General features: G+C 35.0%; 5 protein-coding genes across 10 annotated transcripts; 3 read left to right on the forward strand and 2 right to left on the reverse strand.

Annotated features, from left to right (window-relative positions):
- Window positions 1-4,035: 4,035 nt before the first annotated feature.
- On the forward strand, window positions 4,036-6,891 carry LOC139873540 (protein trichome birefringence-like 34). Its single transcript, XM_071861464.1, has 5 exons — window positions 4,036-4,454; window positions 5,475-5,649; window positions 5,760-5,956; window positions 6,058-6,225; window positions 6,326-6,891. Exons 1-5 carry the CDS (start codon window positions 4,051-4,053, stop codon window positions 6,726-6,728), a joined length of 1,347 nt encoding a protein of 448 aa, XP_071717565.1. The 5' UTR covers window positions 4,036-4,050; the 3' UTR covers window positions 6,729-6,891.
- Window positions 6,892-14,106: 7,215 nt separating this feature from the next.
- On the forward strand, window positions 14,107-32,241 carry LOC139871947 (protein trichome birefringence-like 34). The gene is made up of 5 exons (XM_071859704.1): window positions 14,107-14,471; window positions 17,786-17,963; window positions 18,083-18,279; window positions 31,083-31,241; window positions 31,896-32,241. The coding sequence occupies exons 1-5, from the start codon at window positions 14,107-14,109 to the stop codon at window positions 32,239-32,241; spliced, it is 1,245 nt and encodes a 414-aa protein (XP_071715805.1).
- Window positions 18,371-22,339, reverse strand: LOC139871948 (uncharacterized). Of its 6 annotated transcripts, none has more exons than XR_011766814.1 (6): window positions 21,684-22,339; window positions 20,994-21,067; window positions 20,622-20,711; window positions 19,611-19,698; window positions 18,803-18,883; window positions 18,371-18,712 (listed from the first exon to the last, which is right to left on the reverse strand). XR_011766814.1 is itself a non-coding variant. In XM_071859708.1 (6 exons), the coding sequence occupies exons 4-6, from the start codon at window positions 20,672-20,674 to the stop codon at window positions 18,538-18,540; spliced, it is 309 nt and encodes a 102-aa protein (XP_071715809.1). In that variant the 5' UTR covers window positions 20,675-20,711; window positions 20,994-21,067; window positions 21,684-21,758; window positions 22,022-22,339; the 3' UTR covers window positions 18,371-18,537. The 6 variants fall into 6 exon arrangements, 3 of the variants coding, with proteins under 3 accessions (XP_071715809.1, XP_071715808.1, XP_071715806.1); XR_011766813.1 differs by having other exon boundaries at window positions 18,823-18,883; window positions 21,684-22,332; XM_071859708.1 differs by lacking the exon at window positions 19,611-19,698 and having other exon boundaries at window positions 21,684-21,758; window positions 22,022-22,339.
- A 26,447-nt stretch (window positions 32,242-58,688) lies between the features above and the next one.
- LOC139872733 (uncharacterized) lies at window positions 58,689-60,005 on the reverse strand. The gene is made up of 3 exons (XM_071860654.1): window positions 59,626-60,005; window positions 59,448-59,523; window positions 58,689-59,219 (listed from the first exon to the last, which is right to left on the reverse strand). Exons 1-3 carry the CDS (start codon window positions 60,003-60,005, stop codon window positions 58,689-58,691), a joined length of 987 nt encoding a protein of 328 aa, XP_071716755.1.
- A 4,963-nt stretch (window positions 60,006-64,968) lies between these two features.
- On the forward strand, window positions 64,969-67,599 carry LOC139872734 (uncharacterized). Its single transcript, XM_071860655.1, has 4 exons — window positions 64,969-65,680; window positions 66,185-66,377; window positions 66,489-66,563; window positions 66,756-67,599. The coding sequence occupies exons 1-4, from the start codon at window positions 64,969-64,971 to the stop codon at window positions 67,597-67,599; spliced, it is 1,824 nt and encodes a 607-aa protein (XP_071716756.1).
- Window positions 67,600-72,089: the final 4,490 nt, after the last annotated feature.

Consider the following 72,089-nt stretch of genomic DNA (forward strand, 5'->3'; position numbering starts at 1 on the left):
GATATAACACATTTCTTTGGTGCTTTGGGTTTTTTGGTTGATGGTTGGTTCAACAAAGCGAGCGGGGTTTTCTTCGAGTGACTAATTAGGAATCTTTAGGTGATCGAGGGAGTGGATAATATTGTTACTATTAAAACTTGAGCTTTCATTATTGTGGAGGATGATGGGAGCTTGGTAACTGACGGAAGTATCAGGCTAGTGGGAGTTGGACGACTAGTGGGAGTTATGGAGGCAGTTATGCGACACAAGTCTCCAGTTTTCACAAAATTAGTTCTTAGATTCCGAATAACACTAGGATACCCGTGTGCTGCAAATATACACTAGAATGACAAAGAGATTTGTAAATGACTAGTAGTACGAACCAGATTCTTCTCGGGTAGCCGCTGTTTTTTTTTTCTTACTCGTACAGAGGGGGTAATATTTACCCTATCGGGGCAAAACTTAAGGAGGGCGGATACCCTCTTTTGTCACTTTTTTTTTATAAATTTATGATTTTTTTGAAAATAAACAATCACTAAAGTGCCATTCAAATATAAATAGCTTTGTAAAAAAAAAAAGGACATTATTGGGTTTTTATCATGGATTCGCCATTGTCGACAAGTAGTTTTGCAGTCCATGTATTGAAAGATTACTCTTTCAGCGATGTTGAGTTTGCGTGTCCCATGTTTGATTGATGGTATTTGGGTGATTCGACGTATAGATGGAATGGAGATCGGTGTTCGGAGTTCGTTCAAAATCTTCAAGCAAGAGATCGTTGAATAGTAAAGTGTTGGCTCAAATTCATCATCGATCATTGAAAATAAAAACTAATGTATTTTTTTAACGGCGATTTTTTGGTATCAGTAGATCATTTATTTAATGACTCTCATAATTTGCACGTAACACACACGTTCGGGCGGATACTCAAACCCGATCGACGGTATCCTGGAACATATCCATTTGCTCAGTGATCCGCGTAGAGGTCCGTAATGAATCCGGTAAAACCTCCCGATTTTTTTTAAAATAGTAATTTTTATTAGATTGTTTGCAAAAATAGAAAAAGTTTTTTTAGAAATATGGTAAAAAACGAAGTTTGAAACTTCGGTTTTGCGAAATCCGAAGTTTCAAACTTCGGAGTACCTATTCTGTTTTGAAACTTCGGTTTTGCAGCAACACAACAAAATTGAAGTTTTATACTTCGGTTTTGCAGTCTGCACCACCTACAATCAATAATGGATTAAAACCTGGAACCCTATCTTGTCAAAATCAGATTTATTATCTTTTTACATTTATTTATATCACCATTATCATCAAATCAAACACAAACTTCACCAAGAACACAATTCAAACAAATCAAAATCAGTTTCATACATCAACAATTAAAAAAATGTCTATAATTCGTCCATTTATGGTTCATTTTCTTTGGGGAGGCCAAATTTCTTTTCAAAATGGTTAGCTTACTGTTGATAACACAACAAATAGGAGTGTTGTGTTGAACACCTAGGTTAACTGTACGCAGTTAAACCAAATGACGTATAATTATGTAGAGGCGAATCAAAGATCACACACATTGAAAATGATCTTATGGGTTCTTTTGAATGGAAATGAATGCAAAAATGAACTTACTGACGAGTACACTTTGGAAACAATCTTTTTTCTTTCTCAGTGATCCAAGCTATCAGGCTAAAATTGAAATTCAGTCTGAGGAAATTTTTCCAACCACACAAAGTTCAGGTTTTATGGATCTTATTCAAACTGTGGAAGGTGGTCCATCAACATCTCACAACCAGTCAACAGTTGTTGATGATGGACAAGAACGACGAGATGAAGAACAAGAACGAAGAAATGAAGAACAAAATGTAGTAGACTCAGATGATGGAATGTCAATTGCAAGCGACGGTACAGTTTCTTATTATAGCATACATCTACAATAATTCGAAGTTTTAAAGTCCGGTTTCAGACCTTTCAGAAAAAACATTAAAAACCGGTGTTACAATATCCGGTTTGTTAGGTACCAACCAAACATGTCATAAAAAGCAATTAAAGATATGATACTGTTACCTTTTAGTGTTCGTCAGCTTTCACTATTTGTCAACTTTTACTGAAACCGGTTTTAAAATGCCGGTTTATTAATAATACACTAGTCTATATAAACCGACCTACATTAGAAGAAACAGATGTAGCACTCAAAAAACACTAATCCCACATTCAAACATGTCACCAATTCTTGTTCAGATTAATGTCTATTGGAATGGTAAGTTGTCACCATCATTCACGCGTTACTCTGGGTACACACTATAAAGCAGTTCTCAAATGTTAATGTTAGTCAAATGACAATTTCAAATGTATTTGAGTGGGTCAAAGAAAATCGTTCGGTAGAACACTTGGGCGTGATGTTTTGGAATGAAGCTAAAGGAAAATTCGAGTATCTTTGCGAGGAAGAGGAATGCAATGTAATAAAAAATGAAGCAATCAACAACCTCTTCCCTTGCATTTGGTTTAATTATGTGTTACATCTACTTTATGTGCTATTTTTAATTAACTTTAATTATGTATTATTAATTAAAAAAAATTGTAACCGTGTTATTGTTATTAATAAAAGTGTTGTTAAACAAATTTGTATTTGCATATTACTATGGATAATATTGTGTTGTTTGTAATGTTCTTACTCAATTTATGATAACAGTAGCGTAAATAACTGTCAAAGCGTATCAAATATGAGCGGGAAAAGATGGGTGAATAATGCAGAGGCAAAACCGAAGTTTGAAATTTAGAATTTGACAAAACCGAAGTTTCAAACTTCGGTTTAGGGTTTCGTCTGACAGAATAGGTAAAACCGAAGTTTGAATTTTCGGATTTGGCAAAATCGAAGTTTCAAACTTCGGTTTTACTATTTTTTTAAAAAAAAAAACTTTTTTCTATTTTTGCAAACAATCTAATAAAAATTACTATTTTTAAAAAATCAAAACCTCTCTATAGAGTCAATATATACCACAATTATTAATTGGTGTTCAATTAATTTAAAGAAATCATATCATCTCTAAGGATCGAACTCATGACCTCTCTATATCCCATGACACAAAGTACATGAAGAAACCCTTGGTTTATATAAGCTTATATGAAAACTTTCTTTTTTCACCGATTAATTTTAATGTAATGATAAAGCGATTATAAGAGACATGCACATGGATAGGTTATGCGTAGGTCCGTAGTCTTTTGAAAAAAGCATATTGATCTTCTACAGAAGTTCCAAAAAAGTGAGCATAAAAGCACTAGTACAGGAAGGCCCACGCAATTAATTAAACGAAAGCAACATGCACCACACCAATATTAACAAACGATGAAAACAACATTAATTAATTAACACCACACGTTGCCAAAACATTTGACATGCATATATACTTATGCTTTACTGATGCAGCCGCCATCGTATAAATATATAGATAGCCTTTGAATGGTAGAAAACACATATTCACTTGCCACCGTTGTTCACTTGCTGCTAATCAAGCTATAGCTACCTTATATATCGCACTACTAAGACCATATTTTATGAGAGAGTGAGTATTCTTAAGTGTTGTAGAAAGAAATTGTGTTGGCGTGTCAATGCTATGGGAAAAGAGTCCTTATGATAAATGTTGTACTGTAGTGTGGTGGAGAGTGTTATGGGATGTAATTAGATATGATTGGTAGTAGTTCGGACAAAATGTATCATGTATGTGTGTTTAACCATTAAAAAAATATGTACGCAACGTTTACTGAACTATAATATATAGAAGTATATACATTTGAATATATTTATTTAATTATATTTTAAATTTATTATGTATATACGAAAAGTATTATATGTTAGTAATGAAAGTGAAATTAAAGAGTGTATATGTAAATGATTAATTGAATTATAATTGAAGGGGTAAAGGAAAACCAAGTCAACTTAAAGTCTTGTGTCATGAGAGTGGGACATAACTAAAAAATAAATAAATAATAATAAATTAATTAAAATGCTTTATTAAAATAGAGAGATGTTTTCTTAGGTGCGTATATGACATTAAGGGTTAGAGTGAGAGAAATAAGATGGTGAAGAAAAACAATGCAATCGGATCATGGAACATGATGACCATGATCCGTTATAGCTTAATCATCTTTTTTCTTGGAGGATTAGCAATTAATGGTTACTATAGAATCAACTTTCAAGAACAAGCTACTATCACCATTAACCTTACTCCGACAACTGCTATTACTACAAATGCAACATCTAATCTATATTTACGAGAATGTGATCAAAAGATTACACATATGGGCAGTACTTGTGATTTGTTTTCGGGCAAATGGGTACATGATAACGAGAGTCGATATCCTTTGTATAAAGAACATGAGTGTCATTATCTCGAGGATACTTTCGCTTGCCAAACTTACGGCAGAAATGATACTAAGTTTCTACATTGGAAGTGGCAACCCCATGGCTGCAACTTACCTAGGTCTCTTTCTTTTCTCTCTTACTCTCTCATTTTTACTAGAAATAACAATTGAATGTCACTTGTAACTAACAGTCCATTTACAAGACGATCTACCTTATAACATATGTAATTATTGAATTCTGCAAGTTCTGTAACTTGTCACAGAAATTGTTTTTTTTTTTTAACAGCGATTGGGATCACCCGAGGGGACTAAACCACCCGTTGCGATCATCTCCCGTTTCAATTATGCCGATGCAGCGATAATAACTCCGCCCCATCGCTGCCCGGGAGGAAACCTTGAAACCGATCCAAAGGCACGGCCAAATAAAACCCTCCTCCCCTTTACCCCCAAACGATATGGGGAAAGGTGCCATGGGTGGATACTTCATGTTAGGGATGAAATTGTGTTTTTAACAAACTATTTCTGAAATATATTGTGTATATAAAACTTCTAGAACATCTATTATAGTATTATGCACTCAACGTTTGATTATAAGTATTTAGGTCGTGTTTGATTGCATGCTCTTAATTGAATGACTCAATATTAAATCCAATGGCGTGTCAGAAGTGGTGTCTCGTGACACCACTATTTTGAAATTGTTTTTTTTTTTATATAAATTATCATTCAAATTGTATACGACACTACAAAATTTACTATAGGACACTATACATTTTTATGATTGATGTTTTTTTTTTCTTTTTTTTTTTTTTAGGTAAATAGCTACTAAATATAATTAGCCCACTCGATTCCCTTTGAGTTTTGATTTTAGAATCGTCTTTGGTTGAAATAATGATAATCATTCAACATTCATTAGATCGTGACCTCTAAATGAAAAATGTATGAACTACCATTCTATATCCACTCAAATTGCCATGTCAAGAAAACATACAATAACAATTTTAAAAAATAATTAGATACACCTATTAGAAGTTCTATAATTTTAATAACAGACACCAATGTAATTTGTTGCATTTTAGGACACTTAGCCACTTATAATTGTGTTTGTTTTTCTGATATTTTTTAATTTGTTTTGGATTTAGTTTTGATGGTAGAGAAATAGTAGAGAAACTAAGAGGTAAAAGGTTATTGTTTGTGGGGGATTCCTTAAACAGAAACCAATGGAATTCAATGATCTGCATGCTTCAATCATCAATCCCAGGTGTCAAAAAGGCTGGCAAAAGTCTCAATGGTAAATTGTTCACCTTTAGGGCCAATGTAAGTCTTACATTAATTTTTAGTTTAAGATAATTAATTAAGCTAATAAGGTAATTAAGGTACTGTTGTCTAAGTCCTAAAGTTAAGTTTTAGTTGCTTTAATAATACAGGACTATAATATCTCAGTTGACTTCTATTGGGCTCCTATGCTAGTCGAATCTAATGGTGATAGTCCAACAGATCATAACCGAAAAGATAGAATTTTTCGACTAACTGCCATTGAGAAACATGCTAGGCATTGGGGAGATGCTGATGTACTCATCTTTAATTCGTATCATTGGTGGAGAAAAACCACCGTTAAGCTAGTGTAAGTTTAATGAGTATTGATTAACGAGTTTGAGGCCTTTCTTAAATTTTTACAAGAGTACAATTTAAATCGGGTTTATTGGAATTAAATATGTTCATCAGGACAGATGCTGGATCCTTGTTGGATGGATCCAATGAATTATACGAGGAAATCGATAATGTACATGCATATCAGATGGGACTCGAAACATGGTCCAAATGGGCAAGTACTCATATTGATTTTTCAAAAACCAAATTGTTTTTCATGGGAGCTACAGCAATTCATTCAAGGTGCCAACAAAAGAATAAAAATAAATTTGAAGTTAACTCGGTTTACTAGTGATTTTGTGTCACACATTTTGAAAAAATGGGTCATTTGATGGTTTTACAGGGCTACGGATTGGAGAGGCAAGAACCTATCAACTTGCTACGGAGAGATGGATCCAGTAATGAATGATGGATTTCGAGAAAATGAAATGGGCTTGGAGTTGATTAGTATATTGGAGTCATCAATAAGCAAATTAAAAGCCAAAGGGGTAAATGTACAACTATTAAATGTAACGCGGCTAACACAATATAGAAAAGATGCACATACTAGTGTTAACAGGAGAATTTATCGTCCCCTAACAGATCTCCAAAAAAGCAAGCCCGAACTTGCTTCTGATTGTTCACATTGGTGTCTTCCAGGAGTTCCCGACACCTGGAATGAACTTCTATTGGCATCCATTTTACATGAACAAAATTCGGTTACTTTAAACAGTGCTACGAAGCCACAAGGATGTGACAGACATTGAAATAAATATGTTTATAGTTTCAACAATTAAAGGGAGTTATTAAGTTGAGTGTAATAGATGATGTGGTGTTGTTACAGCTTTGTTCTCATCAAACCAAAGGTAAATTTTCAATCAGTTATAGTTCAGACAAGTGTATCCAAGTGATGATAATTAATGTGTACATATTAAGTGATATATTGTCTGAATATTTACCTTTAAATGTACAACTCTGTTTATTATAATTGTGATTTTGAGGGAAAATCATTCTACATAGAACTTTTGGGGTGGATGGATATTCGCTATAGTCTAAGCTGATAAGAGGCTAAAAGATTATGTTTTGGACCGATGTGATATTTATTTTCACCGGCCCATACCAAGTTGGACTTTGTCACGAAACATGAAACAATAAGATGATACTAAAATGTTAAGATTCATAACTTGGTCTTTAATTATTTCTGTTGAAATGAAATTTGTATATAAACATTTACCGAGAATAAATACTACGGAGTACAATAATATTTACTCAAATTATTTTAAATGAAATGACAAATTATATATATAGTCAAAGATTTCTTTAACTCGAATTTTTTTTTTTTTTTGAAAGGCAAATTATATATATATATATATATATATATATATATATATATATATATATATATATATATATATATATATATATATATATAGAAAAGAATGTACACAGAGAGTGAGGTAGCCGAAGTAGCTACCCACATTGGATACTGAAGTTACAAAAACAAGAAACCCGAGGAATAACTACACGATACTAAACCCATTACATTTCACCCCGGATCAAAACTAGCTCCAAGTGCACATGACGATGTCGGACTAGTAAGCCAATGATGCCAAGACATAGAGGAGTTTCTCGAACGGTTTTTAATCCACTCAAATGATTTCACTTGTATCTCACTTATGATCTTCGATGTAGCCCATCCGTCCTTTTTAAAAACCTTTAGATTTCTACTTTTCCAAATCAAATAACACGTAACCCACACAATTGCTTGCCAAACTTTTCTTTTTCTCGAATTCTTTGTTGCTATGCACGAACCTTTAATCATCTCCTCTAGCGTGGAACTCAAGGGGAGGGGAAGATTCCACCATTTAAGGATGTCGGACCAAATTTCTTTGGCGGATTTGCATGAATAAATGGCGTGATCAACCGACTCGACCACATCATTACATATTGGGCATAATAACATGTCCAAGTAGATCCCCCTCCGGTCGAGTTCTTCTTTTGTTGCTATTCTTTTTCTTAAGACCCTCCAGATGAAGATACCAATCTTTAACGGAATGAGATTATTTCTGATTGTAGCCGATGGATTGGATTCCCTTGTGATTAACTTGTCGTCTATCGTTTTAGCCATCGATTTTGTGACAAATAAACCACTTCTATCACCCGAGAATTTCCACTTGCTTGCTCCGAAACCTGAGAACGAGGTACTTTGATTGGTGTTTATCATGTTAGTAAGTTCCCCGTGTAACTTTCCTGTAAAAACGCGTGTCCAGTCCCACGTAAAACTCCATTCGTTGTTGCAAAGTGATACTCTGCTGCTGACTTCAGTCGCGGGTTGTGCTTCCAAACGAAACAGGCGCTGAAATGACTCCTTGAACGGTACAGGAGATGCCCATCGATCGAGCCAAAAACTTATGTCTCTGCCGTCACCTATCTCTCTTGCGAATAGTGTTTTGACATCAATATCAATCTTACGCAAATCTTCTCCAATTTTGATGATGTTCCTCCACGCGGTGTTCTGTTTCACAATGCCATTTTCACAATTAGTACCCAACCCCCCGTCCCTCCCGTATATGCTTTTAATGGTTTTAACCCATAATGAGTCGCATTCTGTATAAAATCGCCACCACCATTTGATAAGTAGTGCCCAATTTTTTGCTTTGAGACTCCCAATATTTAACCCACCCTCTTTGTAAGGTAAAAGAATTGTATCCCATTTAACCCACGATAGTTTATTATCAAATCCCGACCCACCCCAAAAAAACTTAAGTCTCATACCTTCGAGGAGATTGATGATGCAAGAAGGAGCGCGGAACAACGAGAAGAAATAAAGAGGGAGACTAGTAAGGACCGCCTTCAGAAGTGTCAACCTACCACCGAATGACATCGTCCTTGCTTTCCAATCCGACAAACGCTTACTAAATTTCTCGATAACGGGTTTCCACATTTCTTTCTTATTTAGCTTTTCACCGACCGGCATGCCAAGATAATTGAAAGGAAAGGATCCCGGATTGCACCCCAATTTTTGAGCCATATGATCAACCTCGACCCGAGCTACCCCGATGCCATATAAGTGACTTTTTCGAAGATTTATTTTAAGTCCCGACACTTTCTCATAGCATTCAAGGGTTTTATGGACATTAATAATATTTCTTTTACTCCAATCCCCGAAAAATATTGTATCGTCCGCAAATTGAAGGTGTGAAATATTGATTTTGTCTTGGCCGATTTCAACACCCCTTATAATCTTCTTGTTGACCGCAATATTGGCAAGGATGTTAAGCCCTTCGCTAGCTATAATAAAGAGGTAAGGTGAAAGTGGATCCCCTTGACGAATCCCCCTTTTAAGTCGAAACTCCTTTGTAGGTGAACCATTAACGAGGACCGAGATGGATGCGGATTTAAAGCAAGAGTCAATCCATTTTAACCACTTAGCTCCAAACCCCATTTTTTTCATGACATCAAAAAGGAAGTTCCAACTTACACTATCAAACGCTTTCTCGAAGTCCGCTTTGAATATGAAGCATTTTGATTTATTATACTTGACATCCCCCACCAATTCGTTAGCTATCAAGATGCTATCGAGGATCGATCTTCCTCGAATAAAAGCACTTTGCTCCTTACCTATAAGTTTGTCAATCACGATTCGGATCCTATTAGCAAGTAATTTTGACACAATTTTATAATAGCTCCCAATGAGGCTTATGGGCCTAAAGTCACGCAAGTTGATTGGGTCGTTTATCTTTGGAATAAGAGCTATGAACGAAGCATTACAACCAACTGTGATATCACCACTACTCCAAAACCATTGAATCGCTTTCAACAAATCCTCCTTAATTACATCCCAAAATTTATGATAAAAGTAAAAATTAAACCCGTCGGGACCCGGTGCTTTCCACACACCACACTCTTTAACGGCTAACCACACTTCCTCTTCACTAAAAGGAAGTTCCAAGGCTGTTGCATCGTCATGAGAAATAACCGGAGTGTTAAATCCTTGAAAGTCTAGGTTGTGCTCGTTTGTATCTTCATAAAATGTCTTGAAGTATCTGAAGACTTCATCCTTTATCTCGTCCGGATTTTCTTGCCACACACCGTTAATATGTAACCCTCGAATATTGTTTTTGTTATTTTTTCTTTTGATGATCGAGTGGAAGTATTTCGAGTTTTCATCACCGTCGACCGCCCATTTGGTACGAGCCTTCTGTCTCAACATATTACGTTTCACACGATCCTTCTCAACCCAATTATTTCTATTACTTAACCATTCTTCTCTTTCATTATCAGTGAGTGTCCTCTTTTCTGCCTCAACATCCCAAAAGTTACACAACTCGCTTAGTCGTTTTAGTTCAGAATCAAGCTTACCATAGGTGGTGTTGCTCCAGGCCTTGAGTTGTTGTCTGACGTTTTTTAGTTTGTACCTAAAGGCGGTGTCAGGACGACATGGGGGTATTGGTAAATTCCAGGCGTCAAGAATGATTTGGGCTGCCCCATCTGCATCGATCCATTCATCAAATACTCGTGTGGGCTTGGGCCCAAAATCAGCCTGTCCGTTCTTTAATAACAGTGGAGTGTGATCAGACAAATTCCTGTCTAAGGCCTGAACAGATAGATCGTTCCATAAAAGAGCAAAGTTATTAGAAACAAGAAAGCGGTCTAGCTTACTAAAACGTAATCCATCATCACTGATTCTTGTAAATTTACACCCTGATAGAGGAACCTCAATCAAACCATTGTCGTTAATGAATTTGTTGAATTTCGCAGCACGACTAGGAATAAACCGTGTGTTTTCTCTTTCATTTATGTTTCTGACTTCGTTAAAATCACCACAAAAGACCCACGCGACATTATCATAAGAAAGCAATTCATTTAGACTCTCCCAAAATTTCTCCTTTTTTGTGTCACTGTGAGGTCCATAAACATTCACAACCACGATTTCAGTATCATAGTTTGAGAGCATACCTTTTATCGCCACATAGAATTCGCCTTCAATTGCACAATCCACCTTGAAAACATTGTCGTCCCACATCAATAAAAGACCCCCTGATCTTCCTGTGCATTCTTTGAACGCATATTTAACATGCTGTGACCCCCAGACGTTTTCGATCCAACAATCATTGAACATCCTTCGCTTGGTTTCTTGAATTGCAGCTACAATCGGTTTCGAATCTCGAATTAGATGTTTGAACCATCCCTGTTTACCATCTTGATTGAACCCACGTATGTTGACTGAAAGAATCTTCATTGAAAACCAAAAAGAACACGAAACGAATCCCCATTAGAAGACTTATGCGTCTTCTGATGTATTGAATCCAAGGATTTTTGCAAAATCCCTCAGATTGACACTATCTCCTGAGTCACATGAATTGTCATTCGCGTTTTGATTTAATTTTTTCGCTTTTGAGTGGAGGATTTCTTCAATCATTGGTGATCTGGGTCTTTTAGATCCAATCCCATCTTTGGTCATCGAACTCCTCCTTTCCCTAGCCACCCGTTTTGCATAGTTGATGCGAGAGGATTTATGCCATTTACGAACTTTATTCCAGGATGAACTCTTCTTATTATCTCCATCGGTCGTGTTTGATGTGGATAATGTGATGCGTGTACGGTTTTGGTTTTGTGTTTCACCAACAATAGAGGTTTTGAAACCGTTCACAAGGTCTGTGATTTGGTTTGGGCTCCCAATAATCTCCTTATTCCATAAATTAGGTGTAGGCCCAATATGTTGGGGCCCAAACAGCTTAAGCCCATTGGAAATGCCCACCAGGAAAGTATCGATACCTGGATTGCCTTGATAATTAGACGTGGGCCTATTAAGCTCCGGCCCAATCGAAGAGGTTTCCTCGTTTGATTGAAAAGTTAATGGATTGGGGTCCACCAATTTAATATTCACATCATGCGTATCTTGGATATATGTGCTCGAGGTACCGGTTACATTAATGCTATCTTGATCAGGGTTCTTGGAATTTGAAGCGTTTTTTGGGCTCTGGGAAAAGGACCTTTCGGTTTCCATTCTCTTTGAGTGAGGCATGTTTTCCGGTGACTTCTCCGTACCAATCTCCGGTGGAGTATCCAGTTGATCTTCGTCGTCGGAGGAAATTGGTTCATCCTCATCCATATTATCCAACCCAATTGATTTGATTGACTTGTTATCGTCTTCCTCAGACCTAATCTCATCAAGTTCCAATTGAACAATACTATGGGTATCTTCGAAAGCATGCACAAAAAAATCAATTTCACCATGATGAATTAAAACTGAGTCATTTATAGGCTCCGGTTGATCAACGTTGAGTAGGATTTTGCCAGCTATTAGGTTTTGTGAACCGTCGAAGTGACAGTTTTCAAGTTCCATAACTGTTCCCCATAAGCTTGCAATATCCGAAAAAGTTTTCTCATTCCAAATTGGAACGGGGACGTCGTATATTTCGATCCACGTCAGTCTACCAGGGTACGAATAGGAGTTATCCCATCTCTTCAGATCTTGAATCCACCTCCTAATGCCATGATGTTCGTTCGTCAAGATATTGTTACATGCCAGGTCGTTATCAAAGATTAAAATAACCTTAAGACCTCCAATATACTTGATATTAACATCCCCCAGACCTTCGACTTCACAAAGACGTTTAACCTGTTGTAGAATGTTAGGATTGACGGCCTCACCAACCAGTGAATAAGCAAGAAGATTGCTATTATCCCCATTGTTTTCGATTGTGAATGAACGGTATAAGTTATCACATGCCTCTTTTTTATCATTCTTCTTAACATTTTCCTCCTTCGCACTGTAATTAGTGTGTTTAGGTTTGGTTCCATTATCGTTGTTGTTATGTTTGTTGTGTTGGAGATTTACCCTTTCAGGGTAGGCTTCGGTAGGTGTGGGATTAGTATCAGATTTAGGGTTATGGTTTTGTTGTGTATTTGTTTTGGGTATTTCCTTCCAGATTTTAGGGTTTTGGTTGTTCACTTTGGATACATTCATTCTCCAGATTACCTCATCTTTCCTCACACTCTGGTTGAATCTGCATTGGTTGTTGTTGGTGTCGGTTCGAATGCCTGCTGTTTTCTCCTTCCTTTCTCTGGCCTTGTAAGCCCTTAAACCCCAACCAAGTATCTGCATTCTGTTGAGTTGATTAAGCAAAGAATCAGCATTCTTTACCCCTTCGTATCGAACAAAGCCAAACCGATGACCATTTTGGAGTCGTTTTCTGGCAATGTACACATCTTTTACTAACCCCCATTTGCTGAAAGCTTTCCATAATTCTGAAACTCCCCACGTTTCCGGAAAATTGTAGAACATGAAGAATGTAAGCGAAGGTTGATTGAAACTCGTCGGACGATCCCTATAGAAGTTCCCTCTTCTTGCTCCTCGTTGTTTCTCCCATCCATTCCTGTTGACGTCTTCTCCCCTCGAAGTGTATTCGAACGTTTGTTTGTTTCCCCATGTGTTTCTCTCTCTAATGTTCTCTCTCACACCCATTTTTATCCTTTAACTCGAAGTGTATTCGAACGTTTGTTTAACTCGATTATTTGAACTGCCCCAACAAGTAAATCCTTAGTATTTGGCATGCTTCACTTGCAATATATTCCAACAAATAACTTTTGCAATTGTTAAATGATAAATCATATATTGGACTAAAGTTCCAATTAACTAACATTATATTTTGGACTTTTTAAAATATAAAAATGTTAAAGGGAGATGAGATAGACTTGAAGCTAACGAATAATATTTATACAACTCACCAACTCCCCACTCCACCAACCTAGCCATAAACCCTGAACAAATATTCCCTCAATAAATTTAGCATCCTTTTTGTTAATTGTAAATGTAAATGTAAATGTTAATAGTATCTCTCAGGTCAATCCTATTCAAACGAGTTTCTATATCTTTAACATTAACATATCTATGATGAAGTCAAACAATATATTTTGTTTTTAAACATACCAACTTAACAGTTACTGATGTTTTGTTATAAGTAGTTATTAATAACATAAGTTCCAACTTGGCCACTACTCCTAACCCATCAGAAGCTTAATTACAAATTCCCACCAACTATTAGAAACTTAAATAGGGGAGAAACCCCTACATAGAATTAGCTGAATATTATTTCATCAAAAAAGAACTTATCTCCAAAGGAATCAAAGTTTAGTCAAATGGTGGCAAGAAACCAACATTTGGTTCCAATAACATTTGGATCATCAGTAAAGTTTAGTATAATTCAGCTTTTTGTTGCACTTCTTTTTGCAGTATTTTTTGTTGGATCAGTACTTTATATGGCTGGAAACTATGTCACCTTTACGATGATTTCGGCCTCAGTAGATAATATACATTCTGATGATTCTGAGTTGAAGTGCAATCTGTTTAGCGGTAAATGGGTGTTTGATAACACGTCGTACCCTCTATATAAAGAGAAAGAATGTAAATTCATGTCGGATCAGTTAGCATGCAACAAATTTGGAAGACAGGATTTGAGGTATCAAAATTGGAGGTGGCAACCTCAACATTGTGACCTCCCAAGGTTTTTTTCTTTATATCTATCAGTCTCCCCTTACATGCAATATGGTTGATTTTTTAGACATGTTCCAAGTTGTGATATTAATACCACATTTAAAATTAATTTATGATTTGAGGTCTAGACATTTCACCCATGCTATATTTGATATGACGGAATGATTAAGTGTTGAATGATTTAAAATTGGATGATTCAAAGGTTTGATTGAACTTCATTTTTATTCATTCTTAACGACAATGATTTGATAATCATTGCCATTCATATGTCACAAAAAAACGCCCTGAATGTTGAATTGTTCGACGTTCAGTGCCAATAAAATGCAATCAAACACACCCTTATCTAGAGGCAGGTTGATTTGCAACCAGAATGCACATTTCTTAAATAAGAAACATTCACATTTTGTGCAAATAATTTCCACAACAATAGTATGAGTGGTCGACAGGGTAAAGGATAGAGTTACTGTTTAAGTAAGCAATGTTCTTAGATGTAGGAGTCGTCCTAACAGTCTATCATTTTTTTTTTTTTTTTTTTTTTTTTAAAGCAAACAAATTTCATTAATAAAGATAATGTACATCGAGGATTATGAATATACAACATATTTGAGCAAAAAATTTACAAAAAGAAGAAGCATATGTATTAGGAATTCGAATCAAACTAAGATTTCATGGGAATGTTAGCCTATTCCTTCTTTGTTTGGGGAGGTTTTGTTGAAGGAGATCGGGTTTATGAGCCAAATTAGCCAATCAAGATTTCCTTTCTCCCATCTACAAGATATCCACTCGTAGTTTTTTAACTGATTTTAGTTCCAGATTTAAGCTTTAATAAATTCTTGTAAACTTGAGATATTTAAAAGATTCATATGCCACCATTTTCGCACTTTATCCCATACTTCTGCGGCAGTTTTGCACGAGAATAACATGTGGAAAGTGGATTCTAAATCGTCATCACAGTTTGAGCATCTTACCGAGTGTAAATCAATCCCTCGGTTGTTAAATTCCACTCTAACCGGAAGCTTGTTTTGAGAAGCTCGCCATGTGAAAATACCAATCTTTTGTGGAATTTTATTGTTAGTAAGTGTAGGAGGGATGTTTGAGGTACTCGAAGCAGTAATTTCATCATGCAAACGGGACAGCGAGCTGGACTTAAATTTTTCGAAGTTGTTAAATTTGAAAGTCCATATATCATGTTCTTTGCCTGAGACCGCTGTCTTGCCAATTTTTTTTTGAGCAGTTTGAGGTCTGAAGAAGATCACCATTTCGTTTGTGAAAGTCAATTCCATGTGAAAGCAGTAGCAGCCATTTCATTCCAAGTTACACGTTCAGCAACTGTGGCAGATTTATTGAATTCTAGCCGAAAAAGCCTCGGGAAAGTGTCTTTTAATGTTTCTTCACCGCACCATTTGTCACACCAAAAACTAGTTTCCAAACCTTTACCCATTATTTTAACAAAAGCATTAAAAATATCTCACCCTAACTTACTTAGGATGTCTTCAACATTAAGGATATTAAACCAAGTTCTCCCCGTAAATTTTTTGAGGTATTGATTTTGATTTGGAGAAATGCAACCCAACCGTCCATTATTTCCATAAATACCTTTAATTAAACGAACCCAAAGAGAATTATTGTCGGTGAGGAATCTCCACCACCATTTAACTAAAAGGGATACGTTTTTGAATTTCAATGAACCAACGCTTAGCCCTCCCGAGTCATAGGGAAGCAAAATTTGGTCTCATTTTACCCATGCCATCTTGAGGCATGATTTTTTTTTTCTAACCCTTTTGTTTGATTATTCTAAACATGTTAACACTGAGGTTTGAACAAGACCTATATATAATTTATGAGAAAATTAGGGTTACAATCACTAGGTTATCAATATCAATAGTAAACCCTTTAAATAATTTTTTAATTTGTTGATCATTTTGGTCTATGAACATTTGATTGACTAATCAACAATATATCATCTAGTTATATTCTTGTATTTTTCTAGCTAAAATCAAGCTAATATATATGATAGTAGGCCTTTTATAATGTATGCTAATTTGTGTATTAGAGTATCAGGTTTTCAATTAGGGTTGATTTATATTTCAACCACCCATGATGTCCAATCAAAATATTTGATTTTTACGATATTTTAAAATTATATTAATTAGGTATATGTGCATTGCATATAGATAGATTCATAAAAATGGTAAACTATGATTATAAGTATAACTATAATAAATAAAGATCTATTAATTAATTAATGATAATAATAATAATAATAATAATAATAATAATAATAATAATAATAATAATAATAATAATAATAATAATAATAATAATAATAATAATAATAATAATAATAATAATAATAATAATAATAATAATAATAATAATAATAATAATAATAATAATAATAATAATAATAATAATAATAATAATAATAATAATAATAATAATAATAATAATAATAATAATAATAATAATAATAATAATAATAATAATAATAATAATAATAATAATAATAATAATAATAATAATAATAATAATAATAATAATAATAATAATAATAATAATAATAATAATAATAATAATAATAATAATAATAATAATAATAATAATAATAATAATAATAATAATAATAATAATAATAATAATAATAATAATAATAATAATAATAATAATAATAATAATAATAATAATAATAATAATAATAATAATAATAATAATAATAATAATAATAATAATAATAATAATAATAATAATAATAATAATAATAATAATAATAATAATAATAGTAATAGTAATAAATAAATATTATATATATTAATCAAATAATGGTATATTTCTGTATTTAGTCTTATCTTGTAGAATTTTTCAAGGCTAATTAAATTATGTAGAAAATGATTGTACCTTTTGCTAGTTGAGAGTAGTTATTTGCAAAAAGTGATTGGTTATTTATAATGTACAAATAAAACATGTATGTCTGAAATGCTTATTGACAACTCGCTATCATTAAAAAAGTTCTTATCATTTCCGGTTTTCCAAGTTATTCAGATTAACCAAATCCAAATTAAGGGGTTTATGGAATTCGGGTTTTTGGATACGAGTAACAAAGTTAATCAACTCATTTAACCTGAATCCACTTTAACCTAAATTGTTATGATATTAAGTTATTTTCGACACCATTATGTATAATTATATCGAGTTATTGAATGAATAAGATGTTTTATTACTGAGTAAGATATAACATATGATAAGTAATTAATATCTTAAAATATGATTCTTCATTTTCTATTATTTTTCCCTTTTAAGATACTTATACTTATTGTCTCCTTGTAGGTTTAATGCAACAAAATTGTTGGAGAGGCTAAGGAACAGAAGGATGGTATTTGTAGGGGATTCTCTAAATCGAGGTCAATGGATTTCAATGGTTTGCCTTTTAGATTCATCCATCCATGACCCAAAACTCAAATTCATTAACTATGATGGTTCCAATTTAATTGCCTTCAAAGCTGTGGTAAGTAAAATTATAAACCCTAACTAAGTACTCACAAATATTCCAATAACATTTCAATGAATTTATTATGTAATTTGAAAGTTCTCATTCTTTTTTGTATGAATTTTGATGAAATGTAGGAATACAATGCTTCCATCGAGTTCTATTGGGCACCTTTATTAGTTGAGTCTAACTCTGACCACCCAGTGAACCATAGGTTACCTGAAAGGATCGTTCGTTCCCAATCCATTGTAAAGCATGCTAGGGTTTGGACTGATGCCGATATACTTGTCTTTAATTCCTATCTTTGGTGGAGGCAACCCCATATCAAAGTGTTGTAAGTCCATACAAAATATTCTCAAACTAGTGCAAAGACCCGTGGAATCACGGGATTTTTAAGAATTTTTTTTTTTTGAATGATATTTAGGTTGATGAAACTCATTCTTTATTATCTTCAGACTATATATATAATTATAATTATAACAGTACGATAAGAATGATTGAATGAACAAAATATACATGGTGGTTTCCAATATCATCTAACAAAGCAAAACTTACACCTTTGATTTATCAGACTAAAAAAATCCAGCATATATCAGAAGACCAAACCCAAATCAAAATAGAACATTATCAAGTTACCTCTGAGCTTAGGTTTCTTTCCAGCCTTAGCTAGGTTACCACCCTTCCACGAGACTTTTTGTTTCCATACTACCTTAACTTTCTTTGCTTTATTTTCAACCATGATTTTCTTATTCCTTTCCTTAATTTCACTGCAAATTTGACATAAAAATAATTAGTGATCAATATAAGTTTGTGAACAAATAATTGACTGCATCAACTAATAACATTAACAGACTTACATGATTGTACTGCAACTTACTTTAATAGACTCGCATCTTCTATTCGAGAACCCCTTACGACCAAGAGCGATTAGAAAGAACCTGCTTAAGCCCACATAAAATGAGGATAAGCAGCCTAACATAGTTAATGAATGAAAGCAACAAACCAAATTAAAAATAAAATGCATATTATTTAAAATATCAAAACATTGATTTCTTTTATTAGTACTTAGAACATACAACATCACCATCATTACCACATTATTAGTGTAACAGGGTCAATACTTGTACAGTCTGTGTCTATGTACATATTATCACATACAAAACAATTATACAACTAAAGTAACACACACCCTTGATTGAAGTGATGATGTTTGCACAACTTAAAACATAACTTACACCGTAAATACTATTAAAATGAACTTTTATCATTTTTGTGTCAGTTAAATACCAAAGAAAAATGTGAGTGTCTAACTTTTTGATCTCTTAAAATGAACTTTTAACATCTCATATATACATCCCTTTAACTACATGTCTAAATCTTAAACTGAAACAATATAAAAACCAAATGCAAAAGATAAGTTAAACATTGCTTTATATATAAGAACATAAACAACTTATAAGATAACCACATTCAGAACCAAAATAATCTTAATCTTAGTGCAAGTTGTGTATGTTGCAAGTTGTGTGAAAATCATTAAAAAATAAAGACACGTCAATATAAGCATTAGTATCATAAGACATGACAACAATTGTATACTTAAATGTTTTTACAGCTCCTGAAATATTTAAACAAAAATGAATATGAAGAACGGAGTAAAAAGCTTACTTATCAACATTTGGCTTATTCAAGACATCATATATTGCTTCCCTCTGTTCCACAGGGCGCACAAGACACCTGTCATTGCTCCTATATGCTACAATGTAACAATTTAAAATTTTTTTATGCAGTTAGCATATAAAGAAAAGTGGAATAATTCATATGGCTAGAGGTGACAATTCAACTCATTTAAAAGTAGGCACAATATAATCAACTGTTTATAATACTTCATTTTAAATCAAAACATGTAAATGGAGATAACATCAAGGAAGGAAAAAGAACAATACTATACACTTAAAATCAAATGACACTTTCACCTACACATTTAAGCAAACACTTGGCGTGCATCAATCAAGCGTTCATCTGTAACTAATATAAACATCATTTTAACATCGTTTCAACATAATACTTTAGAGTAACTATTTAAATCTGAAAATGAATTGTGTTTTCAATGCTTAACTTAATGCTTCTATTACACTTCTGATGAAATTCGACTACTTTGATAAGTAGGCATGAAACATAACTTAAATACTGACTTCCCTTGGCAAATTTAAAAATGAGACAGGACAAACTTTCACCAGGTGCCACAAACACTTGAGTCATTTTTTTTGCGCAAAAAAAAAAAAAAAAAAAAACTATTATAACAAAAGAAAGTTCATCTAAAAATTGAAAACTCCAATAAAGTAGTAATGTGTACTAAGTCAGAGTTAGCATTTGACTCTACACAAATAGATAGATCACATAGTCGAATGACTCTTTAAAAAAACAAAAAGTCCAAAAAAAGTCAGAGTAGTAATGCAGTTTCTAGAGTTTTTAGGTGGTCTCGTGCAAATGAAGATTGATGATACAATATGTAAAAAGTAGAAAACTAAATTGAACTCCATTAATTCACATGTGTTTGGTCATCTAATACTAACCCGTTTCGACCTGGACCCATTTTGACCCGAACCCATTTTGCCAGAAAAAAAATAATACCTATAGGATTTATTAATAAGATGGCAAATGAAATGATATTAATACCCAAAATGTCTGCAAAGAGTTGACCGAATAAAAGCCAGCCTTGTAGGATTCATGATATGCAATGGCTTAAAAGGCCCTTCAGCATCCCACCTGCCCACAAAATATATTTTCTTGATTGAACATTTAACAATAAAAGATTAGCTAAGATTCCTAAATTGCTAATATACTTCCAGTTGCTTTGCAAAATTCAGATATTAAACATAAGATATGCAAATGATTTTGATTAAATTAAGATAAAAATAATTAGAGTATCTAGTTCACAAGACTACCTAGAAGCAGAAACAGCAGGTTGAGGGCTAATAAGTCAATATTCATAACAAAACCCTTTTGTAAAATAACATGTACGCTTAAAACAAAATATCTACAACTCACCTTAGATGTATCGTATCAGATAGTTCATACCCTGTAGGATATGACACATTGAACCGATCTCTTACAATCCAGGCCTGTAAATATCAAAAGATCCATTGAAGCATTTCATCAAACATTTGGTATGCAGTACATATCAGTAAAATACATATCATTTAGGTCAGCCTATAATCTTTAAAATACATGCTCTTGCAAACATTAAGAGAACTCGAATTTGCGTATTGAAAAAATTAGCACAATATTAGTATCTCAAAATGCCAATATCAGCTTTATATTTTTAAAAAACAAATTCTAAGAATTGTAATCTATGCGTCAAAGCAACAGTTTAATAAACAAACCTAACATATAATTACATATTCAGATATTTATTTAGTCTCATTTGAAGGATACTTACCCCCATTTGAAGTGTTTATTGTCTCACTATCTCATCCAAAACTATAACTTTTCAAGAAATATGGTCCTTTGACCTTTACAGTTTGACTTTTCATTTCAACCTTAATACTTTCCGAATTCAGCGTCCTATTTTCATCTTGTTACAAATCAAATGAATATATATCATAATATAGTATTTGTTACACAATTCAATGTACCAAGTTTTAACCCACATGTCAGTTTTTTGAATCATAATTTAGTCCAAATGTTTAACTATATATGATCAAACAATTAAGAAAATTAGGAAAAATGGAAGCTTACTACTCAAGATCAAAATCTGAAGGAATCCAAAATAGTGTGAGTGCAGATATGGTGCGATGGCTCGATCTGCTGTCTCTGTTACATGATTTACCAATTCAAAATATTTTCAGACATTAATTAAAAATAAGTGAAAAATAAAAGCCCTTATATAAATCAAAGCCCTAACTCAACAAATGACTTATGAAGAGATTTATAATTTATGAACCTAGCTGCAAATCTCATATTGAAAAACCCTAAATCGATGTTGAAGATAAAATTGAAAACATTACCTGTTAGAATCTGAAAACAATCGCAATATAATCCCACCTTCTCATTGAATCTGGAAAAGATTGATTTACCTTAAAGAATTCGTGATGAAGCTGCCAGAAGATGAAAAGCTCAAAATGAATGAAGAAGATGGAGAAGCCGAATGTATCTGATATTCGAAGCAAAAGAAGCGATGGTGGTGCAATGGCGGACATGTTTAAAATGAACATATGCTAAGGAATTGAAAGAGGATTCAGAGATTATTCAATTTTCTAGGGTTTTTTGTAATTGGGAGAGGAGATAGGTACAGAGCAAAAAAGAGATTTAGGGTTTAAATGATATAAGGCTTTTTTTTTCGAAAATAATGAAGCGTGCACGCGTGTGATGGGGTTTCCAAGAGAAGCATTCTCTGTTACTTTTTTTATAATAATTAAATTTTGTTTTTTATTTTTTGAAATACCGATTTTATTTATAATTTTAATTTAATAAGATTAATTAATTATTATGATTTATTTAATTTAAAAAATAAGGAAAGGATGATGTCATCCAAATGGGGTGAGAATGTGACATGTGTCCTCATTATTTTTTTAAGCTATAGTTTTTATTATGAAATGATGTCATGCAATAAGCTTTTTCATAGTATGTATAGAAGAGTAAATTGAATATTTTAACTCTTGTGTATAATTATTTTTATTTTTTTATTTATAATAGGAAAAACTCACACACCTAACACGAATTTTTCACCGATATTTACAAGTGTTCACCCTAAACTTGAACCCACAACCTATCATAGGGGCTTCACAATTTGGGTACAAAATCAACCAAAACTACATTATTTATTTGTTATAAAATTGACACAACTCATGGCTCATTCTTTAGATATCATACAAAACTGAATTAGAAACTAAATATTGTTAGTTTTTTTTTTTTTTTCATCCATCTTAACTGTAGACGCTGAAAGAGAGGATCTTAGAATCAACCTAACACGATCTAGAGGCGGAATAACAATAGAAAGAGCTTAAACGAATATCTATGGGTTTTCGGGTTCGTACAAGTCAAACCAAGACTAGATCTTGATAAACACGAAGCCTAGACGGACATTCTGTGGTATTTGGACATGAAGATTGAAAGAGACTCGACCCAGAAGAGTTTTTCGTGTGTGTGTAATGTGCTAAGTCGTTAACCCAATTAATGAAGATTAATTAGGCTTAAATACCTCAGTTCTTATATCGGTCGACAGTGAATGACAGTCGGTCGACTGACCATGTCAGTCGGCCGACTGTCGAGTAATATTACGAATTATATTTAAACGTTTACAAATATAAAATAACACATCGACAATCAACGTTTAACAATATTACAGGTTACAACATGATCGAATAAAACGTTAAAGTTCATGGAACTAGGGATTACAAAATATGCACTAACAAACTCCCCCTAAGACCTAGTTCCTCATAAGTCTTCGATCTGCTTCAATCTCTGTACGGATCTGTAACCATATTATTCAAATAGCAAACCTTTGCAACACGAATGTACTGTTGTGCTTGAACTCTATTTTCTGGCCTGTACAGCATCCGATTGTAGTACAATGTGAAGATGTCAGCTTCACAGCAATTTCTCAACCAAACGGGATCTAAAACCCGTGTCGAGTCTGTCTCATCTTCCTTCAATTTGTCCAAAACGATGACTGCCTCCTCTGAGCGTTCATCGTAGTACCACCAGCGAAAACGTGGGCTAAAGTTCTGCGGCATTTTCATCACAGGAACCTTTCTCATATAATTTACTGGCTTGTATTTGACAATCTTTCTTCGTTCGCCCGTTTTCTTGTTTGTTCGATAAGTGATCGTGGGAAATTGAGGGCCGAATCCCTCAAAGTTCTTTGACAAGTACGAGTGTCTTATCTTCTTGCAGACAATATTAGGAATTCCGTCATAATCCCTATATAACATTTTGAGCCTAGCCACCTGCATAAATTCAAAGTACGGTAGAGACGTGAACTCGTATCCATGTTTGATGTAATCCACTCTGTACTCCTTCTTTATTGCGTATATATTCAACTCTTTAATGTAGGCCCACGCAATTATTTTTCCTTTAGGCAAAAGATTCGCCGGTCTATTAATATAATTCATCCATTCAGGTTCCGGCGCTGGCTTCTCACAATATTTTCTGATCCTCAACTGGATCTTCCACTCAGCTTCTAGAACTTCTATCTTTTCTTTATTTATCTTGACCGGTAAAAACCCTGGAGGCAAATCTTCGGTCTTTTCTTTTTCTTCGCATTTACGGTTTAGAAGCTCTTCATTCATTTTGAAGTAGTCTTGAAATGTAGGTAGATCTTTATCGTTATTACATTCGTACTCTGGAAAATCACCTATTGGTTCATCTTCAATAATTACTTCATCAAAATCTATATCAGGGATCTGCTGATATCCCTTCACAACCAATCTAGCTTTATTTCGAATTACAATACCTTGCTCGTCCTTTTTATTCTTCCATACCCATCTAAGCCCATAAGGTTTGCAACCATGCGGCGGAGTCACTAGTTTCCATACTCCTAAATGCTTGAATTGCAAAAGCTCTTCTTGCATGGCATTTACCCAATCATCATAAAGAAGAGCTTCCTCAACAGAATTTGGTTCAATTTGACACACAAAGCATGAATATGCATGTAAGAAGAGTTTGCCTGACCTATTTAGTGAAGAATATAAAGCTTGCATAACATTCTCAGTTGAAGCTTTCTGATTATCAGACGTTGAGGCATCATTTGATGGTTCTCCAGAAACTCCTTTCGAATCAACAATAAAATCATCTAAGTGTCGAGGTAGGACAACTGTTCGTGATGATCTACGAACACCTTCAGGTCCTGGTTGTTCTTCCTGAACTTCTACATTTTGTGGCAGATTATGAACACTTTCGCCACTGTCTATAGGTTGTGACTCCTCTTCAGAATCAGATCAATCATAAGATGGATCATCTTGATAATCACCGGATTCTTCATCATCTTGAACAAGTTGTTGTTGCGGCACTGGGTGATGTTGTGGTGCCGTTTGAGATTTCGGAACCATTTGTGATGGAGACGTCTGCATTTCATTCAGTAATCTTGCAATAACTTCATCATCAGTAGCAACAGACGGAAGACCAAAAGAATCAAACAAATTTTCATAATCAAACTGCTATGAAAAACCTTTCCCAGCAGGAATAGCAGCATTTCTTTGAACATCTACTTCAAAATGTTCTTCAACACGTTTAGATACAGTGTTGAAAACTCTTTTGTTTGGATTCCCATAACCAAGAAATATACCAGGAACAGCCTTAGGATTAAATTTTCCTCCAGTATCTCGTATCATGATTGAACACGGTGCACCAAAGGGTTCGAAATGTTTAATGTTAGGCTTCCTTTTATGTAGCAATTCATAGCAAGTCTTTCCATGTCTCTTGACTACTAACAATCGGTTCATTGTATAACATGCTGTAGCCACAGCTTCACTCCAGAAGTTAACCGGTAAACTTGAGTCGGCTAACATAGTTCTAGCAGTTTCAATTAACGTTCTGTTACGTCTTTCAGCAACACCATTTGATTGCGGAGTATAAGCTGGACTGAACTGTTGTTGAATGCCTTTCTCATTGCAGAAACTCTCCATCTGCTGATTCTTGAATTCAGTACCATTATCTGTTCGAGTCTTCCTAACCTTTAACTTGTACAAAGATTCCAGCTTCAAAAACAACAACTTTATATTGTCAAACGTGTCAGACTTCCTTTTTAACATCACTACCCAAGAGTATCGTGAGTATTCATCAGTCACTACCAAACAATATGAATCTCCAGAGATGCTTGTTCGATTAATCGGACCAAAGAGATCCATATGTAACAACTCTAGAGGAACAACAATTGAATGATGTTTCTTTGTTACATGTGACTTTTTAGTCTGTTTCCCTTTCTTACACGGAAGACATCCTTCAGGAATTTGAAAACTCTTAACATTTACTCCCTCAATCATATTATTATGAACAAGATTGTTCATCTTTCTCAAGCTCAAATGACCCATACGCTTGTGCCATGAAATTGATTCTTGTTCTGTAGCTTTGGATATGAAAGCTTGATGACCTGTTGCAGCTTTAACATGGGCTGTTGACATATCCAAAATATACAAATCGTTATTTCTGGGAGCTGTCATAAGAATCATCTCTTCCGGTATTACATACTCTTTCTTCAAAATGTAGCATCTTTGATCATCAAAGGCAACCTTATGCCTTTTATCTGCTACTTGCTAAACAGACAGCAGATTATTTGACATCTGCTTCACAAAATTCACTTTATCAAAACTAACATTAGCATTAGCAATCACACCCTGAGCTGTAATAAAACCTCCTTCATCTCCTGCAAAAGAAACAGATCCTCCATTTACTGATTTGACATTAGAAAGTAAGGACATATTTCCTGTCATGTGCCGGGACGCCCCACTATCAACAATCCATGTATTTCTACTCGGATCGTAGGCGACCTGCACAACAAGAAAAGAAGTTAGTTTGAGATGGACACCCATGCCCGAATGGCAGTGGGTTTCCCATCGACACCAATAACTTGCACATCCATCCATTGACCCTTTGATCCCGATGGATCATTGGACTTGTCAACAACCTTTGTCTCGGTTTTAGGCTTCCAAACGGTACGTTTACCAACAGATTTCTCATAATAGTCATTCGTTTGAAAAATTTTATTCACACCTGACTGTACCCTTGTGGATGAATTAGCAATAGAATTTGACTTTGGTTTATAAAAACCTTTTGAACTATTACTTGAAGTACCTATGGAACTGGAACTAGAAGCATAGTGTGTAGTTTTCTTTTCAGTGTCAGATTTTCTTTTTGGTGTTTTCCAACGCTGTTGACAGTTAACAGCACAGTGACCCTTTTTCCCACATTTATTACAGTTTTGAGTTTCTTTTGTACGTGTTTTTGAACTCAGATGCTTATTGGGAAAAGACTGTTTCATGGGTGGCATAGGCTTCTCAACATGATGTTTCAAGCCTGGTCGACGGTTAGGATGCACATATTTAGGCACATTGTTAGTATTAGGGCTCCTTTTATTAAATAGTTCTTCAGGTGCTTGTGTAAGAACATATTCTTTATCTAGGTTGAGTCCCTGCTGATACTTGACAGGTGTCTGAAATATTTTCTTTCCATTAGCGTTCCTAGAGTTTACTTGTTTTCTAGGTGTGGGTTGTCCGCTTTCACTAGCCTTACTAGCATTCAATGGATTTTTCAGGATAGTAATTGGTTTGGATTTTGGTGTCACAAACTCTGAAACTTTTTCATACACTGAATCAGATTTACTGTCCTCAGCTAAGTAGTCAACAATCGGCTTAGTGCTGTCTGATTTTTCATTCTCTACAGGCTTAACACTTAGGATTTCACTAAGGCAAGAATCAGAAGGTTTATTAATGTACTCATTCCTAAGAGGAGGAGGACACTCTTTATAACCTAAACCCTTTTTACCATCATTCTTGTTATAGACAGTATAGTCAATGACATATGACATTCGCTGCCAAGTGTCATTTCTAGCCTTTTCTGACTCATACTTAATCTTAAACTCTTCCTTTTCTCTCTTAGTACATTCAAGTTGATTTAAGTACATCATTATGGCCTTTTGGTCACCTGAAATTGTAGCTCTTAAATCATGAACTTGATTTTCTAGAGTTTTGATTGTCTCCCTGAATTCCTTTTTATTGTTAAACTGAGTTAAATTAGTCTCGTATAGGCCTTTTACCTCAAGATAAGCTGCTTTAACAATCCTAAGTTCCTGTTTTACTTCGGGACAGTATATACATCCTAAGGGAATATCATTCAGTTTAGAAACTATGGATTCAAGTTTAGCAATTTCTAACTTATGATCAGCACAATCGTTACATACCAAAGGAAATTCAGTTTGTACCTTAGAGTCACTTGATGTGTTTGCCATGAACGAATACTGCTTTTCTTCAGTCTCTGATTCAGGTTCAGATTCTGAACTAGAACTGGAACAGTCAGAATTATTCAACTCAACTGAAATCTTGACATCATCTATTAAAATAGTTTCTCCATCTGATGAAGACGAACTACTGTAATCCGTCCATACATCGCCATCATTGTGCATTTCGTATTTGAACTTCTCATACACTCTCTTGTTAAGAACACCTCTTCTAACATATCTGATCATTGCATAAGTTCGCTCAATTCTTGCTTCCATCTTGCAGATGTAACACATGCATTCTTTCGCAGTACCAACACAACCAGCTTTCTCTCTTTCTTGTTTCTCACTTTCAGTTTCTTCTTCGGTCTTAGGCATTCTAACAACGTTAGCATGATTTTCATCATCAGCAAATACTGTCCAATCACAACCTTCGTCTGAATATGTTGCAATTAAGCCTTTTGCTTTATCATTTCTGATAGTATCACCGCTCGTTGTTTCAACTGGCACATTAACCTTTGTCTTATTATACTGATTGTGAAATGGGTTGTGAAAACCAGTTTTCTGTGGCCTGGTACATGTTCTTTTGAAGTGTCCTAACTCATTGCAATTAAAACATCTCACTTTTGACATATCAAAACCTAACTTAGTATCTCTAGTAACACCTAAGCTCTGTTGACCTGTCCTTTTCAGAAATTTCTTCGCTCGTCTAATCACACTACCCATAGCCCAGAGGATATCCATCTTTTCAAGTTCATCCTCATCAATCTGCTCATAATCTTCTGCTTCTAAATGAGCATTACCAATTTGACCACCAACCATTTCATTATAAGAATTAACTACCAAAGCAACTAAAGCCATATCTTCCTCTACAACTGAAAGGGGCCTAGTTCTTAAATTCTCAGTGTTGAGAACTACAGTTTTTGGCTCCTGTCTAATGGTGGACTGATTTGTATTACTAGGCTTATTTACTTGGGTTGGAAACATCACATTTTGAGCAGGTTGTGATCTATTTACAGCACTCTCATTAGAAACAAACGCTGTTTGTAGGGGAGCATGAACATTGCTCAATCCAGAAGTACCAGCTTTGTAAATTATAGGACTCTGTTGACCCTCAAGACGTTTCTTCTTGGTTTCCATATCCAAGTCCTTTACCATCAATTTTGATGTGAATTTATCTAGGGTCAGTGATTCACCAGCAGACGAAGCTCTGTCCTCTATCTGTTCAATAAACGCATCCCACTTGTGTGGTAAACCATCTGTTAATTGTTTGATAGCTTTCTGTTCTGTAACTTCTACACCTAAGTTACCCAATTCAGAGACAAGATGACGATAGCGAATGATTATCTCTTCTAACGTTTCATGACTTAGAGCAGCAAACCTTTTCCATTCACTTTTGATTACTTTAGCTTTCTTTTCACGATACGCCTTATTTCCTTCGATACCTATCTTAATAGCATTCCAAAGAGAATATGAAGTTAAGTGCATTTGATATTGATGATAAATATCACCGTCTAAACCCTGGGTCAATTGAGCATAACATCTACATTCTAAGGCATATGTTTCTTTTTCTGTCACGCTATAATCTTCATACTTCTTACTATTACCATCAGTACCTAAAGGCTCTTTATATTCATGTTGTATCAAATCCCACATTCTAGGATCAAGGCCTCTAATGTAATTCATGAACCTAGCCCTCCATCTAATGTAATCATTTGTATTATCAAGTCTAGGAGCACGATTGGCACTGCCTGATTCACTATCAGATAGTAAAATGTTTTGAACGCCGGAAGTAATTGCCATTGCCTGATCAGACATTTTAAATTTTGATTAAGGTTGAATCTGATCCTAAGTCGGTCGACTGTTGGTGACAGTCGGTCGATTAACAGATACAGTCGGTCGATGAACAACTACAATCGGTCGATGAACAACTACAATCGGTCGACTGTCAATGATTACTTGGTCGAAGTTCTGTTTACATTTAGGCAAATGGTAGTACTTTTTCAATCGGTCGATGTTACTTCAATCGGTCGGTTTAGAACTTAAGTCGGTCGGTTTACAACTTAAGTCGGTCGGTTTATCATATGTCGGTCGGTTTAAAGACAATCGGTCGAACTAATGACAATCGGTCGAAATACACGAAAATCGGTCGATTGTCTCCTAAGTCGGTCGACTGTACTTTCTTTCAGAGCCAGAATCAAAACCGAAGGTTTAACGTAAAAGTATACAACATTCAATCCAAAACCAATTTTTTGACCCAAAAATATACCAAGAACTCGTTTAAAACAATTGATTCAGCAAGCCGATGCTCTGATACCACTTTGTAGACGCTGAAAGAGAGGATCTTAGAATCAACCTAACACGATCTAGAGGCGGAATAACAATAGAAAGAGCTTAAACGAATATCTATGGGTTTTCGGGTTCGTACAAGTCAAACCAAGACTAGATCTTGATAAACACGAAGCCTAGACGGACATTCTGTGGTATTTGGACATGAAGATTGAAAGAGACTCGACCCAGAAGAGTTTTTCGTGTGTGTGTAATGTGCTAAGTCGTTAACCCAATTAATGAAGATTAATTAGGCTTAAATACCTCAGTTCTTATGTCGGTCGACAGTGAATGACAGTCGGTCGACTGACCATGTCAGTCGGCCGACTGTCGAGTAATATTACGAATTATATTTAAACGTTTACAAATATAAAATAACACATCGACAATCAACGTTTAACAATATTACAGGTTACAACATGATCGAATAAAACGTTAAAGTTCATGGAACTAGGGATTACAAAATATGCACTAACATTAACATTCTACTTAACAAACGTGTACTAATTAACATTTATTCAAACAATATTTATGAAACTAGCAATATTTAGCTTTTACTTTACTTTTATATCACTCTAAGGTTATATTTTGAAGAACGTAGTGTGAATAGTTTAGTTGTTTTAACAAAATAATGTAGCTTTAGTTAGGTTATATACTCATACAACCACATATTTCTTTTTACTATTAAATTTGAAATAAAATGATTGTGCATTCGGAAACGGTCAATCTTGCTAGCAGTATGGATCATATCCTCAAAAATCTTAAAAGTTGGCCGGGGAGACATCGATCAATAACATATTCATCAATTACAATTTATTATGTGAATTAATTATGGAAGCCAAATTTAAGATTCTAATGATGATGATGATTATGATTAGGTGGGGTTCATTTGAAGATGAAAATGGGATATATAAAGAAGTGGAGATGCTACGTAGCTACGAAATGGCTTTTAAAACATGGTCGGATTGGTTAGAGATTCATGTTGATCGACTCAAGACCCAATTGTTCTTCATGAGCATGTCGCCTACTCATGAGAGGTACCAATATATTCATGGTTTAACATCATTTTTTCAGTCATATCACTGTACAATTAAATTCATTTTGAAACACACAATGTACTTGTATTTGTATAGTTTAACGGCTAACTAACTTAAATTCTGAGAATGACTTAAAGTTCTGAATTAATTACTTGGATATGGATTTAAACGAAAGCTCTGAGTGTTGAAATTTTTTTCTGTTTTGAATTCCAAGATAAAATCGAGAAATGGTGACAATTTGTCGAATTCAAATATAACAAAAGAAAAATGCGGAGTAACAAGGAATTAACGGTTGATAAATGGGCGACTCTTACTTAACAAATACGGAGTAATAACTAATTAAATGTGTTGGTATACTTGATAGCTAATTACTACTCTTATGGAAGTTTGATTAAAGTTGAATATAACATCTTCAACTTGAATCAAACGTCTAAATTTGTTCTTAACTAATATGCATATTCAACCAAGGGGGTGGTGTAATGGTTTAGGGCTCATCCTTTCATAGTGAAGGTTATGGGTTCGATTATAGGCAAATGCAGTTATTCCTTTATGGCCACGGATGTTCGCCTACAATGACTCCAGACTACTCGCAGAGCAGATAGTCGCCTTATAAAACATAGCTCGTGTAAACTTTCATGTTTCTATAATTTGTAGGGGTGAAGAATGGGGTGCAACCGATAACCAAAATTGTTATAATGAGACAGAATTGATCACAAAAGTTGGATATAGGGGTCGCGGAACGGATCCTAAAATGATGAGAATAGTAGAGAACTCCATCGATCAACTAAAAACTAGAGGTTTGAATGTTCAAATTATCAATATAACTCAACTTTCGGAATATAGGAAAGAAGGGCATCCTTCGATTTATAAAGAACAATGGGATCCACTTACCGAAGAACAAATATCGAAACCTAGTAGTTATGCAGATTGTATACATTGGTGTCTTCCCGGTGTACCTGATGTGTGGAACGAACTTCTTTATGCTTATATATTTCAATAATTAAAAGTCACTTATTTTGATATGAATTTCCAATTTATTTATGTCAAATATTTGTTTTTATAAAAACAAAAATTGTAGAAAAATCTATTTGCTATAAATGAGAAGTGTAGGAAATGACATTATAAGATGTAACCTTAAAATGTAATGTGTAATGTGTAATCAATCAAAGGTACATCAAATGGTTACAATGGACATGTTTAAATACTAGATAGATCACAAATATAATGATCATCACACCAACTAATACACCTAATAAAGCTAGATGACAACCAACTTACTCATGAAAGCACACATGACAACCAACCCACTAATACATAGAACATGGGCAAAAGTATCCACATCATTTTGCATTACTTTATTGTAACAAAAATACTATATGAAAGTACGAAACTACACTACGCTTTTAAATGAAATAATTTAACTAAACATGAGTTTACCATTTCTTGAAGCAAACGTCACTCAACCTAAGATTGAAAACACATTCTCCTTTGAAAACTTATTTTTCTAGTAAAGTTTGGTACTCCTTTTTTGTATCTTAGTAGCAAAATAGTACTCTATAATAAAAGGGTTTTAGTGTTCACTCTTTTGACGATTTGTCAAAAACTAATGGTGCTCGATTTGTGTCATTTGCCAGTTTCTTAGCCGAAAATAGAAAGTTGTAAATGATCTAAACAAAGTGAGGGGTCTCCTGCGCGTTGCTGTGAACCCCCTTTGTTTGGTCTTAACAACAATTGTATTTATAAGTGCATAATTGTAATTTGATTTAGTAATTTGCAATTCATTTACGCATGATATAAAAAATAACGAGTGTGATTAAGCTTGCACGTTGTTGCGAAAAATATTTGTGATATGTTTGTAATGCTATAACATGTTACATAAAGTGATAAAAAAATTATCTTTAAGATTACTATTACAATTAATACTTATTTATATTATATGAAGTATCTCATAGATCATATTTATAAATCAAAATCGAAACTTTCATCTATTTTCTCCCATATCGTGACATTAATTGTTAATTATAAGCAACTAATTATTTTCCCTTCTCAATCTAAAAGACTGTTAATATCAACTTTGTTATATTCATTTTTAGATTAAGATATATAATAATAATAAATACATATTTGATTTGTCATATAACTTGGCCAAATGGCCCGAAAAGGTAACGTAAGTTACCCAATTTGACAATCAAGGTAACTCCCAAATCGCATAAACTCAAATAAGATTTCAATTTTATTTTTGCTCAAGAAAAGGATTGCGTGTTCAAAAATTTTAAAACTGAGGTAATCTTCGTTAAATTCATTAACAATCGTTAGTTGAAAATACATAGTTGGATCTTGAAGTTTCTAAAAACGTTGCACCAAAAGTCCTTGTATCATCTTCCTTAAAAAAAATTAAATAACAACAGCAGCAAGTAGGAGGAGTTCATGGTTTCTTCATGAATCCAAAATCAAGCCAAAAACTAATTTGAATCAGGATCATAGAGCAGCTATGAACGTTTTTGTGAGGCATCTTCACTCAATCCCAATCTTCATCTTCTTCTTGCAAATCGAAAATCGAAATCGAAGGTCTGAACGGGACTCACCATGTATGACTTGTTCTGGGTGTAGTTTGTAACACCCCGTTTTTTCGTAATATGTTGCTTGTGGTGGTGTTTAATTTCCTAGATTCGAAGTTGTGTTTGTGAACGTTAAAACTTGGACGTCATTTAAGTTACATAGTATGAAAACGTATCTTTTGACCTCAAATAAATTTTGTTTTAGTGTTTTAGAACTTTACCATTAGAAAGTACACCTTATGAGGTTTCCAACGATATTTGATTCATCAAAAACGGAGTTACGGTCTAAAAGTTACGACCAAAACAAGTTCAAAAACCGAAAAAAATGTGCCAGACGCAAATTGCGGGTGCCAGGCGCAATTTGCGGTTGGCTGGGGTTCAGAAGTCCATTCAGGACCCAAATGGGCGCCTTTTGGTGGCTGAGTTTGCAGCCCAGCCACAATTTGCGGCCATCAGGCGCAATTTGCGGCTGGAACGTGTCTTTGGTGATTTTCTTGATATTTTGAGTTTTAATTAGGGGTATTTGAGTCTTTTCACTTTGTGGACGGTTTGAGACCATTAAAACTGATCCAAAGCTTATCCTTAACTCATTTATTACTCTTTCACCTACACACTTAAATTCTAGAGGGAGAGTTAGAGTTTTAGAGAGAGAGAGAGAGCTCATTTTGGGGAAGAAGGAGACCAAATCTTGCCCGAGTCCAAGTTTTAAAGTTTTAAAGTTGTTCCCTACATCTCTAGCTATGTTTTGATAGTGCTGGTAAGTTTTAACTCCGAGTTTTGAGTTCGATTTGATTTATAGCTAGGGTTTGTTCATTTAAAGCTTATAAGACCCAATTTAGGGTTAAATGGGTGAATTTGGGTAAGCATGATGTATGGAAACCCTAAGGTTTGTAATCTAGGGCTTAGTCATGTGAATTGGTATTTGAAAAGTTAATTGTGTTGTTAAAATCACTAACACACTTGAGTGTTAGTGAAAGATTACAAATGGGTTCAAGTTTGACCCAATTATGGGTCTTGACATTTAAAATGGGGCAAAGGGGTAATGGTTGACCCTAGTTGGGCAAGATGGGCATGAAAATATCCTAAATTGTGTTAGTTGGTGTTATTGGACTTTAATCACTAGCTTTTAGTGATTAATGATAGTCTTGACTTTGGATGGGCGGTTTTTGTGCAAATGGGTCATTTAATGCTTTTGGGTCATTAAATGCACAAGTGTTAAATGTTGGTGTCTAGTCCAACTAGTTTGTGTGTTGATTGTGTACTTAATGTATTAGGTACTTTTCTTTGAAGCTTGCGGAGTTTTATAATCATCACCTAAGCGTGAAGGTGAGTGGAATAATTATATGCGCATGTATATGATTTATCTATTTGCGGGGTATGGGTTTAAAGTTCGATGTTGACGATACCATATCCTCATGTGAGTTACCATTGATGAGGGTTTAAAGTTCGGTGTTGACGATACCTCATGTATGGAGTTAAAGTTCGATGTTGACGATGCCATACCACTATTGTAGTGATTTTGATGATGGGTTAAAGTTCGATGTGTACGATACCTCATATGTGGGTTTTAAGTTCGATGTTGACGATACCACGTTAAATGGGGCGGATGGGGTTTAAGTTCGATGTTGACGATACCATTCGCGGGGCTAGCCTTGGATACTAACGGATATTTTGAACATCGATGTTTTGTGTGTTGCTTATTATTATAACAATTTATATTGTTCGGGATATATGCTTTTGTTGTGCTAGCTTGAGTATTTGAGATTTAGTGTTATACTTGTGATGGTATGCTAATTAATTTGCTAGCGTGTATGCGGTAATTGTGTAAGTGATTGCAAGTAGGTAAATTATATATGTATGTGTATAATTATTGCATTCACTAAGCGTTTTGCTTACCCCTCTCGTTGTTTACTTTTTAGGTACAAGTATGGAGAAAGGGAAAGGGGTTTCCAGGAATTAGATATTCCCATGTTGGTTGCTTAGGTGAAGCTTTTGGAAGACGGCCTATTGTTTTAGGTAGTTTAGCCCCAAACCATGCTCATGTGTCGTTTGGTTTAAAACTATCATTTAAGGGTCGAACTTGTAACACATTGGATTAAGGGCCTTCGTGTCTATTATGTAAACTTTAAACTTGTTGAATGTTTAAACGAATTTTATGAACCGGTCGACATCATGTAACCAATTAAAGTGGCATGTTATTGGTTTACTATAAAAAAAAAAATTCGGGTGTAAAGACAGGTTGGGTCGTTTCAAGTGGTATCAGAGCATGGTCTAAGGGATTTAGGCGACTCGAGATGGGTGCCTAGACTTAGACTTTATTGTGTATGCAATTTATGCGGGACTTGTAGGAGACGGATCGGACCGGGTTTAGTTAGTGCCTAGGCTTAGGTGAACTAACTTTGTGTTAATTGTTTTGTATTGTGTTTACGATCATCGAGCGAGATAGACGTTGTACTAGCGAGTTAATGCGTCTTGCTCGCGTAACAATGACTAGCTACCATTGTTACGGGTGCAAATCGTGTTAAACAAGCAATGTACGACGAGTATCGAGCAAGATGGGGCGGTGTGGTGTACGTATGTCGTTCTCATTTGTTTCGTTGTCTAACCTATTCCATTTTATAGAATGAAGATGAGAAACGGACACGATACCGATAACGGAGGTACGTGTGAAGACTCCGAGTTCACGGCTAGGGTTGAGGCCATCTTTAAACGTCAAAAAGCGTAATTTCTCACGGATGTCAGAAAGGTCTTCCAAGAATCGGTTGATGAGCAAATAACCGAGTTAATCAACGAACGAATGAATGCCGCGATCGAAGAGGCATTCGAAGCTAGAAACATTTATCCTCATGGTGAAGGGGGTGGTGGTAATGGTGGACACGGAAGGCGAGGCTTCCATTATAAGAACTTCAAGGATGCTCAATCTCCTATGTTTAATGGGGTGAGGGATCCGTTGAAAAGTACATGTTGGATCTCCGACATCGAGGGGGCTTTTCGTACCGCCGAATGTCCTCCCGAGAAGAAAACGAGATACGGCTCTAGTATGTTGCGTGAAAAGGCTAAGTTGTGGTGGGACGATAAAATTCAATTGTATGGTGAAGAACAATGTATGAGCTTGTCGTGGGAAGAGTTTAAAAAGGAGTTCTTTGATGAATATCGAACTCAAGCCGACCTTAATAAAGTCCGGGACGAGTTGCGTGATTTGCGACAAGGTTCGATGGACTTGGTTACTCTCAAGTCTACTTTCTTGTCAAAGACTCGTTTTTGTCCGGAGTATGTTGGTGATGACCGAATGTTGATGCTAGATTTCTATTGTACTTTAAGCGATGAGTTGGAACGTAAGATTAGTCGGGGATGGCTTAGTCTTTTGAAGAGTTGTTTGAGTTGGCTCGGGGTTTCGAACCGGAGGTTCCGAAAAGAAGTGATTTCTCTTTCTCTAAGAGAAAGTTTAAAGGTTCAAGTCATTCGAACTTTTCAAACAAAAAGAACAAGAAGGGTTCCGAAAGTGTGAATAGCGTGGTGGTTTCGAGGGTTATATCCCTACTTGCTACAATTGTGGGGTACGGGGTCATTTGTCCCGAGATTGTACAAAGCCATCTTTAATAACCAAAATCACTTGTTTTAATTGTCAAAAAGAAGGACACCGAAAGTCGGAGTGTCCCGATTTGCGGGGTGATCAAGTTAAGAAGTTAGAGAAGGCGGCGGGCACGGCTAGAGGTCAAAACTACTTGATGACCAACGATGAAGCCAAACAATCCAATGAAGTTGTCTCATGTACTTTCATGGTTAACTCTAATCCAGCAAGGATACTATTTGATAGCGGTGCTAATTTGTCGTTTGTGTCACCTCGATTTGTGTCTAAGTTAAATAAACGGCTAGCTAAGTTAAGTCATCCGGTAGAAGTTGAAATAGCGGATGGTAAGACGGTGCTAGGGGTTGATGTGTGTAAAGATTGTAATGTTGTGTTTGGTGCCGAAACCTTTAAAATCGATCTTATCCCGATGACTTTGGGTGAATTTGATATTGTTGTTTGTATGGATTGGCTCGATCGTTATAGATCCGATATTGCATGCCATGAAAAGTCCATCCGTGTAAAGGCCCCAAGTGGGGGAGAGTTAATTATTCATGGCGATAAGTGAAGGAGACTCGTACCATTATGCACTTATGCATGGGCGCGACGTTTCCTTAATAGTGGTGGCATGGTTTTTCTTGCCCATGTAGTTGATACTCGTGAAGAGCCACCATCCATTCGTGAAATTCCGGTGGTTAGTGAATTGGAAGACGTTTTTCCGGATGAGTTACCGGGTGTTTCGACGGAAAGACAAGTTGTATTTCGCATTGAGTTGGTTCCGGGGGCTACCCCCATTGCTAAAACTCCTTATCGTTTAGCGCCGACGGAAATGCAAGAGTTGTTGAACCAAGCCCAAGAGTTTCTTGAAAAGGGTTTTATCCGACCAAGTGCTTCGCCATGGGGCGTTCCGGTTTTATTCGTGAAGAAGAAGGATGGTAGTATGCAGATGTGCATCGATTATCGGGAGTTGAACAAAGTGACGATCAAGAATCGTTATCCATTGCCTCGGATTGACGATTTGTTTGACCAACTCCAAGGCGCGACGTATTTTTCTTAGATTGACTTACGGTCCGGCTATCACCAAATGCGGGTCCGTGAGGAAGATATTGAGAAAACGGATTTTCGAACTCGTTACGGGCATTTTGAATTCGTAGTAATGCCTTTTGGTCTTACGAATGCACCGACGACATTCATGGATCTTATGAACCGAGTGTGTCAACCTATGTTGGACAAGTCGGTGATTGTGTTCATTGATGACATACTTGTCTATTCTAAGAGTATGAAGGAACATGAGCACCATTTGCGCAAAGTGTTGAAGACGTTGCGGAAGGAGAAGTTGTATGCTAAATTCTCCAAGTGTGAATTTTGGCTAAGGGAAGTGCAATTCCTTGGCCATATTGTGAACAAAGAAGGTATTCAAGTAGATCCGGGGAAGATAGAGACGGTGAAGAGTTGGGGACAACCGACTACGCCTACGGAAATTCGAAGTTTTCTCGGATTGGCCGATTATTATCGTCAGTTTATCCAAGACTTTTCTAAAATCGCTTCTCCGTTAACAAAGTTGACAAGGAAGAACGCGAGATTTAATTGGGAAAACGAGCAAGAAATTTCTTTCCAATTGTTAAAAGAGAAGTTGTGTCAAGCTCCAGTTTTGGTGTTACCGAAAGGTGTAGAAGATATGACGGTTTATTGTGATGCCTCATTAAATGGGCTCGGGTGTGTTCTAATGCAACGGGGTAAAGTCATCGCTTATGCCTCTCGACAATTGAAAGAACATGAAAATAGATACCCGACTCATGATCTTGAATTGGCGGCGGTGGCGCATGCGTTGAAAATTTGGCGCCACTACTTGTATGGTGTCAAGTGTACGATTTATTCAGATCACAAGAGTTTGAAACATCTTTTTGATCAACCAGATTTGAACTATCTTCAACGTAGATGGATGGATGTGGTGAAGGATTATGATTGTGAGATACTTTACCATCCGGGTAAGGCGAACGTGGTCGCGGATGCGTTGAGTCGAAAGAGTCAACATCCGACGATACGAGTAGGATCATTACGCATGATTATTACTAACGATTTTCTTGTAAAGCTTGGTGAGATTCAAATTAAAGCTTTTGTTAACAACAAGCGTGAAGAACGAATCATGGGGCAAACGGAGTCTATTACCTTAGGCCCCCATGGTTTGTTGTCCTTTCAAGGAAGAGTATGGGTGCCTAAAATGGGTGATTACCGACAAGTGCTACTCGATGAAGCACATAAGTCAAAGTATTCAATTCATCCTGATGCGACAAAGATGACCTTGATTTGAAAAAAGAATATTGGTGGCCCGGAATGAAACGTGACGTGGTTGTTTATAAAGCGGGGAAAGTTAGCTCCTCGGTTTATTGGGCCATTCAAAATTTTGGATCGCGTAGGTGAGGTTGCTTATAAACTAGAGTTACCCGAAGAGCTTGCGGGAATTGATAACACATTCCATGTTTCCCATCTCCGTAAGTGTCTTGCGGATGACTCGACGTGGGTGCCAATGGATGAGATTTCTTTGAACAACAAGTTAGAGTATGTCCAAGAACCAATAGCCATCCTTGATGAAAAGGTTAAGATATTGCGTAATAAGGAAGTGAGAACTTATAAAGTGAAATGGCGGCATCAGAAAGGTTCGGAGTTTACATGGGAACCCGAGGAGTTCTTGTTGGTGTATCTTCCTGTAGTGACCCGAACTTTGCCATGTTTATATATATTAATTGAGATTGATATTTACATGATTAAATGTTTCCAACATGTTAAGCAATCAAACTTGTTAAGACTTGATTAATTGAAATATGTTTCATATAGACAATTGACCACCCAAGTTGACCGGTGATTCACGAACGTTAAAACTTGTAAAAACTATATGATGACATATATATGGATATATATATAGTTAACATGATACTATGATAAGTAAACATATCATTAAGTATATTAACAATGAACTACATATGTAAAAACAAGACTACTAACTTAATGATTTTTAAATGAGACATATATGTAACGATTATCGTTGTAAAGACATTTAATGTATATATATCATATTAAGAGATATTCATACATGATAATATCATGATAATATAATAATTTAAAATCTCATTTGATATTATAAACATTGGGTTAACAACATTTAACAAGACCGTTAACCTAAAGGTTTAAAAACAACACTTACATGTAACGACTAACGATGACTTAACGACTCAGTTAAAATGTATATACATGTAGTGTTTTAATATGTATTTATACACTTTTGAAAGACTTCAAGACACTTATCAAAATACTTCTACTTAACAAAAATGCTTACAATTACATCCTCGTTCAGTTTCATCAACAATTCTACTCGTATGCACCCGTATTCGTACTCGTACAATACACAGCTTTTAGATGTATGTACTATTGGTATATACACTCCAATGATCAGCTCTTAGCAGCCCATGTGAGTCACCTAACACATGTGGGAACCATCATTTGGCAACTAGCATGAAATATCTCATAAAATTACAAAAATATGAGTAATCATTCATGACTTATTTACATGAAAACAAAATTACATATCCTTTATATCTAATCCATACACCAACGACCAAAAACACCTACAAACACTTTCATTCTTCAATTTTCTTCATCTAATTGATCTCTCTCAAGTTCTATCTTCAAGTTCTAAGTGTTCTTCATAAATTCCAAAAGTTCTAGTTTCATAAAATCAAGAATACTTTCAAGTTTGCTAGCTCACTTCCAATCTTGTAAGGTGATCATCCAACCTCAAGAAATCTTTGTTTCTTACAGTAGGTTATCATTCTAATACAAGGTAATAATCATATTCAAACTTTGGTTCAATTTCTATAACTATAACAATCTTATTTCAAGTGATGATCTTACTTGAACTTGTTTTCGTGTCATGATTCTGCTTCAAGAACTTCGAGCCATCCACGGATCCATTGAAGCTAGATCCATTTTTCTCTTTTCCAGTAGGTTTATCCAAGGAACTTAAGGTAGTAATGATGTTCATAACATCATTCGATTCATATATATAAAGCTATCTTATTCGAAGGTTTAAACTTGTAATCACTAGAACATAGTTTAGTTAATTCTAAACTTGTTCGCAAACAAAAGTTAATCCTTCTAACTTGACTTTTAAAATCAACTAAACACATGTTCTATATCTATATGATATGCTAACTTAATGATTTAAAACCTGGAAACACGAAAAACACCGTAAAACCGGATTTACGCCGTCGTAGTAACACCGCGGGCTGTTTTGGGTTAGTTAATTAAAAACTATGATAAACTTTGATTTAAAAGTTGTTATTCTGAGAAAATGATTTTTATTATGAACATGAAACTATATCCAAAAATTATGGTTAAACTCAAAGTGGAAGTATGTTTTCTAAAATGGTCATCTAGACGTCGTTCTTTCGACTGAAATGACTACCTTTACAAAAACGACTTGTAACTTATTTTTCCGACTATAAACCTATACTTTTTCTGTTTATATTCATAAAATAGAGTTCAATATGAAACCATAGCAATTTGATTCACTCCAAACGGATTTAAAATGAAGAAGTTATGGGTAAAACAAGATTGGATAATTTTTCTCATTTTAACTACGTGAAAATTGGTAACAAATCTATTCCAACCATAACTTAATCAACTTGTATTGTATATTATGTAATCTTGAGATACCATAGACACGTATACAATGTTTCGACCTATCATGTCGACACATCTATATATATTTCGGAACAACCATAGACACTCTATATGTGAATGTTGGAGTTAGCTATACAGGGTTGAGGTTGATTCCAAAATATATATAGTTTGAGTTGTGATCAATACTGAGATACGTATACACTGGGTCGTGGATTGATTCAAGATAATATTTATCAATTTATTTCTGTACATCTAACTGTGGACAACTAGTTGTAGGTTACTAACGAGGACAGCTGACTTAATAAACTTAAAACATCAAAATATATTAAAAGTGTTGTAAATATATTTTGAACATACTTTGATATATATGTATATATTGTTATAGGTTCGTGAATCATCCAGTGGCCAAGTCTTACTTCCCGACGAAGTAAAAATCTGTGAAAGTGAGTTATAGTCCCACTTTTAAAATCTAATATTTTTGGGATGAGAATACATGCAGGTTTTATAAATGATTTACAAAATAGACACAAGTACGTGAAACTACATTCTATGGTTGAATTATCGAAATCGAATATGCCCCTTTTTATTAAGTCTGGTAATCTAAGAATTAGGGAACAGACACCCTAATTGACGCGAATCCTAAAGATAGATCTATTGGGCCTAACAAACCCCATCCAAAGTACCGGATGCTTTAGTACTTCGAAATTTATATCATATCCGAAGGGTGTCCCGGAATGATGGGGATATTCTTATATATGCATCTTGTTAATGTCGGTTACCAGGTGTTCACCATATGAATGATTTTTATCTCTATGTATGGGATGTGTATTGAAATATGAAATCTTGTGGTCTATTGTTACGATTTGATATATATAGGTTAAACCTATAACTCACCAACATTTTTGTTGACGTTTAAAGCATGTTTATTCTCAGGTGAATATTAAGAGCTTCCGCTGTTGCATACTAAAATAAGGACAAGATTTGGAGTCCATGTTTGTATGATATTGTGTAAAAACTGCATTCAAGAAACTGATTTCGATGTAACATATTTGTATTGTAAACCATTATGTAATGGTCGTGTGTAAACAGGATATTTTAGATTATCATTATTTGATAATCTACGTAAAGCTTTTTAAACCTTTATTTATGAAATAAAGGTTATGGTTTGTTTTAAAAATGAATGCAGTCTTTGAAAAACGTCTCATATAGAGGTCAAAACCTCGCAACGAAATCAATTAATATGGAACGTTTTTAATCAATAAGAACGGGACATTTCAGTTGGTATCCGAGCGTTGGTCTTAGAGAACCAGAAAATTTGCATTAGTGTGTCTTATCGAGTTTGTTAGGATGCATTAGTGAGTCTGGACTTCGACCGTGTTTTCTTTAAAAATGATTGCTTAACATTTTTGTTGGAAACTATATATTTTTAACATATGAATATTATGTGATATATTAATCTCTTAACGTGTTTGATATTATGTGATAGATGTCTACCTCTAGAACAAGTCCCATTGACTCACCTAATAATAATGAAGAGTCAAATGTAAATTGGAATGATTTGTGGACTGATTCACAAGTTTCCGAAGAGGAACCGGAAGAAGAGTCGGAACCGGAAGAAGAATCGGAACCGGAAGAAGAATCGGAACCGGATGAAGAAATAGAACCGGTGGGGGAAATAATAAAACGGTTAAGTAAAAGAAAATCCTCAACCAACCGACCAAGGTTAATTATGGTCAATGGTGTTTCCGCCAAGGAAGCAAAATATTGGGAGGATTACCAATTCTCCGATGAATCGGATTCCGACGAGAATTCCGATGATGTTATAGAAATTACCCCAACTGAATTTAAAAAGGCAAAAGAAAATAATAAGGGAAAGGGCATAAAAATAAAGAAATCTAATTCCAACCCCGATGAACTTTATATGTATCGTCAACCCCCGAAGTCCTTAAGTTGTAACAATGACCCGGGAACCTCTAAACCACCAGGTTTTTCTAAACCAATGTGGATCACGACGGCTCGTATTAGGGGAACATCATATATCCCTAGAAACTTGGAAAAACGAACCAAAACCGAAGAAGAAGAAACAAGCGAGTCGGAATAAGATAGTTGTATTCGTGTGGTGTAATATATGTAATATAGTGTGCTTATGCTTTATGATATATGTAAAAATTGCTTGTATTAATAAGTATTTTTTTTTATGAATCTAACTCTTGTCTATTTTACAGTATAAAAACACAAAATGGATAGACAACCCAATATTTTAAGAGACCTACCCGGAGACATGATTGATGAAATCTTGTCTAGAGTCGGTCAGAATTCTTCGGCACAACTATTTAAGGCGAGATCAGTTTGTAAGACATTCGAAGAACGTTCCAAGAATGCCTTGGTTTATAAAAGGCTTTCATTCGGAAGATGGGGGATATCACATTGGGAAATCCATAAGTTACGATGTGTTTACTTTGACGCATATATTGCGGGGAACCCAAATGCTATTTTACGCAATGGGTTAAGAAATTATTTTGACTCAATATATCCGAATATTGGACTTCGTGATTTAGAAAAAGCGGCTAACATGCAACATAAAGAAGCATGTTATGCTTACGGATTAGTAATGTTCGCTTCTCACCAAAGTGAGAACAAGAACATCGGGCTACAACTATTAAACAAAACGTTCCCACAAGTGACGGCGTCGGTAATTGGGGTAAGAAATGAGGTTTTTAGATTATTACAGGACTGTTGGACATTACGTAACCCTCGTCCCTTTGATGACGTTACAACACGCTGTCTTATCAATGGCCATAACGATTATGTTGCACAAGACCAAGGATGGGAAGTAGTCCTAGTAAAACCAGAATGCATGACTTGTTTCTGGACGTATGAATTACGTGTTTTTATTGCCTTTGCTGAACGACTTGTGTACTAGCTAGAATTGTCTTCACAACTATCTTGTATCAAAGTTATTGTGTGCTATATTTCATGCTTTATGTAAAATAAGCGGTATTGTAAGTTTGTAAAATATTGTATAAAAGTTTGAACGCGAAATATTATTATAATCAGTTTTTCATATAGAATTGTAGTAGTTGAATTGTATATTAGCTACTAAGTATGAACTTAACGGGTAGGTACTACCCGAATTTAAACTTATAAAACGCTAATATGAAGAAAAAGCTTTTATAAATGAGTTCATATTATGCTACGAAATACTATTAACTACTCTAATATTCTGTATGATTAACTTGTTCCATTTAACTATTTTGAAGGAAATGGCACCGACTACTCGACACACCGTGAATATGAATGAAGAGGAATTCCGTACTTTTCTAGCTTCAAACATAGCCGCAGTACAGGCTGCGCTACATACCAACAATAACCTTGGATCTAGCAGTACAGGAAATCGTGTAGGATGCACCTACAAAGAATTCACTGCCTGCAAACCTTTGGAATTTGATGGAACCGAAGGACCGATCGGATTGAAACGGTGGACCGAGAAGGTTGAATCGGTGTTTGCCATAAGTAAGTGTACTGAAGAGGACAAAGTGAAGTACGCTACGCATACCTTCACAGGTTCTGCGTTAACATGGTGGAATACCTATCTAGAGCAAGTGGGACAAGATGATGCGTACGCACTACCGTGGTCAGCATTCAAGCACTTGATGAACGAGAAGTACCGTCCCAGAACCGAGGTCAATAAGCTCAAGACAGAACTTAGAGGGTTACGAACCCAAGGATTTGATATTACCACGTACGAAAGACGATTCACAGAATTGTGCCTATTGTGTCCGGGAGCATTCGAAGATGAGGAAGAGAAGATCGACGCGTTTGTGAAAGGATTACCGGAAAGAATCCAAGAAGATATAAGTTCACACGAGCCCGCCTCCATACAACAGGCATGTAGAATGGCTCACAAACTAGTGAACCAGATTGAAGAAAGAATTAAAGAACAGACTGCTGAAGAGGCCAATGTGAAGCAAGTCAAAAGAAAGTGGGAGGAAAACGGTGATAAGAATCACCAATACAACAACAACAACAATTACAACAATAATCGCAACAATTATCCCAACAATCGCAACATCAATCGCAACTACAACAAACGGCCCAACAACAACAACAACAACAACAACAACAGCAACTACAACAATCATCCCAACAACAATAATAACCGCAACAACAACAACAATCAGAAGCAGCTATGCCAAAGGTGTGAAAAGAATCACTCGGGGTTCTGCACCAAATTTTGCAACAAGTGTAAAAGAAATGGTCATAGCGCGGCGAAGTGTGAGGTCTATGGACCAGGGGTTAATAGAACGAAAGGAATAAATGGTGTCGGAACGAGTAATGGCGGAGCAAGTAGTGTCGGAGCAAGTTATGCCAATGTAGTTTGTTATAAATGTGGAAAACCAGGCCACATTATTAGAAATTGCCCGAACCAGGAGAACACGAATGGACAAGGCCGTGGAAGAGTTTTCAATATTAATGCGGTAGAGGCACAGGAAGACCCGGAGCTTGTTACGGGTACGTTTCTTATTGACAATAAATCTGCTTACGTTTTATTTGATTCGGGTGCGGATAGAAGCTATATGAGTAGAGATTTTTGTGCTAAATTAAGTTGTCCATTGACGCCTTTGGATAGTAAATTTTTACTCGAATTAGCAAATGGTAAATTAATTTCAGCAGATAATATATGTCGGAATCGAGAAATTAAACTGGTTAGCGAAACATTTAAGATTGATTTGATACCAGTAGAGTTAGGGAGTTTTGATGTGATAATCGGTATGGACTGGTTGAAAGAAGTGAAAGCGGAGATCGTTTGTTACAAAAATGCAATTCGCATTATACGAGAAAAAGGAAAACCCTTAATGGTGTACGGAGAAAAGGGCAACACGAAGCTACATCTTATTAGTAATTTGAAGGCACAAAAACTAATAAGAAAAGGTTGCTATGCTGTTCTAGCACACGTCGAGAAAGTACAAACTGAAGAAAAGAGCATCAATGATGTTCCCGTAGCAAAAGAATTTCCTGATGTATTTCCGAAAGAATTACCGGGATTACCCCCACATCGATCCGTTGAATTTCAAATAGATCTTGTACCAGGAGCTGCACCAATAGCTCGTGCTCCTTACAGACTCGCACCCAGCGAGATGAAAGAACTACAAAGCCAATTACAAGAACTTTTAGAGCGTGGTTTTATTCGACCAAGCACATCACCGTGGGGAGCTCCTGTTTTGTTTGTCAAGAAGAAAGATGGTACATTCAGGTTGTGTATCGACTACCGAGAGTTGAACAAACTTACCATCAAGAACCGCTACCCACTACCGAGAATCGATGACTTATTTGATCAACTACAAGGCTCGTCTGTTTATTCAAAGATTGACTTACGTTCCGGGTATCATCAAATGCGGGTGAAAGAAGATGATATTCCAAAGACTGCTTTCAGAACACGTTACGGTCATTACGAGTTTATGGTCATGCCGTTTGGTTTAACTAATGCACCAGCTGTGTTCATGGACCTTATGAACCGAGTGTGTGGACCATACCTTGACAAGTTTGTCATTGTTTTCATTGATGACATACTTATTTACTCAAAGAATGACCAAGAACACGGTGAACATTTGAGAAAGGTGTTAGAAGTATTGAGGAAGGAAGAATTGTACGCTAAGTTTTCAAAGTGTGCATTTTGGTTGGAAGAAGTTCAATTCCTCGGTCACATAGTGAACAAAGAAGGTATTAAGGTGGATCCGGCAAAGATAGAAACTGTTGAAAACTGGGAAACCCCGAAAACTCCGAAACACATACGCCAGTTTTTAGGACTAGCTGGTTACTATAGAAGGTTCATCCAAGACATTTCCAGAATAGCAAAACCCTTGACTGCATTAACGCATAAAGGGAAGAAATTTGAATGGAATGATGAACAAGAGAAAGCGTTTCAGTTATTGAAGAAAAAGCTAACTACGGCACCTATATTGTCATTGCCTGAAGGGAATGATGATTTTGTGATTTATTGTGACGCATCAAAGCAAGGTCTCGGTTGTGTATTAATGCAACGAACGAAAGTGATTGCTTATGCGTCTAGACAATTGAAGATTCACGAACAAAATTATACGACACATGATTTGGAATTAGGCGCGGTTGTTTTTGCATTAAAGACTTGGAGGCACTACTTATATGGGGTCAAAAGTATTATATATACCGACCACAAAAGTCTTCAACACATATTTAATCAGAAACAACTGAATATGAGGCAGCGTAGGTGGATTGAATTATTGAATGATTACGACTTTGAGATTCGTTACCACCCGGGGAAGGCAAATGTGGTAGCCGATGCCTTGAGCAGGAAGGACAGAGAACCCATTCGAGTAAAATCTATGAATATAATGATTCATAATAACATTACTACTCAAATAAAGGAGGCGCAACAAGGAGTTTTAAAAGAAGGAAATTTAAAGGATGAAATACTCAAAGGATCGGAGAAGCATCTTAATATTCGGGAAGACGGAACCCGGTATAGGGCTGAAAGGATTTGGGTACCAAAATTTGGAGATATGAGAGAAATGGTACTTAGAGAAGCTCATAAAACCAGATACTCAATACATCCTGGAACGGGGAAGATGTACAAGGATCTCAAGAAACATTTTTGGTGGCCGGGTATGAAAACCGATGTTGCTAAATACGTAGGAGAATGTTTGACGTGTTCTAAGGTCAAAGCTGAGCATCAGAAACCATCAGGTCTACTTCAACAACCCGAAATCCTGGAATGGAAATGGGAAAACATTACCATGGATTTCATCACAAAATTGCCAAGGACTGCAAGTGGTTTTGATACTATTTGGGTAATAGTTGATCGTCTCACCAAATCAGCACACTTCCTGCCAATAAGAGAAGATGACAAGATGGAGAAGTTAGCACGACTGTATTTGAAGGAAGTCGTCTCCAGACATGGAATACCAATCTCTATTATCTCTGATAGGGATGGCAGATTTATTTCAAGATTCTGGCAGACATTACAGCAAGCATTAGGAACTCGTCTAGACATGAGTACTGCCTATCATCCACAAACTGATGGGCAGAGCGAAAGGACGATACAAACGCTTGAAGACATGCTACGAGCATGTGTTATTGATTTCGGAAACAGTTGGGATCGACATCTACCGTTAGCAGAATTTTCCTACAACAACAGCTACCATTCAAGCATTGAGATGGCGCCGTTTGAAGCACTTTATGGTAGAAAGTGCAGGTCTCCGATTTGTTGGAGTGAAGTGGGGGATAGACAGATTACGGGTCCGGAGATTATACAAGAAACTACCGAGAAGATCATCCAAATTCAACAACGGTTGAAAACCGCCCAAAGTCGACAAAAGAGCTACGCTGACATTAAAAGAAAAGATATAGAATTTGAAATTGGAGAGATGGTCATGCTTAAAGTTGCACCTTGGAAAGGCGTTGTTCGATTTGGTAAACGAGGGAAATTAAATCCAAGGTATATTGGACCATTCAAGATTATTGATCGTGTCGGACCAGTAGCTTACCGACTTGAGTTACCTCAACAACTCGCGGCTGTACATAACACTTTCCACGTCTCGAATTTGAAGAAATGTTTTGCTAAAGAAGATCTCACTATTCCGTTAGATGAAATCCAAATCAACGAAAAACTTCAATTCATCGAAGAACCCGTCGAAATAATGGATCGTGAGGTTAAAAGACTTAAGCAAAACAAGATACCAATTGTTAAGGTTCGATGGAATGCTCGTAGAGGACCCGAGTTCACCTAGGAGCGTGAAGATCAGATGAAGAAGAAATACCCGCATCTCTTTCCAGAAGATTCGTCAACACCTTCAACAGCTTAAAATTTCGGGACGAAATTTATTTAACGGGTAGGTACTGTAGTGACCCGAACTTTGCCATGTTTATATATATTAATTGAGATTGATATTTACATGATTAAATGTTTCCAACATGTTAAGCAATCAAACTTGTTAAGACTTGATTAATTGAAATATGTTTCATATAGACAATTGACCACCCAAGTTGACCGGTGATTCACGAACGTTAAAACTTGTAAAAACTATATGATGACATATATATGGATATATATATATAGTTAACATGATACTATGATAAGTAAACATATCATTAAGTATATTAACAATGAACTACATATGTAAAAACAAGACTACTAACTTAATGATTTTTAAACGAGACATATATGTAACGATTATCGTTGTAAAGACATTTAATGTATATATATCATATTAAGAGATATTCATACATGATAATATCATGATAATATAATAATTTAAAATCTCATTTGATATTATAAACATTGGGTTAACAACATTTAACAAGACCGTTAACCTAAAGGTTTAAAAACAACACTTACATGTAACGACTAACGATGACTTAACGACTCAGTTAAAATGTATATACATGTAGTGTTTTAATATGTATTTATACACTTTTGAAAGACTTCAAGACACTTATCAAAATACTTCTACTTAACAAAAATGCTTACAATTACATCCTCGTTCAGTTTCATCAACAATTCTACTCGTATGCACCCGTATTCGTACTCGTACAATACACAGCTTTTAGATGTATGTACTATTGGTATATACACTCCAATGATCAGCTCTTAGCAGCCCATGTGAGTCACCTAACACATGTGGGAACCATCATTTGGCAACTAGCATGAAATATCTCATAAAATTACAAAAATATGAGTAATCATTCATGACTTATTTACATGAAAACAAAATTACATATCCTTTATATCTAATCCATACACCAACGACCAAAAACACCTACAAACACTTTCATTCTTCAATTTTCTTCATCTAATTGATCTCTCTCAAGTTCTATCTTCAAGTTCTAAGTGTTCTTCATAAATTCCAAAAGTTCTAGTTTCATAAAATCAAGAATACTTTCAAGTTTGCTAGCTCACTTCCAATCTTGTAAGGTGATCATCCAACCTCAAGAAATCTTTGTTTCTTACAGTAGGTTATCATTCTAATACAAGGTAATAATCATATTCAAACTTTGGTTCAATTTCTATAACTATAACAATCTTATTTCAAGTGATGATCTTACTTGAACTTGTTTTCGTGTCATGATTCTGCTTCAAGAACTTCGAGCCATCCACGGATCCATTGAAGCTAGATCCATTTTTATCTTTTCCAGTAGGTTTATCCAAGGAACTTAAGGTAGTAATGATGTTCATAACATCATTCGATTCATATATATAAAGCTATCTTATTCGAAGGTTTAAACTTGTAATCACTAGAACATAGTTTAGTTAATTCTAAACTTGTTCGCAAACAAAAGTTAATCCTTCTAACTTGACTTTTAAAATCAACTAAACACATGTTCTATATCTATATGATATGCTAACTTAATGATTTAAAACCTGAAAACACGAAAAACACCGTAAAACCGGATTTACGCCGTCGTAGTAACACCGCGGGCTGTTTTGGGTTAGTTAATTAAAAACTATGATAAACTTTGATTTAAAAGTTGTTATTCTGATAAAATGATTTTTATTATGAACATGAAACTATCCAAAAATTATGGTTAAACTCAAAGTGGAAGTATGTTTTCTAAAATGGTCATCTAGACGTCGTTCTTTCGACTGAAATGACTACCTTTACAAAAACGACTTGTAACTTATTTTTCCGACTATAAACCTATACTTTTTCTGTTTATATTCATAAAATAGAGTTCAATATGAAACCATAGCAATTTGATTCACTCCAAACGGATTTAAAATGAAGAAGTTATGGGTAAAACAAGATTGGATAATTTTTCTCATTTTAACTACGTGAAAATTGGTAACAAATCTATTCCAACCATAACTTAATCAACTTGTATTGTATATTATGTAATCTTGAGATACCATAGACACGTATACAATGTTTCGACCTATCATGTCGACACATCTATATATATTTCGGAACAACCATAGACACTCTATATGTGAATGTTGGAGTTAGCTATACAGGGTTGAGGTTGATTCCAAAATATATATAGTTTGAGTTGTGATCAATACTGAGATACGTATACACTGGGTCGTGGATTGATTCAAGATAATATTTATCGATTTATTTCTGTACATCTAACTGTGGACAACTAGTTGTAGGTTACTAACGAGGACAGCTGACTTAATAAACTTAAAACATCAAAATATATTAAAAGTGTTGTAAATATATTTTGAACATACTTTGATATATATGTATATATTGTTATAGGTTCGTGAATCATCCAGTGGCCAAGTCTTACTTCCCGACGAAGTAAAAATCTGTGAAAGTGAGTTATAGTCCCACTTTTAAAATCTAATATTTTTGGGATGAGAATACATGCAGGTTTTATAAATGATTTACAAAATAGACACAAGTACGTGAAACTACATTCTATGGTTGAATTATCGAAATCGAATATGCCCCTTTTTATTAAGTCTGGTAATCTAAGAATTAGGGAACAGACACCCTAATTGACGCGAATCCTAAAGATAGATCTATTGGGCCTAACAAACCCCATCCAAAGTACCGGATGCTTTAGTACTTCGAAATTTATATCATATCCGAAGGGTGTCCCGGAATGATGGGGATATTCTTATATATGCATCTTGTTAATGTCGGTTACCAGGTGTTCACCATATGAATGATTTTTATCTCTATGTATGGGATGTGTATTGAAATATGAAATCTTGTGGTCTATTGTTACGATTTGATATATATAGGTTAAACCTATAACTCACCAACATTTTTGTTGACGTTTAAAGCATGTTTATTCTCAGGTGAATATTAAGAGCTTCCGCTGTTGCATACTAAAATAAGGACAAGATTTGGAGTCCATGTTTGTATGATATTGTGTAAAAACTGCATTCAAGAAACTGATTTCGATGTAACATATTTGTATTGTAAACCATTATGTAATGGTCGTGTGTAAACAGGATATTTTAGATTATCATTATTTGATAATCTACGTAAAGCTTTTTAAACCTTTATTTATGAAATAAAGGTTATGGTTTGTTTTAAAAATGAATGCAGTCTTTGAAAAATGTCTCATATAGAGGTCAAAACCTCGCAACGAAATCAATTAATATGGAACGTTTTTAATCAATAAGAACGGGACATTTCACTTCCGGCTTGTCATGCGGCGTGGATCGCGGGAACGCGATCCGATTCAAGTGGGAGGGGAGTTGTAACACCCCGTTTTTTCGTAATATGTTGCTTGTGATGGTGTTTAAGTTCCTAGATTCGAAGTTGGGTTTGTAAACGTTAAAACTTGGACGTCATTTAAGTTACATGGTATGAAAATGTATCTTTTGACCTCAAATAAATTTTGATTTAGTGTTTTAGAACTTTACCATTAGAAAGTATACCTTATGAGGTTTCTAACGATATTTGATTCATCAAAAATGGAGTTACGGTCTAAAAGTTACGACCAAAACAAGTTCAAAAATCGGAAAAAAATGTGCCAGGCGCAAATTGCGGGTGCTAGGCGCAATTTGCGGCTGGCTGGGGTTCAAAAGTCCATTCAGGACCCAAATGGGCGCCTTTTGGCGGCTGAGTTTGCGGCCCGGCCGCAATTTGCGGTCATCGGGCGCAATTTGCGGCTGGAACGTGTTTTTGGTGATTTTCTTGATATTTTGAGTTTTAATGAGGGGTATTTGAGTCTTTTCACTTAAATCATTTATCACTCTTTCACCTACACACTTAAATTCTAGAGAGAGTTAGAGTTTTAGAGAGAGAGAGAGAGCTCATTTTGGGGAAGAAGGAGACCAAATCTTGCCCGAGTCCAAGTTTTAAAGTTGTTCCCTACATCTCTAGCTACGTTTTGATAGTGTTGGTAAGTTTTAACTCCGAGTTTTGAGTTCGATTTGATTTATAGCTTGGGTTTGTTCATTTAAAGCTTGTAAGACCCATTTTAGGGTTAAATGGGTGAATTTGGGTAAGCATGATGTATGGAAACTCTAAGGTTTGTAATCTAGGGTTTAGTCATGTGAATTGGTATATGAAAAGTTAATTGTGTTGTTAAAATCACTAACACACTTGAGTGTTAGTGAAAGATTACAAATGTGTTCAAGTTTGACCCAATTATGGGTCTTGACATTTAAAATGAGTCAAAGGGGTAATGGTTGACCTAGTTGGGCAAGATGGGCATGAAAATACCCTAAATTGTGTTAGTTGGTGTTATTGGACTTTAATCACCAGCTTTTAGTGATTAATGACTGTCTTGACTTTGGATGGGCGGTTTTTGTGCAAATAGGTCATTTAATGCTTTTGGGTCATTAAATGCACAAGTGTTAAATGTTGGTGTCTAGTCCAACTAGTTTGTGTGTTGATTGTGTACTTAATGTATTAGGTACTTTGCTTTGAAGCTTGCGGAGTTTTATAATCATCACCTAAGCGTGAAGGTGAGTGGAATAATTATATGCGTATGTATATGATTTATCTATTTGCGGGGTATGGGTTTAAAGTTCGATGTTGACGATACCATATCCTCGTGTGAGTTACTATTGATTAGGGTTTAAAGTTCGGTGTTGACGATACCTCATGTATGGAGTTAAAGTTCGATGTTGACGATACCATACCACTATTGTAGTGATTTTGATGATGGGTTAAAGTTCGATGTGGACGATACCTCATATGTGGGTTTAAAGTTCGATGTTGACGATACCACATTAAATGGGTCGGATGGGGTTTAAGTTCGATGTTGACGATACCATTCGCGGGGCTGGCCTTGGATACTAACGGATGTTTTGAACATCGATGTTTTGTGTGTTGCTTATTATTATAATAATTTATATTGTTCGGGATATATGCTTTTGTTGTGCTAGCTTGAGTATTTGAGATTTAGCGTTATACTTGTGATGGTATGCTAATTAAGTTGCTAGCGTGTATGCGGTAATTGTGTAAGTGATTGCAAGTAGGTAAATTATATATGTGTGTGTATAATTATTGCATTCACTAAGCGTTTTGCTTACCCCTCTCGTTGTTTACTTTTTAGGTACAAGTATGGAGAAAGAAAAAGGGGTTGCCGGGAATTAGATATTCCCATGTTGGTTGCTTAGGTGAAGCTTTTGGAAGACGGCCTATTGTTTTGGGTAGTTAAGCCCCAAACCATGCTCATGTGTTGTTTGGTTTAACACTATCATTTAAGGGTCGAACTTGTAACACATTGGATTAAGGGCCTTCGTGCCTATTATGTAAACTTTAAACTTGTTGAATGGTTAAACGTTTTTTATGAACCGATCGACATCATGTAATCAATTAAAGTGGCGTGTTATTGGTTTATAATAATAAAAAAATCGGGTGTAAAGACGGGTTGGATCGTTTCATAGTTCTACATCACTGTATTATTATATTTTAATTAAATAATGAAAAATGAAATATTAAATTAAATTAAAAACAAATCTTCATCTTTATTCATCACCATCACCATTCCTTCATGAGTAATATCATAGCACCAGTGAAGAAATCGATTTGCATATCTTAAATTGTCGTTAATGGGTGGTTATGGGTGTGATGGTTTCAGATCTAGCGACCTTGGGCGGTGGTGGTTCTAGATCCGACGGAGGCGGTGGGTGGATGTGGTTGCGTTTGTTACCGCTGCACCACCACCATCGATTGTATGTCTTTTTCTTTTTAATTATTTTGTTGCTGCTGCAATGGAATTAGGTTGCTAATTATTTTGTTGCTGCTGCAATTGTATGTCTTTTTAATTATTTTGTTGCTAATTATTTTCTTTTTAATTATATTGTATGCTAATTTTAGGTATTTGAATGTACAATGGAATTAGGTTTTGAAAAAGAAAAAGAGGATGAAGATTAGGATTGAAGATGATGAAGAGGTTATTGATTCAATCTTTTAACAAACTTTAAGACCAATTGTGTAATTTTGACGGACGATCTTTAATGAATTTCAGGATGTTACCTTTTCTTCGAATGTTTTTAAAATTAAAATCCTTATCGGACATCTTTTTTTTGAGTTACCTTGATTGTCAAATTTGACAACATAGGTTACCTTTTCGGGCCATTTGCCCTATAACTTTTAGTAAAAATATTGACGTATTACGTATTATACTGAAAATATAAATTATATTATGTGCTCTTTAGTTTATTTTAAAACTTTGTAGTCATAAAGTGAATCATCCACGACTGTAATTAATAAAAGGAGAATAAAAGAAAACTTAAAATTAGTGTTGGTATATATAGAAATATAAAAAAATAATAATATAGTAAAAAAATGAGAGAAGAAAAAAATGAAAAAATAAAATTAATAAGGGGAGAAATAAACATAGATTTTTTTTTTTTTTTTTTTTTTTTTTTTTGAATTTAGTGAATGAAGATTGAAGAAAAAGAAAGTTAGGGGGTGAAAATTAAAGATTGCATGTGGAAAGGTCGATACGCGAAAATTCTTTTTAAGAAAAGGGAAAGGATAAGGTTTGAACCTCCGACTCCATACTCAAGTTCATGCTAACATCAGAGGAACGACCTTAGTTAACATTCCTTTTGTTTTATTATGAAAAACCATACCGTTTTAGATTGTTGTAGTTATTAACTTCTTGTTGGTCTTATTTTCCATTAATAAAATATTACCTTTATTTCTCTTTATAAAATTACTCTTTTAAAAAATATTGAGGTATGAAAAGATTAGAAAATGGTTGAAATTACTAAGCTACCCAAAATGAACTATTTTTTGCGAAAAAATAAACTATAATTAAAGCTAGAAACTTTCATCACAATCACAAGGAGAAAGAACCAAATGAAAGATACAACAAAACTCAGTTCGCAACTTGAAAATAAAACAACAAACGAATCACCTGAAACTATCTAGGAGCGACCCAACAGACAACAAACAAAACACAATACAAGCACCAAACAACCGAACCAAAAGAGCGCTAACAAAAACTAAACCAAACCACCTAAACACAAAGCAACGAACTAGACCGAACCGAAACACAACAACAAAACACCTCGAACTCAAATAATGTCTAAACTCTGCCACCTCTTGTGAGGCTTTCTTACTCTTTTTCCCGAATTTGCAAAGTATTACTTCAATATGCTCGAACCTGATCGATTTATATGCTTTGTTAGAAAACACAAACTTTATTTGGGTTATAATACGAGGCTTCCTTAGACATCAAACATGCAAAAAAATATCATCCTTCACTCCTAACCTGTGATCTTACCCCTCAAAACACACGGGATGCATCACCTAAGTCATTCACCTAAGTCATCATCATCATCATCATCTTCATCGTGAAGCACAGACGAATCCCCATCGACCGAGAGCTTCTTCTTAAATTCTTCTTAGCGTTAGCTACCACTTCAACCGAGCAAACATCAATTACTTTCGCCTTCGCCTCGAACCTTTGTGACGTTGAAGGTTACCCCAAAACTCATAGCATGGGTCCTCACAATCTTTTTCGATAGGTGCATCCGATATATGGGCAAGTCCTACCATCTCCATCCAAATCTGACACCATACTATTTTGCTCTAACACTTGGCGCAACCGTATCCAAAGCCATGTCCACCTTGAACCCATCTAACCCTGCATCCTTGCCCATTGTCGTAGTCAAAGCTTCTTCAATGGAGCTAATTTACTTTGAATGTACATATGAATCCGGGATAACAATGGGGAAAACACACTGTTGCTCGTCTCTTTTACATTTGTCCACGTCACTTGATCACAGCGCAAATTTGGTTAATTAGAAATCACGTTTAAATAGGGAGAAAACGCATCTTTGAAAAACGCCTCAATCAAATCAAAGTTCACAACTTCTTCTATCTACACATCCCACACATCAAAACTTACTGAATTCCTCAATGCTACCACCTTCTCTTGAATCTGACCCACGGATGATGTCTCGGTAAACTCATAAGTCGTACCCAATTGCCCAAAATAAATGAAGGTTTTGCAACAGCTAGAACTCTCCCAAACAAACCCGCAATATTGTTATTATTATCGATCGACACGAATTTAATCGAAAAACCCCTTACCTCAAGCCTTGTGAAACATAAGAAACGGTCCGAACAATCTTCAAGAAACTCGATCAAATTACAGTCACTCCCTTGATGTCCACGCTCCACAAGCTTATCGAATTCAACCATTTCCGCACATTTCACCACACAACTGAAATCTCTCTATCGGCTACATTCGTCTACTAGAACCTTTCGGTTAAAACGGAGATGTTTCACCTTGCTTTCAAACACCCAAAATTTGTCAGCCATGATCGCGACAAACTGAAGCTGATCTACAACACTTTGGTTAACTTTGATGTTGATCCATTTAGTATGTAGGATACATGATACCACCTTCATGTCTAACACCGTTAGACATTCCAGATCAAGAAACCTAACCAACCAACTAATATATGTATACCCATGCTTACCTATCATCTTGAATTAATTAATTAATGGGACCTATCTGACGACATGTATCATTTTGATTTGAGTGATAGTCGATTCATCAAAAGTTACGATAGACTTATTATTATTAATGTATATTCTTAGGGTTTTTTTTTAAAATGCAAGAGAAACTTTTATATTACCAACGAAAACATACAGTACAAAATGTTAACGACTAAGAAGAAATAGCCGAAACATATGAAAACGAAAACGAAAGAGAATACAAGAGGAAACTAAACTAAGTACAAATTAAAGAAGGATTCGTAAGCCAAACATGCCAATCGATTGTCTTGTCTTTGATACGGTTCGATACCCACTCGAATGATTTTACTTGGATTTCGCTTATAACGACCGGAGGTATCCATCCTTTATTTTGAAACACCATCATATTACGATTCTTCCAAATATAATAAGCACAAATCCACTCCACGGATTGCCAAATTTTTGTCCCAAGGGTAGACATGGTGCTTGTCGATTTCCCAAGAAACAAATCTGAAAAAACAAGATTTTGAGGCAAGTTGAAATTCCACCATTTGAAGATCCTAGACCACACATCTTTCGAGAATTTACACGAGACGAATAAATGTTCAACCGATTCAAGGTCTTCGTCGCAAACGGGGCAACGAGTACTATAAAGATCCACACCACGTTTATCGAGTTCAACCCGTAGTCTTTTTTTCCTTGTTTTCCAAACGAGAATTTCCACCTTTTTAGGGATGAGATTATTATGCAAGGTTTTTTTAGGCAAAACAATAGAATTCCCGAGAACCTGTTGATCAATAAGATACGCGAGCCTTATAACCGTGAACACTCAATTGTTTGCGAGATCCCACGACCACGAAGAAGGCGCTGAAAAATCAAATGAAATAGAGCGGAGAAGCTGCTGTAATTCCATAAATTCCGATTCTGTTCTTCCCCTGGGCATCTGCAACCAGTCCTAAGCAAATGAAGTCGAGTTGCTGCTGCAGTCTGGTGCTATGCGATCCTTAACCACAACCTCAATGTTTCGATCAAGTCTAAAAAGCCTTGGGAACAAATCTTTAAAACTTGACGTGTCGCACCATATGTCTTTCCTAAAAAGAGTATCGCTACCATCACCAATCGATCATTTGAATGAGTTGATGAAAGGCTCATGACACTCTTCAATTTTTTGTCCTGTAAGAATAATATTATACCAAGTACCCAAGATCGGGAGATGAGCAAGTCCATCAACCGACCGCAAGCCACTGTCAATTCCATAAATACTTCGAATAAGTTTGGTCCACAAGCTAGTGGTGTCGGTTTTAAACCTCCACCACCACTTGCCTAAAAGTGCAAGGTTTTTGTTTTTCAAGGACCCGACATTTAACCCGCCCGACTCATATGGTAAGAGAATGTTTTCCCATTTAACCCAAGATATTTTTGTGCCCGAAAGATCCCCACCCCAAAAAAATATACGTCTCACACTTTCAAGTAATTTTAGCACACTAGGCGGGACACTATAAAGCGAGAAATAATACAAACGTAGACTACTAAGAACCGATTTTAATAGAGTCAATCTTCCACCAAAGGACATCGATTTCATCTTCCACTCCGATAATTTCTTTTTAAATTTTTCAATCACCGGTGACCAATCTCCAATCACTTAACTTTTCTTTTTGAGTTTTACATATACATTATCGGAAACAAATCTATCTATATTATCATATAAATCTCTAAAATGATGATGTCATAAATAAGAATTATCCAAGCTTAAAAAATTAAAAATAAAGAAAAAAAATTTAAGCCCTCATCATGATGTCATTAAAATACCCTCATGACTATATGTACAATATTTGAAGCATTATGTACAACCTTATGGTAAAACACTCCCTGACCATTTGTTATTACTAATTATTATTATTAAAAATAAAAAATATAGATACTCAATATTAGAGCAAACTTTATTATTATTACTATATTATTATTGTTATTCAAACATGGGTTCTCTTTACGGGATTAATTACGTTACATATGTATGCGAGATACATGTCTCAATAAAATGTTGTAATATAGCTTTTAAGACAAGAAAAATAATAATTGAGAAGAAAATTGGAAAAAAGTAGTGAGGGAATAAATGTAATTCATTTATTCTGATCAAGTTAAGTATATCAATATGTTTGTAAAAAGAACGACAAGTTTTTTAGTTGGAATCTGTGGTTCCGCGGGTCATTAAACTAAATGACTTTAACATTTATGTTCACTTAATATCTAAAATATACTATTATTAAACAGTTTGGTTTTAAAAAAACTCGTGATTCCACGTATCATTTAACTAGTTTTTTTTTACTTCTTCAAGTACCAAGTTTATTATTAAGATGTTAATTGGGTTACCACTTCGGACCGAAACAAAGTTGGGACAGTATTATTCTCACTATAATATTGGGCTAAAATATGTGAGGAATTTTAGAGTATTATGGTCGAAACCATTCTATTATAAAGGTGCATTTACATGTAGCAAAGTTTTTTTTCAAAAGAATAGAAAAATAAAAATCACACAGCATTAATTCAATCACGTTTAATTTTATTCTATATATCTAAAACGCAAAGTTCAAATGAATAGTGAACTTTATAACCTTCACAAATTTACAACAAACTTTTTACTTTTTATAATTCAACCACACTCTTTATAATACTTAACTTTATAACTTTTATAAACTTACCACAAACTGTTCACATTTAATAATTTAACCATAAAACTTCTCATTCTTTATAAGTCGACCACATACTTCGTCCTATCTAATAACTATTCATCATCATCATCATCATCATCATCATCATCATCATCATCATCATCATCATCATTATTATTATTATTATTATTATTATTATTATTATTATTACTCCGTATTATTATTATTATTATTATTATTATTATTATTATTATTATTATTATTATTATTATTATTATTATTATTATTAAACTAATCACATAATTTTTCACTTTATTATTGTTTAACTATTTTTCTTATTACAAATTAAACACGTAACTCATTTTTTAATAACCATTTTATTGTTATTATATATGTATACACACACACACACACACACACATACACACACACACACACACACACACACACACACACACATATATATATATATATATATATATATATATATATATATATATATATATATATATATATAGGGGCAGGATCAATGGGGAAGTAACCAATCGGGGGGAAGCGGGAGGAAGCAAAAAAAAAATTTTTCATTTTTTTTTATTTTTTTTTTCCGGCATCAAGATCACACGAAAATATGAACATTTAGAAGAGACACTTCGTGATGAATGTTATTATTTAGGCGGGAAAACGATCGACAAAAATAACATTCAAGATAATATTGTTCGTGAAAAATATGAACGTTTTTTTTTTCATATTTTGTGAAGTAAAATTTAGCCCGATTTAGAGTTTAAGGTTTAGGGTTTAGGGTTTGGTGTTTTGGGTTTATAGAATAAACCCAAAACACCAAACCCTAAACCCTAAACCCTAAACTCTAAACCGTTCGTGTTAAAAACTCAATCTAAATCCTAAATCTAAACCCTAAATCTAAACCCTAAACCCTAAATTTCTAAACCCTAATATCTAAACCCTATAAACCCTAATATCTAAACCCTAATATCTAAACCCTAATATCTAAACCCCAATAGCTAAAACCTCAAAATACGCTCGAAAAACACAATAATTGTTATATATTACTTCTTCGAGCGTTTTCCCGCCAAAATAAAAACATTTATCACAAAGTGTCTCTACTAAATGTTCATATTTTCATCTTATCTATAATGTTCGTGAACAAAGTTTTTTCAAAAAACGAAAAAAAAAAGTTTTTGCTTCCCTCCGAATGATTACTTCCCTCTTGATCCTACCACTATATATATATATATATATATATATATATATATATATATATATATATATATATATATATATATATATATAGTTTTTCAATCGTTTGTATCAATCGTTGATGTACGTCTCACTTTATTGATTGAGCATTTGAGTTTTTTCTCTCGACAAGACGAAAACTAAAACAAAAAAATGATGAATAATTATTTTCACGCTTATTACAAGTCAATCACATAACTATTTTGGGTCATTCTTTGACAAAACGAAAAATAAAACAAAAAATAATAATAAATAGTTACTTTCTCAATAATTAGCTATGTAATTAATGTTAATTATTAAGGGTGGAGAACCGGCGCAAAACCAGGTCGCCCAACTAGTTAACTTCTACTATTATAGTACAACCCAGATTTTCAATTACACATGTACAATTAAATAAATAATAAAATTAATAGTTACGGAGTGATTAAATAAGCTATGAATAATGAACACAACGTAGGTTACAAGCGATTCTCAATCACACTAAATGCAACCGAAACGTACTCCTTATTCTATCTCTTGCTTCATGTTATTTCCGTATATTTAAATATATATACATATCTCATCTCAAGATATATTTAAATACTCCGTATGATTATGATTAATTTAAAAAAATGACTTAAACTGTAAAAGAACTAGTTTTTTTTTCTTTTTTTCTTGAAAGGGGAACTTAACCACCAATGCGTTTATTCAGGGCCGTCTCATCGTTTTTTAAGGCCCTGTTCGAGACGTAAAAATAGGCCCTCATTATTTAAGTCATGACTAAGCTTTTCAGGAGTAGAGTAGTCGTAAGTCGTAACTCAAATATTTTGCGGATAGTCCATTTTTTTTCATGTATAACCCAAATATCTCGTGGTTTGTCCATTTTATAATAATATTTTTTTATGTTTGTTTAATGATTAACATTAATTAAATTGGTAAATATGAATATAAATACGATAGTAAAAATAAATTCGAATGAATCGAGTCGGAGCTCAAGCACAATTGCAAATACAATCCAACGTGATATTAGCTAGTCCTCGTGTTTGTGAGTCTACTTTAGTTTCGAGCCTTTGTGTGTGCGTCCTTTTTATGCGGTTATGTGTTGGTTCGTGTATTGACTAGCTCCTTTCTAGTTTATTTTCGTGTACTGTTTTATTTTATTAATAAAATATCTTGCCTTTCAAAAAAAAAAAAAAACAATCCAACGTGATATTACGTTAAGAATCAGATAAAAATGAATATAATAAATATAAACAATATTCAATATTCAATAAATAAATATAAATACAATAATAGAAAGAGTACTTTAATATTATTAATTCAGTGGCTATTACTCAGTTGATGGAGTGGGGGTGGATGCAGATTTCGAGGCGAAAACTTAAGATATCAGAAGTCGACGGTCACGAAATTCGTACTCTTTTTTAATTTTAATTTTGATAACTTCTATAAATACAGTAAATATTAAAAGATGGATCATAGGTATACACATGATGAGCTTACTTTTTTGGGCCCTTGCTGGATATGGGCCCTGTGCAGTGGCACAGGCTGCACAGCCCAATATCCGGGCCTGAGTTTATCTCTCTTCAGTTGCATAACCCGCCCTCAACCGCTACCCAAGAGGAAACTCGGCCCAATCTGAGAGCATGGGCGGTAAAACCCTCCTCCCTCACTGTCCCCGTAACGCGATGTACAGAAGGCACCTTTGGGTGGAATTCAATGGTAAATGACAACCTTGAGTGCATTGATCCTTGTACTTACTGTTCATTCTTAAAAAATTTGATGGGTTTCAAAAGCAATAAGATGAACAAAAGGTCAAAAAGCTTCTATTGTAATATCTTGGCTTCCCAACAACCAAAAACCATTGCATACACCGCAAGGGGCTACCTGGTTGTGCTATTAAGAAGTTAAGAACCTTGGTTTTGTATGAGAAAAATGGGTCTTGTAGTATATAAATTTAGTAATTTAATTTGTAAATACGGTTTGATTTTGAATTATTGGGGAAGAATGTGTTGGTGATTTTAGTGTTATCCAACGTGCATTTTAGTTAGTTGCGATTTATTTGAATGCAGGTGTTAGCTAGCTATACTTAACAACGAGTTCGGAGAGTGTGGAGTACACGCCTGTAAGAGTTGGCTGCTAACTGTCGCGCAAAATGCCGAGGTCAAGGGGGCTGCGCCCCCTTGCGGGGTCCAAGGGGCAGCGGTGGAGGGGGGCAGCGCCCCGAAACCTCAACCGAAATTGCACTAGTCGTTACTTAAGAAAAGCGCATTTGAACCCTTTCAACGAATAGACATGCCTTTTCGGTATAACGTCTTTTCCCGCCAAAAATGAAGGGACACACCCTTTCATTTCCCAACTGTTTCTATAACAGTTTTATGTGGACGTTTTGTTCATATTCTGAATTCATCAACAAACAGAGAACACACACATACTCTATAACAATGTAATCAGTGATTTCATTGCCAAAAACACTGATTGCGTTCTTGTCTTATCCCTGTAAAGATTTCGTGCAACCAAGGCAATCGTAGGGTCGAAGTACTTTATAGAGAAAGTGATTACACGATTCAAGAACGAATCCGACAGTCAATTCATACCCGATTTCTAACAAATCTATAAAGTATTTAGTTTGTAATCATGTCTGGGGAAACGGGGAAAGAGATGATAAGGCAGTTTGCAAAACTGGAGAAATTTGAAGGAGTTAATTTTCGAAGATGGCAACAGAATATGCGATTTCTGTTAACAACGTTGAAGGTTGTTTATGTTCTATCCACCCTCATGCCAGAACTTCCTGAGGATGCAACTCTGGATCAAATCAGGAGAAGAAACAAGTGGGATAACGATGATTTCATATGTCGTGGCCACATTCTAAATGGTATGTCTGATGCTCTTTTTGATGTTTACCAATCTGTAGAAACTGCAAAGGAATTATGGGATTCACTTGAATCCAAATACATGGCCGAAGATGCTTCTAGTAAGAAGTTTCTTGTGAGTAATTTCAATAATTACAAAATGGTGGATTCAAGGCATGTTATGGAACAGTTCCACGAAATTCTTCGAATTTTGGGACAGTTTACACAACACAATCTGAAAATGGATGAATCCATTTCAGTGTCTTATATTATAGACAAACTGCCACCATCATGGCAGACTTTCAAACACATGTTAAAACATAAGAAGGAAGAATTGTCCTTGACTGAATTGGGAGGCACCCTACGTATTGAGGAATCAATACGGGTTCAAGAGGGTGGTAAGACTAAAGAAAAGGACGTTGCATCATCCTCTGTTAACATGATTGAGGATGGTAAACGTGGGAACAAAAACAACAAAAAGTTCAATGGAAAGAAACGTAAGTTTTAAGGGAACAACGATGGTTCAAACAAGAAGGATAAGAAATCTTGTTGGATTTGTGGCAAACCTAGTCACTTTAAGAAAGAATGTCGTGTTGGAAAGAACAAGGATGGAGTAAGCGGTTCGGGTTCGGGAAACGGGTCTAAGGACCAAGTTCCTAACCAAGGTCAGAATTTTGATTGTATTATATGTTCTGTTCAGAATTATGTATCACATATTTCTGAAGCGTTTTATGTGCAGGATGATAACATAGCGTGGTGGATTGATTCCGGGACCACATGTCATGCATGTAAAGATCGCTGTTAGTTTAAGACATTTCAACCTGATGATGATGTGCTTCACATGGGGAACGAATCAGTCACTCCTGTCCTTGGTCGTGGAGATGTTGTTTTACAATTTAGTTCTGATAAGATAATTACTTAAAATAATGTTGTGTATGTCCCTAGGTTGAGAAAGAATGTGATTTTCAATCCTATATTAAATAAGTGTGGTTATAAACAAGTATTTGAGTCTGACAAGTATATCTTGTTGAAGGGTGGCATGTTTATTGGATTTGGATACTACAATAATGGTATGTTTATGTTGAATCTTAAGAATGTTCCTGTTGTTGACAATTCTGCTTGCATGATTAGTTTTAGTTCAAATGAGTCAAGTTTATGGCATGCTCGTCTAGGACATGTACATTATAAAAGAATGTATGAAATGTCTAAAGTTGATTTAATTCCTACCTTTGAAAAGTGTTCAGAAAAATGTAATACTTGTATGTTGAATAAAATTACGAAACAACCTTTTAAGACCATAAACAGGACGTCTTTGAATTTAGAACTAATTCATAGTGACCTTTGTGATTTTCATGCTACACCTTCTTTGGGAAATAAGAAGTATGTAATCACATTTATAGATGATGCGTCTAGGTTTTGCTATGTTTATCTTTTGCATGCTAAAGATGAGGCCTTAGAAAAATTTAAAACTCTATAAGACTGAAGTAGAATTACAACAAAATGGTTTAATTAAAACATTGCGCACCGATAGAGGTGGTGAGTATTATGATCCAATGTATTTCCAATCTGTAGGGATCATTCATTAAACTACAGCTCCGTATACACCACAAAAAAATGGTGTAGCGGAGAGAAAAATAGGTCTCTCAAGGAAATGGTTAATTCCATGATGACGTACTCGGGTTTGAGTGACGGATTTTGGGGAGAAGCCATGTTAACGGCTTGTCACATTTTGAATAAAGTTCCTAATAAAAGAGGAACTATGACTCCTTACGAACTTTGGAACAAAAAACAACCAAACTTGCATTATTTGCGGGTTTGGGGTTGTCGGGAAATTGTAAGATTAACCGAACCCAAAAGGAAAACTTTGGGTGAAAGAGGTATTGATTGCATCTTTATTGGATATGCTGAGCATTCCAAAGCTTATAGGTTTTATGTGATAGAACCTAATGATTTTATTTCGATTAACATCGTTATAGAATCAAGATATGCAATATTTGATGACTCCCGTTTTACATCAATACCTAGACCAAGGCACATGATTTCTCATTCAAATGAGACTACACAAGGAGTTAACTTGGAAGAAATTCCAAGTGAGTCACTAGAACCTCGTAGGGGCTCTAGAACTAGGACACCCAAGTCATATGGTTCTGATTTTCAACTTTACCTAGTTGAAGGATCGAGAGATTGTGTTAAATCACAATTTTCTTACTGTTATAGTATAGATGATGATCCTAGAACCTTCGATGAAGCTATGAAATCTCGTGACGTTGCTTTTTGGAAAGAAGCAATTGAAGACGAGATGAGTTCTATTTTGGAGAATAATACTTGGGTATTAACAGATTTACCACCGGGATGCAAACCTTTGGGAAACAAGTGGATCTTCAAGAAAAAAGATGAAAGTCGATGGCACAATTGATAAGTTTAAAGCTAGATTGGTTATCCAAGGCTTTAAACAAAAAGAGGGTATTGATTATTTTGATACATATGCTCCTGTTGCTCATATCACTATTATTAGATTGTTAATAGCACTTGCTGCTACGTATGATCTAGTGATCCATCAAATGGATGTCAAAACATCATTCTTGAATGGTGATTTGGAAGAGGAAGTGTATATGAGACAACCAGAAGGGTTTGTTATGCCAGGTCACGAGCATAAGGTGTGCAAGTTGGTTAAATCATTGTACGGGTTGAAACAAGCTCCCAAGCAGTGGCATCAGAAGTTTGATGATGTGGTGTTGTCTAATAGTTTTGTACTAAATTAATCTGACAAATGTGTATATAGCAAATTCGATCAATCCAAAAAAGGTGTGATCATTTGCTTATACGTGGATGACATGTTGATCTTTGGTACTGACCAAGATCAAGTTGATAGAAAAAAGGAGTTTTTATCTTCGAAGTTCTCCATGAAGGACATGGGAGTGGCGGATGTAATCCTAGAGATAAGGATTAAAAGGGATGATAGAGGTATCACGATCACACAATCTCATTATATTGAGAAGATTCTGAAACGATTTAAGTGTGATCAATGTTCTCCCTTGAATACTCCCATTGATACAACTGTGAAGCTTACGCCCCATTCAGGTAAAGCTGTATCACAGCTTGAATACTCTCGAACAATTGGATGTTTGATGTATGCTATGACAAGCACACGCCTCGATATTACTTTCATAGTGGGAAAACTGAGTAGGTTTACTAGTAATCCAAATGCTACTCATTGGCGTGCTGTGGTTAGAGTATTCAAGTATTTAAAGGTTACTATGGGTTATGGTATCACTTATACTGGGTTCCCTTCAGTTTTAGAAGGATATTCGGATTCAAGTTGGATAACCAACAGTGAAGATCATTCATCTACGACTGGTTGGATATTTCTACTTGGAGGAGGTGCTATATCATGGCTTCTAAGAAGCAAACATGTATTACAAATTCAACCATGGAGTCTGAATTTGTAGCTTTAGCTGCAGCTGGTAAGGAAGCTAATTGGTTGAGGAATCTGATTCATGAAATACCTTTGTGGCCAAAGCCAATATCTCCTATTTCCATCCGTTGTGACAGTGAAGCTACTTTGGCTAAGGCTTATAGCCAAATTTACAATGGAAAGTCTAGACACTTAGGTGTTAGACACAGTATGGTTTGCGAGCTGATTTCACATGGAGTGATATCCGTAAGTTTCGTTAAATCACAACAAAATTTAGCGGATCACTTGACTAAAGCATTAGCCCGAGATTTAGTGCACAAGTCGGCTATTGGAGTGGGATTGAAGTCCACATAAGTCTTCCAAAGTGAGATGCCCAATTCCATTCTAGTACAACGCTAGAAGCTGAATTCAATGAGGTAAGCATACTTTCTGAAGATTGAAACACATAAAATTCTGATTCCAAAGTATGTGTTTAGACCTGCAAGTTGAGTTAGGTTGAAGTTATTCTTCTTAATAGTTCTTTTAAAAAATTGCATATGCAGGTGCAAGATGTAAAAGGACTATCTATGTGAGCATGAAGTTTTACCGCTTCAATGGAGCTTTGGACTTAGCTGCCAATATGTTCACTGAAGGATTGAGACACATGGCTTATAATAGTGTCAAGATTGTCTTACACTGTGTTCTCGAGTTTTTTTTTAGGCAGAAAAGAATGGAATGGAGAAGAGAAGAGAGTATATGGATAGAAAGGAAAATAGTATGAAATAATTTAGATGTATTCTCGAGTTGAAAGGAAAAGAAAAGAAAATAACATACACACACACACACACACACACACACACACATACATATATATATATATATATATATATATATATATATATATATATATATATATATATATATATATATATATATATATATATATATATATATATATATAAGTCAACATGAATATCATGTATGACTATGCTACGTTACACAGTATATCTAAAAAGAGTTGCCACATATTGTTAATATTATTATTAATTATTATTACGATCTTTATATAAATAGTACAATATGATACTCCGTATTATATAAGCAATAGAAATAGAAATAAAACTAATTCGGCAGATGAGTTTGAATACACTTTGTGGAGTACATCTTGATTGGGGAAGTTCTCGGTAATAAAAATCACAAAGTAACCGAGATAACAGTAATCACAAAAGTAAGTTAATTGTTTTCCACTCCAATCATCCCAAAAATGGGAGGATTGCAATTTAGATAAAAAGCTTAGGTATTATCATCTCAAACCCATTCCTCTCCCCTCCTTTCCTTCCTCAAAAAAACTCGTGGTTGATTAGTATGTTCTCCCTCCATTTCCTTTCTTCTCTTTCTTAAAAAAAACTCGAGAATACAACCTTAGGGTTATATAAGAAACTGATGTGTATAATATTTTATAGTTTTCATATGAGTGGAAGGGTTCAATTTCTGAAACACCCTGATACTCGAATTCTCGTAAATATTATACTAAGTGAAAATTCAATTTCTGAAACATTTTCATTTATGCATTAGCTTGTTATGTTTGTTTACTTATTTTAGTAAATGAAGGATTACACTAAAATGGGGGGGATTTGTTGGTGATTTTAGTGTCATCCAACGTGCATTTTAGTTAGTTGCGATTTACTTGAATGCAGGTGTTAGCTAGCTTTACTTAACAACGGGTTCGGAGAGTGTGGAGTACGCGCCTGTAAGAGTTGGCTGCTAAATGTAGCGCAAAATGCGGGGGTCAAGGGGGCTGCGCCCCCTTGCGGGGTCCAAGGGGCAGCGCCCCTCGCGAGGCTCGGGGCAGCGCCCTGAAACCTCAATCGAAATTGCACTAGTCGTTACTTAAGAAAAGTGCATTTGAACCCTTTCAACGAATAGACATGCCTTTTCGGTATAACGTCTTTTCCCGCCAAAAATGAAGGGACACACCCTTTCATTTCCCAACTGTTTCTATAACAGTTTTATGTGGACGTTTTGTTCATATTATGCATTCATCAGCAAACAGAAAACACACACATACTCTCTAACAATTTGATCAGTGATTTCATTGCCAAAAACATTGATTGCGTTCTTGTCTTATCCCTGTAAAGATTTTGTGCAACCAATGCAATCGTATGGTCGAAATACTTTATAGAGAAAGTGATTACACGATTCAAGAACGAATCCGGCAGTCAGTTCATACCCGATTTCTAACAGAATGTCAATAGAAAGAAAAAAATGAAGAATCGGAAGGTGAAGTAAGGATGAAGATGAACCCTCTTGAAAAACCAATGGATATAATCAAACCTTAATGAACCGAACTCACTATACAATCGGATTAGACCAATCCTAATATACTTACTCATTCTAATAAAGATAAAGGTTACGGAAATGACAAAAATATCCTAATGTGCAAGTCACATGTTATGATTTAACGGAAAAACTTAACGATCATTGCTGACAGGGTCATTTGCGTAACTTGTGTAAACCACGGTGACCAACCACGTTAAAAAATATAGGGACCGCCTGTTATAAATGATGAAATTGATATGTAAAATGTAAGAAACTTGGTCTTTATATTGATTTCTAAATTGATACAGATTGTATTAAGTTCATGTTACAAGTGTTATATACACAATTTCTGATAATAGCTACTTCCTAAAGTAGAATGGATCCAATAACACTTTTGGAACCCCTATTTAACTATTAAGGAAATGTAGCAGCGTTGGCAGACTTTGACTCGTTATCTTTGGCTGTAAGTTGAACATGTGACCATGTTAAAATGGGAAATGATGAGTGTATAATCTGATCCCAAAAATCAAATATGATTATTTGACCTTATTTGTTGCTGATGTACTTTTGTTATTTACTGCACTCTAACACCACCCTTATAATCTAGGTAAACTACATAAACCAAAATGAAAATGAAAATGAAAATATAAACACTTTTTTTTAAAGGCAAGGTTAGTTGTTAGTTGTTAGACTCGAACTTGGGTCACTCTCGAATCCATGAAATATGGATACCAATGAAGCAAGGCCTCATTGGCGAAAATATAAACACTTTAAGAGAGTAAATATTACTATACTAAACTTGTGATTTGAACATATAGAATATTTTTATTTTAATGCATAGTACTACTAGCTACTACTCGGTACTATTTATATTGATATTGATATTACTATATTAACTATTAGACAAACTATGGGCATTTTTGTCTTTTCACCTTTTTTTAATTCTAATTAAATTTCACTACACCAACAAAGACCCTCACACTTTTTTCAAATATTCAAATCGACCCCCAAATAGGGGGGTAAAGTGTCAAATAACCATTTTCATAAAAAATCTTAAATAAACTCCACCCAAGTATTCAACGGGTCATATCTTCTCGCTCGCAACGAGTTAAATTTTTCCAACACCATCGTTAAACTCGAAATAATCTTAGGAACACAATGTCACTAACTATACGCAAAACGAGCGTTTTTTA

This window comes from Rutidosis leptorrhynchoides, chromosome 10 (assembly GCF_046630445.1).
Source record: "Rutidosis leptorrhynchoides isolate AG116_Rl617_1_P2 chromosome 10, CSIRO_AGI_Rlap_v1, whole genome shotgun sequence".
In the NCBI taxonomy this organism is placed as follows: domain Eukaryota; kingdom Viridiplantae; phylum Streptophyta; class Magnoliopsida; order Asterales; family Asteraceae; genus Rutidosis; species Rutidosis leptorrhynchoides.

Excerpts from the sequence above, each read along its gene's own strand:
- LOC139873540 (XM_071861464.1), top strand. The coding sequence starts at position 4,051 with ATGGTGAAGAAAAACAATGCAATCGGATCATGGAACATGATGACCATG. Across the intron at positions 4,455-5,474 it reads CATGGCTGCAACTTACCTAG|TTTTGATGGTAGAGAAATAG; the intron begins GTCTCTTTCTTT and ends TTTTGGATTTAG. Across the intron at positions 5,957-6,057 it reads AAAACCACCGTTAAGCTAGT|GACAGATGCTGGATCCTTGT; the intron begins GTAAGTTTAATG and ends TATGTTCATCAG.
- LOC139871947 (XM_071859704.1), top strand. The coding sequence starts at position 14,107 with ATGGTGGCAAGAAACCAACATTTGGTTCCAATAACATTTGGATCATCA. Across the intron at positions 17,964-18,082 it reads TAATTGCCTTCAAAGCTGTG|GAATACAATGCTTCCATCGA; the intron begins GTAAGTAAAATT and ends GATGAAATGTAG. Across the intron at positions 31,242-31,895 it reads ATGTCGCCTACTCATGAGAG|GGGTGAAGAATGGGGTGCAA; the intron begins GTACCAATATAT and ends TATAATTTGTAG.
- LOC139871948 (XM_071859708.1), bottom strand. The coding sequence starts at position 20,674 with ATGAATCCTACAAGGCTGGCTTTTATTCGGTCAACTCTTTGCAGACAT. Across the intron at positions 18,884-20,621 it reads ACTCTTTGCAGACATTTTGG|GTTCTTTCTAATCGCTCTTG; the intron begins GTATTAATATCA and ends GGGCTTAAGCAG. Across the intron at positions 18,713-18,802 it reads GTAAGTTGCAGTACAATCAT|TGAAATTAAGGAAAGGAATA; the intron begins GTAAGTCTGTTA and ends TCAAATTTGCAG.
- LOC139872733 (XM_071860654.1), bottom strand. The coding sequence starts at position 60,005 with ATGTCCTTTGGTGGAAGATTGACTCTATTAAAATCGGTTCTTAGTAGT. Across the intron at positions 59,524-59,625 it reads CTCCCGATCTTGGGTACTTG|GAAAGACATATGGTGCGACA; the intron begins GTATAATATTAT and ends TACTCTTTTTAG. Across the intron at positions 59,220-59,447 it reads GACTTGATCGAAACATTGAG|GTTCTCGGGAATTCTATTGT; the intron begins GTTGTGGTTAAG and ends ATTGATCAACAG.
- LOC139872734 (XM_071860655.1), top strand. The coding sequence starts at position 64,969 with ATGTCTGGGGAAACGGGGAAAGAGATGATAAGGCAGTTTGCAAAACTG. Across the intron at positions 66,378-66,488 it reads CATGTACATTATAAAAGAAT|GACGTCTTTGAATTTAGAAC; the intron begins GTATGAAATGTC and ends GACCATAAACAG. Across the intron at positions 66,564-66,755 it reads CCTTCTTTGGGAAATAAGAA|GGATCATTCATTAAACTACA; the intron begins GTATGTAATCAC and ends TCCAATCTGTAG.